At 45.1% G+C, this 62,239-nt stretch overlaps 4 protein-coding genes and 1 long non-coding RNA gene across 7 annotated transcripts; 4 read left to right on the forward strand and 1 right to left on the reverse strand.

The window, feature by feature from the left end:
• Positions 1–3,692: 3,692 nt before the first annotated feature.
• adi1 (acireductone dioxygenase 1) lies at positions 3,693–6,241 on the reverse strand. The gene is made up of 5 exons (XM_076977806.1): positions 6,032–6,241; positions 5,611–5,730; positions 5,317–5,496; positions 5,095–5,187; positions 3,693–3,910 (listed from the first exon to the last, which is right to left on the reverse strand). The coding sequence occupies exons 1-5, from the start codon at positions 6,155–6,157 to the stop codon at positions 3,728–3,730; spliced, it is 702 nt and encodes a 233-aa protein (XP_076833921.1). The 5' UTR covers positions 6,158–6,241; the 3' UTR covers positions 3,693–3,727.
• A 291-nt stretch (positions 6,242–6,532) lies between these two features.
• On the forward strand, positions 6,533–14,408 carry psen1 (presenilin 1). Of its 2 annotated transcripts, none has more exons than XM_076977804.1 (11): positions 6,533–6,669; positions 7,141–7,226; positions 8,150–8,418; positions 9,271–9,412; positions 9,542–9,609; positions 9,787–10,007; positions 11,254–11,352; positions 11,454–11,540; positions 11,669–11,839; positions 12,316–12,434; positions 12,684–14,408. In XM_076977804.1, exons 2-11 carry the CDS (start codon positions 7,191–7,193, stop codon positions 12,837–12,839), a joined length of 1,368 nt encoding a protein of 455 aa, XP_076833919.1. In that variant the 5' UTR covers positions 6,533–6,669; positions 7,141–7,190; the 3' UTR covers positions 12,840–14,408. The 2 variants fall into 2 exon arrangements, with proteins under 2 accessions (XP_076833919.1, XP_076833920.1); XM_076977805.1 differs by having other exon boundaries at positions 8,153–8,418.
• Positions 14,409–18,796: 4,388 nt separating this feature from the next.
• Positions 18,797–38,712, forward strand: paplna (papilin a, proteoglycan-like sulfated glycoprotein). 2 transcript variants are annotated; one of them, XM_076977950.1, is made up of 29 exons: positions 18,797–19,315; positions 20,772–20,803; positions 20,939–21,001; positions 22,427–22,530; positions 24,743–24,803; positions 25,082–25,184; positions 25,445–25,575; positions 26,045–26,168; positions 26,248–26,328; positions 26,445–26,617; positions 26,820–26,943; positions 27,080–27,206; positions 27,457–27,528; positions 28,501–28,705; positions 29,955–30,131; positions 30,335–30,485; positions 30,830–30,913; positions 31,687–31,828; positions 31,951–32,035; positions 32,148–32,253; positions 32,464–32,803; positions 35,900–36,058; positions 36,314–36,441; positions 36,580–36,664; positions 36,804–36,950; positions 37,150–37,277; positions 37,403–37,511; positions 37,646–37,809; positions 38,085–38,712. In XM_076977950.1, exons 3-29 carry the CDS (start codon positions 20,945–20,947, stop codon positions 38,279–38,281), a joined length of 3,564 nt encoding a protein of 1,187 aa, XP_076834065.1. In that variant the 5' UTR covers positions 18,797–19,315; positions 20,772–20,803; positions 20,939–20,944; the 3' UTR covers positions 38,282–38,712. The 2 variants fall into 2 exon arrangements, with proteins under 2 accessions (XP_076834065.1, XP_076834066.1); XM_076977951.1 differs by lacking the exon at positions 27,457–27,528.
• A 552-nt stretch (positions 38,713–39,264) lies between these two features.
• LOC143480677 (uncharacterized) lies at positions 39,265–39,754 on the forward strand. The gene is made up of 3 exons (XR_013121866.1): positions 39,265–39,312; positions 39,545–39,582; positions 39,666–39,754. It is a non-coding gene; the product is annotated as an uncharacterized LOC143480677 (long non-coding RNA).
• Positions 39,755–46,671: 6,917 nt separating this feature from the next.
• On the forward strand, positions 46,672–55,763 carry LOC143481234 (uncharacterized). The gene is made up of 5 exons (XM_076979182.1): positions 46,672–46,733; positions 54,043–54,151; positions 54,510–55,269; positions 55,414–55,492; positions 55,603–55,763. The coding sequence occupies exons 2-5, from the start codon at positions 54,057–54,059 to the stop codon at positions 55,719–55,721; spliced, it is 1,053 nt and encodes a 350-aa protein (XP_076835297.1). The 5' UTR covers positions 46,672–46,733; positions 54,043–54,056; the 3' UTR covers positions 55,722–55,763.
• The last annotated feature ends 6,476 nt before the right edge of the window (positions 55,764–62,239 follow it).

Below are 62,239 nucleotides of genomic sequence, written 5' to 3' on the forward strand. Positions count from 1 at the left end.
ACTCCCGGGCGGAACCGTCCAGCGCCGCCTCCTTCTGTCCCCCGCAGTCTGGACGCCCAATGTGGACAGAGTGATGATCCACGGTCCCTTTCACTGGCGCTTGCTGGGGGACCAGCTGAGCGCCGACGGCCCAACAGCCCTGACTGCTGCCCCCACTGGGGCCCACTGGGCTGGGGGGGGAAACAGGAGTTGCTGCCCCCTGCTGGGGTCCACGGGGCTGGGGGGGAAATCAAAACTACAACAACCCCACTGGGGAAACCAGAACTACTGCCCCCATCGGAGGCAACAGGGATGGGGCAAACCAGGGGCTGCTCAAAATCTAATGTTGGCCTTTTCCCTGCGGACCAACACCTGGTGAGATTCGGAGGTTAGACTAAAGTGCCTCACAAGCTCTTGAGAATAGATGTAGGTCAGTAGGGAAAAGCCCAGAGAAACTGCATTTAGCAAGAACATATAGGTATAAAGGTGCACGTGACACAGTGGTTTCAAAACTGCAACAAAAAAACCTGCAAACTCTTGAAGCTTGTGTAGTTTTTCCCCACATTATCTTTTTCCAATTAGCATTAAGCCTGCGGTCAAGTAAAATAGGATAGAGGCTGGGTTAGAGATCAGCAGTGATTAGCAGTATAGAGGAGAACTGTCAAAAAGAGTGTGACTAAACTTGGAACAAGACAGTCTGGTCTTACAGTGGCTGGTTAGCATATGGGCTAACAGTGGTGCTCCTACAGAGTAAACACACTGTTGCTGTCTTCATTCTGAGGTGAAGAAGACGGTGGTTTAATTCTGACTTCAGGAAACTGGCACAATCACAGCAATCTCTATTATTGGTCACAGTATTTAAATTCTGTTTTTAATTTATTGAAATGTTTGGAGGCGTCCTAAAAAAAACCTGTGCTGGTGTTGTTACCTGTGCTGGTGTTTTTACCTGTGCTGGTGTTTTTACCTGTGCCGGAGACATAGCTGTGTATACTCCATCACTAGCAGTAGTTAGCGGTGCGCTCGTTGCTTTATATCTCACCACTCACTTTTGTTTTCATCTTTTACCACAGCAAACAGCAGCTACAGAGCCTCCCACCTCCTCTACCCCCCCCTCCCCACCTCCTCTACCCCCCTCCCCACCTCCTCTACTCCCCCCCCCCCCCCCCACCTCCTCTACCCCCCTCCCCACCTCCTCTACTCCCCCCCCCCCCCCCCCCCCCCACCACCCCCCACCTCCCTCGGCTGCCACCCGCTCCCTTCGCCCCACCCAAACACGCCGCCCTCCACTGTTGCGTAGTCCCTCTTCATCTCCTAGCGGACACCATATGCACTGTAGCTGTGCTGTGGTGCGCAAGCACTCCCTCCCCTGTTCCTTGTTGATCAGCGCAAACAAAAAACGCATCACACACACACACACACACACACACACACACACACACACACACGTACAATGAGACCAGGCCAGCTCAGTCACAGGGTCTACAGTAAGCCAGAGGGAAAAATCATCATGGTGTCTTTTCTTACTTTCCCATAATTCCTTTTCACGTGCACATAATTGATGTCTTGAAAGGAGGGGGGGGGGGGGGGGCTACTGTAACTGGCTATTCCTGTTCGTTTCTCATCGCTCTCTCTCTCTCTCTCTCTCTCTCTCTCTCTCTCTCTCTCTCTCTCTCTCAGCCTCTATTCAGCTGTGGAGGTCACGTCTGAGTCGGGTGATGTACTCCATGGCTAACTGTCTGCTGATGATGAAGGTACGTGGGCGGGTACGTGGGCGGGGCCGAGGGCGCGCTGCAGGCGTTGCCGTAGTTTCACTCGTATGCGCGCCGCTGACTGGCACACTGGCATCACGGCACGCAGCGAGGGCCAGCAGAGACGGACGCAGAGCGCCACGCTCGTGATGGAGAACTGAATGCTTCCGCTTTCTGCTGAAACAGCTTCAAAGCTACAATTAATACCTGCACTATGTGAATTTTAATCATTTAAATACATTTAAATATCAGTAATTGGCATAATATTTGCAATTTTTGGTGGAGCCTTCATAGACTCCACCAAATGGTTAAGACTAAGATGGTTTATGTTTGACTGTTCCTTTAACAAGTTATTCGGAGCCTGCCTCCTTTCAGGGGTGACCATGTCACATTTCACCCTGTGCATGATGGGACACTATAAGCTCCATAGTTCTAGGTTTCTATTTCTTCTCCAGGTTCTCTGCTTGTGGAGAGGTGGGTGGGGCCAGGAGATCTGAGCTAAATCCGGGCGTGCGCTGCTGGGGCCCCTCCCCCCTCCCTCCCTCGTGCTTTAATAAAAGAGCAGAGCGCTCTGTTTGTTTGCCTGACCCGTCTGACCGCTAGCCATGGCCCAGCGTCTAGACATGAGCTTTCCATAGGATATTGGATCAGAAGCTGGGGCATTTGCTCAAGCCACGCGCCCGTCTGCCAATCCAGCCGAGCAGCGCCCGCTCGGACGGGCTGGGTGTTGGCTGGGCGCGCCGCAGAAAACGCAGGGGTTGGTTTTTTAGCCGGAGAAAGGTCAACAAATCGTTGCCCCACCTTTATTTGTTTGTAAGAGCTGGAGGTGCGAATTATACCTGGGTTGTGTTCTTTTGTCAGGAGAGGAGTGAGCAATGTCGAACGCGGTGGTACGGTGCCATCTGCTGGCTCGTATCTGCATTTAAAACACAGCGCCTTTAGCACATCGTAGACGCACCGTGAACCGAGCGTGCATCTGCTTCAAACTGAAATCAGACTGAATCAGATATTGCATCTTGCACCGTCCACACAACCGCGTTTCACTCCATCATGTCCCGCGTTTCCCTGCACGCCATAATCTGCCCACCCCGTCTCCTCTGTGACACACAGGACTATATACTGGCTGTTGAGACGTACCGCTCCATCATCCAGTACGAACCGCAGCAGAGGGTGCAGTTACTCAGTGGAATAGGACGCATTTTTCTCCAGGTACGACCGGATTGCGATCTTCCCACTGAAACATCTTACTGGTCATTTCTGCTGTTTTTTGTGTACAATAATACTGGGTTTTACTACACAGAAAAAAGAGGTCACCTATGTGCGCTGTAGGTGCAGTTTTGAAGGCATTCTCGTGTTCACCTTCTCTTCAGTTTGTCCCAGTCTGTAATGTCTGTATGAAGGTGCCTGTAAGAGCCTGTCTGCTGTTTAGCGGTGCAGTTTAGAGACACTTCACTGACGTGAGCACACACTATGTTTCTTGTTATAAGATTGGAGACATCAAAACTGCCGAGAAGTATTTCCAAGAAGTGGAAAAGGCCTCTCCAGAAAAGGGGCCAGCACAAGACACTGCTGTTTTAATGAACAGGTAAGACTGTACCAGGATTCTGCGTTACCCAATCGGTTCATAAGGCTTTTTGTAGTTTTAACAACGAAGTGTATTTTTGTTAACGGCCGACTCTTTTCTTTTTAAGGGCGTTCGTTTACCTCAGCCAGAATAATTACAGCGAGGCTCATGCGTGTTTTTCAAACATCCTGAAAATTGATCCCAAGAATCCTGTGGTAAACACATGGTCCATTTTCAGTCATCATCCCACACACTTTTATTCAGACGTTCAGACTGGTTTAAATCGTCTCTTTTTTAACGTTATAAATATACTATATTCACTACAACACATAATTGTTATCTCTGCTTTAAAGCACACCAGACCACACTCGAAACAAAAAAAAAAACCTCCATTCTTGATTCTCCAGGCAAACAACAACGCTGCCGTGTGCTTGCTTTACTTGGGCCGCCTGAAGGAGTCCCTGGGCCAGCTGGAGAGCCTGGTGCAGCAGGACCCGGTGCAGTACCTGCACGAGAGCGTGCTCTTCAACCTGACCACCATGTACGAGCTGGAGTCCTCACGGAGCACCCAGAAGAAGCAGGCCCTACTGGAGGCGGTGGCGTCCCGCGAGGGCGACAGCTTTAACACGCAGTGCCTCAAACTGCTCTGAGGGGCTGCAGTCCGCGCACTCCGCAGACGCACGAGGAGGGCGTTGCGTCCACGCCGCGGCCTGGCCGTGCGCCGAGACCCAGCTACAGGTGCGGTGCTGAGCGCTTTAATCAGGCCACGCTGCAAACGCCACCAGTCGGCTGCATTTACAGGAGAACTGCGGAATGTTATCGCGTGACCAAACCAAAGCTGACCCGAAATGACCTGTCTGCGCCAGATGTAAATATTTTAGCAATACCTACAGGCAAAGCAGATACAATGGCAATTTAAATGGCATATAGCATTACAGCAATCAGTCTGTTCCCCTGAGGAGTTTAGATCACCCCTAAACAGTCTGTGTGTTCAGAGTGAAATCCTACCTTCATGAGCGTCTTCATTGCTACAGCGCGTGTCGCACACCCCTTCCTGGCTCCCTGTCTTTTATTTTTGTAGTATTTCTACAGTAACCGGACTGCAACCACTGTACATTTACAACAGTTTTAATAGACACTTCCCTCCTACTGCACCTATATCATTCTTTAAGGTTGTTTTTTTTTTTTGTTGTTATGCGTTCACCAAGTGTTCTACATTTCTGGATACTAGAAAAGTAACTCCTGTTAATCTTAATAAACCTTGTCTGATTATGAGGGATTGCATTTATGCATCTGTACCATAGCTAATCAGTTAGTGAACAAAAACGGTGCATTTGTACATGTTGACATTACTGTATTGTAAACCATCCGAACCCTTGCACACTGAGCAGCACCTCTAAATGGCAGTGAAGCAAATCTTTCACACATTACCACTCAAACATTTGTGAATTTTTATTTGCATGTGTCAAGCCTGAAAAACAGATCAAAACACTAAAGCAATGTTGAAGCAGGTGTGAATATCTTATCTATACATCACTGTCAAAGTGTTGCGGTGTATAATGTCTGAGTCATTATGCTAAAGGTATTTTATCATGTTAGTTATGACTAATGCAAAGGTCATTATGAACCACAATTAAGACATGTAATGTTGTATAAAAAATCAAGGCAATATGGATGCTGTCCTGTTGATTGTTGAAGGAGTTGCCAAAAAAAATATCAGTTCTAATATGCGAAGAAATGATGGCACTGTGACATTAATACCATCAATGTAACTTTGGCTCAGGAGCATCTGAGCGAATTCACATACTTCTGGCGGATTTCAAAGTCATCAGCTGGACGGTTGTAGGCCTTCCACACCGGTTCTCCAACAAACAACCTCATAGCTTTAGTGTAATTCTAAAGCAGAAAAGCAAAAGGTTAAGATTTTCTCAGCATCTTGAAGGGCTCAACAGAATTTTCACATTGGTCACTCTTCTGAAACATTCTATCTTTAAATTCTGTAGCGTAAGCTCTGAGTGGACTTACGTTCTCATCTAGGGTGAATCTGTGGTAAATCCCAGCTGGAAGTGTGATCATGTCCCCCTTGGACATAGCAATTCGTATCCAGCGGTCATTTTTGTCCCTAACGTCAAAGTATGCGCTGCCCTCCAGAATGTAGCGGATCTCGTCATCAAGGTGCAGGTGTTCTTCATAGAACATCTTCAGCTGAAAGAGGAAGAAGATTCTCTCTCTGTTAAAACATGCACATCACCTAATAATGGGGCTGATTTCATATTTTTCATAGGGAAATGGGGGTCAGCTGGGCTGTTGTTGACTTACTTTATCCTCATAATTTGGAAGTTTATCTGGATGGATACTTATAATGTCCATATAAGTGTAACCTCTTTCTTCTCGTATCTTCTGTAATTCGGGGTCATTTTCATAGATATCAGCATTTAACTGAAACAACAAGAAAAAAAAACAGGTATATTTGATATTTAATGTATCTTCTATTGTTCCTTGCCGTTTGACAGTCTGCAAATTAGCTAGCCAGCTGAACTATGTAGCATATTCTTATTAGTTTGAAGTAACTTCATAATTTTGTCACACTTTAAGAAGCTGCACTGCAGTGTTTAGACACTAATCAGCCCAGTTCTGCTCTCACAATTATCCATAAATGGAAACGAGCCACAATATTTTGATCGTAGTTCAACATTATTGCACGTGCTTCTGCATGTTAGCTCACTCGCTATAAACGTACCTTTAGATAAAACACTCCGATTTGTTGTAGTTCCTCCAAACTCACGGGCTGATTTGGTTCTAGTCTGTGAGGAAGTCTTTGGTCGTGGGTGGACTCGTCCATTAACCATGCCTCAAACCGTGACATGACGGACGCTGTCGTCCTGATCACTACAACGCAGAAACTCTGTAATTTAATGTAACACTTTCGGATCCTTCCTAAAAGTAACGAGGGTTTTCAAAATAAGTGTCATTTGTTTTGTTGTTTGTTCAGGGTGTTATTTTTTATCATCATCAACAACGATAATAACCCATTATTTCTAAAAGCGAGTTTAAACGTTATATTGTCCTAGCTAGATAGTTTGACTTCTCTTAGCCTTTAAAATCTGTGCAGTTTATGTACAACAAAAAAGCCATAATTTACAAACATTTCACTGATCTTTTTTAGCTTTCATTCCTTAAAACAGTCAAAGTGGCTTATAACGTTTGTTTTAATACGTTAGTACAACTTGGTTGTTCAGACAAGTATTTCTTATGAGACTTTTATTCTGCCATCATCGGGAATCTGGACTATTACCGGAAGCACGACTAGCTAAGCTATCTAGTTAGCCACCGTGTCCATTTTCGCAGTGTTTTTGTTTGGTGTGGTGAAATATCGAGGTATGTATGCTATCAGTATGAACTCGCTGTTGAAAAGTATGAAATGTTATTCAACACGTTTATTTGGACGCTGTATTAACGTTATATGTTTCACCTCTACTAACGGCATAGCTAAATAGCTAGCTACACGACTGCTTTGACACAACTGACCGGTTAGCTTGCATGGCTAACGAGTTAACTGACTCACGTTTGTTTCGTTAGTGGTCACCAGCAGCCCTGTGGTCAACTAACGTGTAACTACACACGTCTGTGGAAAATCCTGCAGTTCCCCTCGTTGATTTGTTATTACTATAATTATTTTTTAGATTTCAAGCTAACAAGCTAGCTAGCTAACAACAATAACATAATAGCTAATAAACATTAGTATTACAAGACATACACATAGGCTGTTGTGCAGTGAGGCATTAGTTTTTATATGAATCTTTACATTATTGTATTTAGTGGTGTGTTAATCATGCTTTATTCTTTCAGGCACACCGAGGTTGGCTTTTCTATGAGGCTCGAGTCGTTTTAAAGCACCAATGGCTGACAATGTGGAAAATGTAGTTAATAATGTGGTAAGATTTCAACGGTATTTTGTCTATTTGTTGGCCCTGTTGAATTTAAATGTGCATACCAGTAACATACTGTAAGTTCAGTGCTTGGTGAAAGTGTCGGGTGTCAGTCAGATAAGTTTGGTGGCACTAAACATCAACAGGGAAGTTCCAACAGAATGGGACTAGACCTAGCAGGGTCATAGATCATCCCTCACTTTTATGATCATTGCAAACATACAGACAGGAGTGGCAAGTAAAGTGGTGATGAAGGTATGAAACAGCTGCGGTATTAGATACTGTTGGTTTCTGTGGCCAGTCCAGACTTGTCTGAACAAGACTACCTGTGTTCTGTGAAGTCTACAGATAATGTCTGAATGACGGACATGAAGGTAAAAAGTAGATTATCCCAGTTATTTACCTTGGATGTATCTTAATTTAAAATCTTTTTGACATGGCCTTGGGTGCTCTGCACGTGGCCCAGGATCCAGCTCTGGTACCTCCATTCAATCCCCACATGTCATAGACAGACATCTACAGCGTAGAAGTGTGGGAAAGATCCCTGTAACAGACTTGCATGCTCTTGGTAGAGCCATTGTTGTGTTTTCAACAGATTCAACAGATTCCTCGTTTTCTCGAATTTCCCTAAGAGAAAACCTTTGCAATCGCATTTTAGCGGGAGGGTTTTAAAGGGTTATATAATATAAACAGATATATAATAAGCATATAACCTTTTCATTAATGTCATTGCAGATCTACATATAACCACCCATTTTCAATACTAATGTGCACAGATGGTCGCATATTGCAGATATGAACCTGTGTATTCAAAAACATAAGATGTAAAACACATCTGCAACCTCAACGTTGCTACCTGCATTTTGAATGTGGTTGGTCCTGTGTGAATTAAATAGCATGTTACCTGTTTCCTGTGTGACGCCCACCAGCAGTCAAATGATGGAGCAGAGACCAATCGGCACCCCAATCCCGGGAGGCCCCCGGCCCGGGGGGAGGCTGAGCTCAACGGGCAGCCCCCGTCTGCAAGGCCACCCCAGGTGGTCACGGACAGTGAGGAAGATGAGGATGAGGAGTTGACTCTGAAGTATGGAGCCAAGCATGTCATCATGCTCTTCGTCCCCGTAACACTGTGCATGGTGGTGGTCGTGGCAACTATCAAGTCAGTCAGCTTTTACACGCAGAATGATGGCCAGCAACTGTGAGTGTTTGAAAGCACCTCCACAAATGAATCATCAATTTTATTTGCAATTTGGCAGAATACAGTTTTCTTATAGCAAGATCTACATTGTTAATGACGCATTATAAATGTTATCACGATTCTTATGATTTTGATGATTAGTATTCTTATTACTTTCTTATAATGTAATACGCACTTAATCTTCTCTTAAACGGCAGCTGCAAAATTAGTCCAAATATTTGCACATTAATGATTCAATCATGCCTGCAGTTAAGTCTTTGGTCAGTGCTATTTTTTTCTTATAAATGGAAAAGTATTCTGGGACACTGCTAGTAGTAGTTCTTTTGTAAATGCATAGAGCTTCAGAAGCCCGAGGTGATGTAGAGGTGATCTAGGACTACAGAGGAGTATGTGCCATGTATCAGTTAGCTTCAGCATGGGAGAGAACTTGCCATATAAACTGCTCTTCAGTCTCACCCATCCAAGCAACATAATATAAATAAACATTTAAATATAAAAGCACTCTGGCACCTGTAAAAGCACCTGCACATGTATAATCTGCTTTTGTCTACAGTTCCATATCTGTTGCATCGCGCTGAATATTGGCTTGTTATGGACTTACCTTTGATTCTTGAGGCCTGATGGGGTTTTGAGAATCTACCTTTGGGAAAAGGAGTAGTCCACTAACTGGAATTGGTTGCATCTAAATTGTGAATGTATCAACCTGAGAATTGCACTTGTCCCTTTTAAAGCAGTTTTACATTGATTGTTTTGTTTATCCTTACCTGGGTGACTAAAGAGCATCGCTTGTGAGCAGCATAAAAGGGAATTGCAAAAATGAACCAGGATGTGACCTTTTGGTGACCCCTGCAGGATCTACACGCCCTTCCGGGAGGACACGGACACTGTGGGGGAGCGTGCCATCAACTCCATCCTCAACGCCACCATCATGATCGGTGTGATAGTGGTGATGACGCTTGTCCTCGTTCTCCTCTACAAGTATCGCTGCTACAAGGTACAGGCTGCTGGTGACGGGTGTCGCTCCACACTTGGAGTTCTTATTTCTCAAATGAAGACGGTGGTTCAGACTTTTTGTGTGTGTCAGTTGTATTGTTCCATGGTGCGAGATTATTTCTTCTTTCAGGTGATTCACGCATGGTTATTCCTGTCCTCACTCCTCCTGCTCTTCTTCTTCTCCTTCATCTACCTCGGGTGAGATTCGTTTCTACCAGGCATCAGATGTGCATAGCCAACCGCACATCCCAGGAACCGTTTTTGCACGAGTTTTCGTAGCGCAGGTTGTTGTTCTTGCGTGATTTAACGAAGCTCGTTCCTGTTCCTGCCTTCCGGGCCTACGATTTTACCGCGGCCCCTTTCTCCACGCTGCAGGGAGGTGTTTAAAACGTACAACGTGGCCATGGACTACTTCACGCTGGCGGTGGTCATCTGGAACTTCGGTGTGGTGGGAATGATCTGCATCCACTGGAAGGGCCCGCTGCGTCTGCAGCAGGCCTACCTGATCATGATCAGCGCCCTCATGGCCCTGGTGTTCATCAAATACCTGCCCGAGTGGACCGCCTGGCTCATCCTCGCCGTCATCTCCGTCTACGGTCAGCAAGGCTCACTTTGTTGTGGTTGGGATTCTTGGGGTTTTGTCTGGCAGGGTTAAGCACGAGATAAGTCAAGATGCGTGGTAAGGAAGGATCCCAGGCACCAAACAGGAAGGTCATATTTTTCAGGAGCGGTGACCTGAACAGAAGTGGAATTTCTTCATCAGGCTTCCTTTAAAACCCTCCTTCCTGTGACATGAATTCCACTCTTGCATTTCCCGTTGTCCTGTGAGAACACGTAGGCCAGGATGGGTATTTTAGGATGTTTACTCTTTGGGATAAGGACAGAAAAACATAGGAGCACAGGTCACATTCTCCCTCTGTAAACACGAATACTTGTGATTCTCAGCGCAGGCAGGTTCTTCTCGGTGTAAAGCACGTACTGAGGCGACATGTTCTCCGTGCTCTTTTCAGCCTGTCTGAACATCCTTGTTCAAAATGGCCAGTTTCAGTGTCTGTTCCTTTACATGATAACCCCACCGTCTCTTTCGTGACCTGGGGTGAATGTGGTTTTGTGATCCCATGGCAGCTATTGAGCTTGATTCCTGGAAGAAACCCTCAGTGTGACAGAAATCGGTAGTGATGCATGTATGACGATCAAGGTGAAATCTGAGAATCGAGCATCCAGCAGGACGTTTCTGAAGTGTTCGTTTGTACGTCTGTACGTTGGCTAAGGTCATACGGTCTTGCTGACTGCTAGTGACTAGTGTAGCTATTGTGTGTTCATGTATTGGTTATCGTTAAGCTATGTCTTGTTACACTGCTCCAATTTGAGCTCAATTGTTGTAGGTAACGTCTAGGTTAGAAAAGAATGCAAACACTCTTAACATCTGCATAAGACAAGTCGGTCCAGCACTTGGGAGAAAACAAACACGAACCTTCACAAAGTTAGCCTTCATGTCGATTGGGACACTCCGATTAAGTAGTGAGGGGGGAGGGTGGATACATCTGGACGGTGTGCTGAATCCCACGATTCCTGACCTAAACAACCCGCAGCGTGTCTGATACCACACTCTTGCGTTGGTAGGCACTCCAGATATGTGAGTGTACAAGCCCTGTACAAGGATTGAGTTCTTCGTAACACCGCCACTTCAAGTAATAGTGTCATTATGTATCCTCACGGCTGTGTTTGCTGTTTCCAGCTTCCAGCTCCATTGCACGACGTGAAGAATGCTTCACTTTAAAACCCAGTTTGTCTTTGAGCAGTTTATGTCTGTAATCGACTTCTGTCCCTTGTCTCTTACAGACCTGCTGGCTGTGTTGTGCCCTAAAGGCCCGCTCCGCATTCTAGTGGAAACGGCCCAAGAGAGAAACGAACCCATGTTTCCTGGCCTTATCTACTCCTGTAAGGCACTAATCACACAATCCACTTCCCGCCAAGATTGTTTTTGACACTTGCTCGTTGTTGATGTTTTCGGTTTCGCTAACAGCCTTTTGCTTTGGCAGCGACCATGGTGTGGCTGGTCGGCATGGCGGACAACATGGAGCCCAGGACGAACTCTGCCCAGGCTGCCCCTCTCCAGGAGAGCCACGGTGAGTCTTCATGCTTTCTGCCTCTGGGTTCATGTTGTCAACTATTACGGTACGAGTGCCTTACATGTGTTGGCGAGACATACCAACAGCTTGTTAAGAAAACGCAGTATCCTCCCTGTATCCTGCAGTTGCCGTAGCGCCCACGGCCCAGCCGGAGGACGAGGCCGGTTTCACATCCGAGTGGGTGGACCAGCAGCATCGGCGTCTGGGGACGCTCCACTCCACCGACGAGAGCCGCCGTGAGATCCAGCAGATGGCGTCATCGCGCCCGCCGCCTCCCACCGACGACGACGAGGAGAGTGAGTGACCGTTAGAGCAGAGGTGTTTCCCCACATCTCCGTGATTCACGGCTGGCGCCTGTTATTGGCTCTAACCACCTCCTGACACACCTTGGCCTAGGAATCTGGGGGGGCAGAACTGCTAATTACCTGAGTCAGGGAGGGGCAGGTCCAGACTGGCTGCTGTCCCTCAGAGCTGCACCTCACGTCCCAGAAGAGATGAAGTTTGTGTATGCGATGAATCTCCCCATTCACTTGCTTTAAGCTTTGATGGGTGTTCCATGGGAACGTGTGTGTTTTAGCTTGGGTAGGTTTAAAGAAAAGAGACTGTTAGGGCAAGATTTAATCTCATGGGCCAGATCTCTTCCCAGTTATACTCTAGTAAAAACAAACAAAAAAAAAACGGAGAGATAGAGAAATGAGTTTGCTCACAAAAGCCTGACATGCACAGTTTGCAATAAGAGGGTTTTGAGTCCGTGTGTGTGTGTGTGTGACAGGGGGTGTTAAGCTGGGTCTTGGAGACTTTATCTTCTACAGCATGTTGGTGGGGAAGGCCTCTGCCACGGCCAGTGGCGACTGGAACACCACTCTGGCCTGCTTTGTGGCCATTCTCATTGTAAGTGACCAACAGCATCCATTAGTGACTTGTAATACACTTGCATATAACATGCTCACAGGAGAATAACAGATGGGATGGCCAGTGTGCTGGAGAACTGCACAGCGTCTTTCCTCGTCAAAAGATGGGGGACGTTACGTTTTTGTTTGTGGTACTTTGGTGTTGTGGTGCTGTCAGCTCTTGCTGTCTCGCTGTTATATTCTCCAAAACCCATTTTCTGTCCTCTGTGTGCTTGTTTCTGTTCTCCAGGGCTTATGTCTAACTCTCCTGCTCTTGGCCATCTTTAAGAAGGCCCTGCCCGCTCTCCCCATCTCCATTACCTTCGGCCTGGTCTTCTACTTTGCCACAGACAACCTGGTTCGCCCGTTCATGGACCAGCTAGCCCTGCATCAGTTCTACATATAGCAGGACGGCCGAGGCCTCTGGGCCCACACTCCACGCTCTGGCCGTACCGCTGAGTCCCTGAGTGTCAGGGGGAGAGGGGGGCGGCGGTGGCCGTGCCCTGCCTCCTCCGTGATGGATGCCTAGGTCTCCAGCTCTTCATTCCTAAGCTCCAAATGTGATTTTCGTTTCTCATCGACAGGCCAACACGGTCGGAGTGCCTCTCCGATGGCCCAGCAGACTGGTATTTTGATGGTGTAGTAATTTCTTGGGGTGAAAACGGTGAAAAGTGGAGAATCTGAAAACCTCAACACAGGATCAATCACCAAAAAGTCATATTTACTGTATTAAAGTCCTTTAACTCATGTGAATATAAAATGTTTTATAATAACTGGATGAGGAAAAGCTGCATTCTTTTCTTAGTATACTTCTTTTTATTCATACTATCCAGCATTAAGTTGAGCTGAATCTGGCTTTGTGTTTAGAGCCTGAAACAGAACATAAATATCAAGAATATACATAAATGTAAATGCATTAAAGGAAAATTCCAAAATAAAAAAAACATAACTTTTTTTATTTTGGAAATGTGCTTCTAAAGTGAGATATTGTGCAAAACACGTCCTCCTTTACTTTCAGAACATAGAATGAGACAACAAAGTAGCTTTTATATACTCTAATATACCGCTAATGTAGTATTTTACAACATTTGCACTATAATTTTCACCTGCTGATAATACCTGATAAGGAACAGAATACACAATCTTATAACTTGCTTGGAACTATATTACAGCTCTGTATTTTTTAAAATTGCTGTGGTTAGTTACAGTTATATCTTAAAAGAATTTTTCCCGTATTGTGTAGATCGATGCACCTACCCCTCCTCTCTCCCAGGTTCAGGGCACTGGGCACTGAACATCGTTCAGCCGGAATGCTTGATAACAAGCTACAATTTGCAAGCTATTAGTCTAGATCCATTAAAAATCATTCATAATTCACACAACCTGAACATGGATTGTATCTTAATTTTTGAAGCATAAGAAGTTTTCCTTTAATTCATGTGATTTGTATGGCTGTTCACTAAATGGTTGGTACTGAACGAGGCATTTCGTTGTTATTTTTCTTTGTTTGTTTTTCTCCATTTTCCAACTTTTTCTGCAGTGTGCCTAGAAAAATGGTTTGGAGCGTAATGTTGCACAGTGACATCGTCCAGCCATAGTTTATGTGGAAAGGCACCACCTACTGACTTATAGTTCCAGATTGCATTAAAATAAAAAGGAAAGTTGCATCCAGGCTGCTATTTTGTTTAGCCTGGGGTGTCATTTTAGGGTGTCTCATGTAGCCTGTACTATCCTCCAGAAATTAACATTCGCCAAAGTGTGTTGGGCAGATTTTTCTTGTATGTTATGTTTTTTGTTTTCTTGCAGTACACTTGGTCTTTTTGTTTTTGTAGGTAATACCTCCTGAGGTTTGTTCATTTCAACATCTTTTTTTTCTACGAAAAAGCAGAACCGAATCTTGATTGTTTTTGTAATTGGTTTGTAACCAACTTGAGAGATTCTCAAATAAAGGGGAAGCTCATTTGAGCAAAATTTTCTCTCTTGTGTGATCTGCATTAGATCTTCTTAATTACCTGAGAAAGGTAAATTCATATTGATCTTCATTGTCAATGTGGGGATCTAATTTAATCAGTTCTAATGCATGGTATGTTTTGATGTACCTCATATTCTTTATAAGCATCCCTGTATCAGCATTGAAATTAGATACATGTATGTAGAAATGTTGCAATTAGTATAATTTTAATTATTTAACATTTCATAGAGACCAGTGCAGCATTTTGAATTTTTGTCCAGAAACTTGTTTAATTGGATCATAAAGGGTTAAATTAGCAGGGCGAGTGTGCTAGGCTTCATCAGTAAGATGCCTAGCATGTCGTTCCGCTACCTCTGTAACACGCCAGAAATAGTAAGATGCTCTTGATAAGTCATCCTTCCACCTTATCACCACATTGCAGTCAATGGTTAAAACCAAACATTGTTTTCTGTGTAGGAATAATTCCATCTTCACACCTTGAATGCAACTTCCTTTATATTATATACGTTTGCAGATGTTATTATCCAACATGGAAAATTCGCCGGAAATTCGCTCGCTCCCTTTAGCGACACAGCCGCCGGGCCCGTCGTCAGGAATAGCTGCGCTCTCGACCGGCCGTGTCCGAGGATGGGCTGGTGGACCTTCTGGAGAGGATGGAGCCCTTGAAGGCATGCTGAGGGTGGTAGAGCAAGGAGCAGAGCTCCAGCAGGATGACTAGGAGCTGGACCAAGACGTACAACCAGCTGGTCCTTGAACTGAAGGAGGCCAAAGAGGTCACCGAGCAGCTGGCAGGATGCCAAGTGTACTGTGAAATCAGCAGATTGAGTCTGGAGGAGTTTAATATCGAATGTGTTACTACTTTAAAAAGGCGAGGGTGGTGAGATGTAGTACGGTCTGGGTTTAAAATACATCTTCCTTTGTGGCAGCCTTATTGGGTCTGCACTGTACACTCTGTGGCTATATATGTATATATATATATATTTTAAAGCTTCGGTTAGGCGTAATGATTGAGCCAGCATACTGGGGCATTTTCAAAACACAGATGTGGAAGTTGTGTATAACAGCTGCAAAGAAAGCCTGAATGTGGCTATGAATGAATCAATAGCGGGCCTCGTGTTTACAAGACTGAAATAGACACGTTTATTTCTACGTCTATGTCTATCTACTTGATCTACTGAAATATAGGAGAAATAGAGGAGAATATCGCAAGCACTGGGCCAAATACATGCACAAAGCTAATTGCATATTTTAGCTAATGGGCAAGACTTTTGTGTTGATTTACATCTGTTGAATGTTCATAAGAGGTGTCCATATGTACAGTGTTTGTGAATGTGCATAACAAATCATGTAATCAGGCAAAGGCTACCACTAACAGGCCCGTTGACAGTCTTGCTGGGGCCCAGGACAAGAAAGTTTCATGTGCCCCCCCCCTCCGCCCGCTTACGTCATTTGAATTTCCTCTGTAGCAGACAATCCTTGTGTTAGGTCATATATAGTATATAATATAGCCACACATCAAAGCTGTTTCTGACAGCTGACTGGTTTATACTTCACGCGACGCGAGGGTCCGCGCGGCGAAAATGACGTAATCGCAGTGGCACCGCCCGTGCGTGAGGGCCTCACGCGCTGTCGATTAACGAGGTCGTGCACCTCTCGAATTTTGTAACTTCGCGCGCGCCTCGCTTCAGCGCAATGAACAAAGTCATGTTTGCCGGTTCCATACACCTTTACAAGGTGGAATTAAATCACTTGTACGTCACTTTAAAGGTCAATTTCAATATTTCCCAGAACGTTAAACCTAATTAAGTAAAATATTTATAGATATACTCGAAATAATTCGCTTTTTAATTCACATTATTTAATGGCTGTTCATTTTCAAAACGCCCAAACGTCTTCACGTTCTCTCATGTTTCGTCCTGGAATTACAAGAGGCTCGTATAACGTAATACAGGAGATTTAGTTTTAAAATACAAGTACTTTAGCTTACTTTAGCACTTTTCAAACCTGGAACACAATGCAACATTAAAATTCGTCAGATAAATATTTTTCCTTTCTTTTCTGCGCTACAGATTTCTGTTTACTTTAACTATCCGCCACTGTATTTCCCGTTGTTGGGCGGGTACCAGCCGGCTACGATCGGTGCTGGATCAAACCATTTTTCAGTGGGAGGCGGGGGTGTATGCACTTAATGGAAAATATGCAGATAGGTAAAAAAAAACATATATTTTTAGCCATTGAGCTTATTTTAAGTACATAATTTTATATTAATGAAAAATTTCAAGACTATTTAAAATTATAGACTTGAAATAAAAAATAAATTGCTGGGCTCTTTGATGGGCCCCCCTGGCCCTGGGGCCCGGGACAACAGACCCGGTTGTCCCCCCCTGTCGACGGGGCTGACCACTAATGTTACTTAATGTTAAGAGTGTTTACATGTGAGGTTAATTTGGCCTTTGCATAAGAGATGTTAGGCTTATGATAGAAGAGACCTCATGGATGTCAACCAAACTTATTTTGGATCTCTTAGTTTTTTTTGCAGACCCCAAAATTGGTACTTATAGCACAATTTTGGAAACCCCTAAACCATGTAGCCTATCTGTTGACCTGGTGTGCTAAACATTAAACACATTCTCTGTCTTACATTCATTAAACAAATCTAAAACACACTTTTTGCAAAACATTAAACACAGTTACCTACATTAGATGCAACATTCAAAACTAAAAAAACGTGTTTCTTTTGGAAAACACTGCCATGCAACTGCTACACCCACATACTAAAAGAGGCCACAAATTGCAACTCTAAGTTTGCACAACAATAGAGGCCTATACTTCACAGAGAGGACGAGGACGAGGACGAGGATGAGGATAAGGAAGAGCATGAATAATCCTCATGGATGAGATCCGGGCCACTTTGGTTGACCATGTGGTCAACCATGGGTTGAGTTTTTGGGAGGCTGGGCCGGTTCACTGTAGCAGGCCTCATCCGGACCTTTTGACTTGAGAATGGGTAAGTAGACCTATCCACTATACCACACTACTGAACTCACAGACCTGAAATGTATATACTACTGTAGTCTAGTTTACTGTAACATACAGTAACATTTCACTTCATGCAGAAAAGTCATTTGCATTATGATTTTGCAGAACTGCTAGACTACCCCTTGCTGGGGGAAGACTGCTATTCAGTGTTGTAATCTTAACGTTGACTGTCATACAATACTGTAAAGTTTGGTTTCAGAGAGTATTGGAGCTAGATGTTGTTGCAGTGGAACACAAGTTCCTTTTATATTGATGAAGCTGGTTCAACCCTGTCGGGACAAAGCACAGGTGATGAAACATCATAGGACACCTTGCCATAGTCCGTGTCCCTGGCAACATGATGGAAACATCAATGTGTGCAGCCATTTGCCAGCATGGTGTTGTCCATCATGCATCACCTCTCCTACCTAACTCCCTAACTCACCTTTTCTCAATCATATTGAGTTTTTTTTTTTTTTTTGCAAGGAGGTGGAAAGTATGATTGCCAACCCCACCATCACATACCACTTCTCCAGGTGATGGAGAAAGCTTATGGTGAGGTTTGTGAGGGAGCATGCCAGGGCTGGATAGGTCACTCAAGAAGATATCTCCCCCCGCTGTCTTGCCAAAGAGGACATCGCCTGTGATAAAATCTTGGGTCCAGACCAAAATCCGAGAAGATTTTTTGTATGCTAGTTAGTTACAAGGCCTTTATTATTATTATTATTATTATTATTATTATTATTATTATTATTATTATTAATAATAATATTTTTTTTATACGTTCATGCAAAAAGAAAATAAACCATCTCCTTGTAACTGTCATCATGGTGTCTTTGAATGTGTATAAATAACCTGTAGGCTATATTTGTGAATATACATGCATGAGTATGATTCTTCTACAGCAGACTACACACTGAACACTCATACACATGTCATATGGGAAAAGCTGTTCAAATCTGGTTTTGGCAAAAGTTATGGTAGAAGTTTTTTATATAGCTATATCCCAAACGTGTGTATTTCCTGCTGTTAGTTTTGACTAAAGGAGACGTACTTTAAGAAATTGATTGCGTCTTTCCATCTGTTTAAAAAAATTAAAAATCCTGTGAGATAGCAACCATAATGCCTTTTTTACTGACCATTGTTGGTAATGATATAATAGCATCGATTATGCTTATCACCAAGATAAAACCCATTGTATAGGTAATTTACTGGAAACATTTTGAGGTTCCAAGAATATCTAATCCTTCATTTGACCAATAACATTTAGAGACACTGAAATTAATATCTTTTGGGGAAAATCTCCTTCCGGTCATTCATGGGACCTCCAAAGCTGTTTGTAGCACAGACGACCTGCAATTATAGCTAAAGTTGAAAAAGACCGGCTGCTTAGAATACAATTACCATTTAAATTTGTTTGGAGTTTCATTCGGTATTAAGTCACTTTTTGAAACGCAGAGGTTCTTAATTCTTGTGGTTTCAGTGGATTACCATGATAAACGCGTATGTGTTGTTTGTGTGTTTTGCTCTTTAATTTTTGTTTTTGAAACTAAATCTGTTTTGTGAAAAACAACGAATCTATCGTTCACACCAAACGAGCTCTCGCATCACACAAGACAGAGAACATATGCGTGTTATTAACAGATGTTTTACTGGAAAAATGACTATTTAAGTGAACCACAATTTCCCCGTCATTTCATGAAGTATAATTTCTCGGGACGCCGCGGTTCGGTGCGTGACGCAGTGGGCATTTGGAAGAAGAAGGAGAGGTCTGACATCTGAACATCTTCATGTGAAACCAAACCGGCTCCACAGTCCCACTCACCGCTTCTACATGGCTGCTTGTTAGTCGTCAGGTAAACGGTAAACCGAAGGGCTTTCCGTCGTAACTGGTGAGTTTTACTCTAGAATAATCGTAAACCGTTGAAGCGTATCTTTCATTGTACCCAGTCAGGAGAAACCTACTCCAAACTACCACTTAAATCTGAGAGGAACGAGTGGGCGAGTGAAGTTGTTGGGTTCTGCGTCTCACGTACGCGATTAGCTGTAAATGTGAGGAGTTCTGACTTTATTCCGTTTTATCTGCATTTACTGCATTCATAATTTCCTTTCACAAACCACGTTGGTTTTATGTAATCCATATAATGCAACGCGTTATAGGAGTATTGGTGGAAAAATACATTAAATTACGCGGTACTTGTAATTAAATTTCTCTGTCTGGAATCCAGTTTCACAAGAGTTAACATATGTTTTAAAGTGCAGGTACAAACGGTCCACCCCATCCATATCTGTGCAGTGGTGCTTGCTCTGTGTTGACAGATTTATTTAAAGAACTTCTCAAAGTATTGTTTTGTTGTTGTCTGCTGCTGTTATCTGTGGTGGTTTCCTTCTGGATGGCAGTGGGGTGACTTAGAAGACTGGAGAAAACAATGAGTTCAGCATGTTTCACAATACATATAGGCCCTACTACAGTAACATTCAGTATCAGTATATTTGAACATTTTTCATTACCATGCACCCTGGCACTAAATGAGTACTAGTGCATGCATATCTAGATAAGAACTGTATCAAATTACCTGAACAGGTGGCAACTTGTGAATGCTGGCAGGCAGTAATCTGGGCTTCTCAGATTATAGATTAAAAGAAATTTTAACAACCTTTCTTGGTTGCATATATCTATTAGTATATTTTATCTTAAGCGTCAATTCTTTAAATCACAAACTGCTGTCTAGTTCTATCATGTGTCCAGCAAACTAAGATTGCTGATTGTCCACACTGAAACTCCGGTAATAGTTTTCCCACATTAGACTACACAGGCTGGTACAAATGCTGATAACCAGTCCCAAATGTCTGCAAACAGGTATTTAGGTTAAATGTAACAATACTGAGCCTGCTACCTCCTGTATCCTTTGGCTCCAGTATGATTTTGACCTCTTTCCCAGTCACATGGGGTCCAGGTCTAAACTGATCCCGGACATGACGGTGTGCCCAGGGAGGTCACATGCTTTGGTGGCAGTGACGGCCTTCTCGTCCTGGCCATCAGACGCTCTCAACCATCTTGATCAAAGCCCATGAACAGCCAGAGCTCATTCTGCATTTGACTGGACAGCCATAGCAAATATCTGAAGTAGAGCCATTTTGATGTGATGGGGGGCCTGTGATTGGGTGATATGGCCCAATGAAACAGTTTGTTGTTTTTTCCCATGGAGGGTGGACAGTGTTAAGGGGGGGCTCACATTGTGCACTCCAGGGCACTGTTTCCTCTTGGAATGCAGATCTTATGTTTCATTCCTGCTCAGATCAGGAATCTGATAATTTTCACTTATGTAAATTATTCTTTTGTTGTAGGATATTAGGCGCATGACTAGTTAAACAACTTGGTAAGCCCTGCTCACTTTGAGTTCCGATTTTTGAGTTTCACCCAAATGTTCTGTTGATCTACATACATTTAACATGTCGTTTTCACTGCATTCCTGAGAGGTACATTTCACATTAGAACCGTCTGTGTTCCTTAGTGAACAATGAAGCTGCTTTTGGTCGTGGCCTCACTGCAGTTGGTCCTGGGCCCCGTGTTCACGGTGAGTGGAGGGGCAGTGCTGAATGAAATAGGTGTGACAATGACAATAATTCTGTAATAATAATAATTAATGTAATATTTCTGTGATTATTTATTAGTTTTTATATACATTAGTTATTGAATACATTTTAGACCACGAGTTGGAGCCTGTAGAGTGAGTACATGAGTTAAGGTGTAAAATGGCAGACTGGGTGGTCTGCAGTACCTTCTATGTAGGTAATCCTGTGGGTAATCCTGTGGGTAATCCTGGGTGGGTAATCCTGTGGGTAATCCTGTGTGGGTAATCCTGTGGGTAATCCTGTGTGGGTAATCCTGGGTGGGTAATCCTGTGGGTAATCCTGGGTGGGTAATCCTGGGTGGGTAATCCTGTGGGTAATCCTGTGTGGGTAATCTTGTGTGGGTAATCCTGGGTGGGTAATCTTGTGTGGGTAATCCTGGGTGGGTAATCCTGTGGGTAATCTTGTGTGGGTAATCCTGTGTGGGTAATCTTGTGTGGGTAATCCTGGGTGGGTAATCCTGTGTGGGTAATTCTGTGTGGGTAATCCTGTGTGGGTAATCTTGTGTGGGTAATCCTGTGTGGGTAATCCTGGGTGGGTAATCTTGTGTAAGTAATCCTCGGTGGGTAATCCTGTGTGGGTAATCTTGTGTGGGTAATCCTGGGTGGGTAATCCTGTGTGGGTAATCTTGTGTGGGTAATCCTGTGTGGGTAATCTTGTGTGGGTAATCTTGTGTGGGTAATCCTGGGTGGGTAATCCTGTGTGGGTAATCCTGTGTGGGTAATCTTGTGTGGGTAATACTGTGTGGGTAATCCTGTGTGGGTAATCTTGTGTGGGTAATCCTGTGTGGGTAATCCTGTGTGGGTAATCTTGTGTGGGTAATCCTGTGTGGGTAATCTTGTGTGGGTAATCCTGTGTGGGTAATCTTGTGTGGGTAATCTTGTGTGGGTAATCCTGGGTGGGTAATCCTGTGTGGGTAATCCTGTGTGGGTAATCTTGTGTGGGTAATCCTGTGTGGGTAATCCTGTGTGGGTAATCCTGTGTGGGTAATCTTGTGTGGGTAATCCTGGGTGGGTAATCCTGTGTGGAGGTGTGGTTCATGTGTGAGGAAAGCTCCCTCAGCATGTGCTGCACTGCAGCAGCCATCACAGCTTTCACTTTGCATGAAGTATTGTTATGTAAACATCAACACGTGGAGTCCGTCCACCGTAATCCTCTTATAATATAATAATAACTGATAATGCTATATTCGTCTCGATTACAGTGTGAATGCACATTACTTAGCAACATATAGCAAATTAATTATAGGCTTCGATGTTTTTTTCCACATCTCCCATGTAGTCATAAAGGAGTGGTCAGGGTGGGTCTGTGAAATATCGTGTTGCACAGAGATCTCCTAATAGAGTTACGTGTGAACGTTGTGTTCACAGCTGCCCAGCGGTGATCACTGGGAGGAGTGGGGGCCGTACGGGGAGTGCAGCCGCACGTGTGGCACCGGGGTAACGGTGAGGACAAGACGCTGTTTGACTCAGCGGTGAGCAGTCGTCCCTCCGACGCCCATCGCGTCTGCCGGTGTGTGTTTGTGCGTCTGAGTCTGGGTGTGTCCGTGGTGCCTCTGGCACTGATTTGTTTAGGAGTTCAAATTCTTTTCAAGCCACATGACAGTTTTGAAATTGTTGCTGCCAAGAATACCTGATGCACACAGAATCAGCTGGTCTGACTTCTCTGCAGTAAGTCTTCTCTTTTCCCCAAGGGTGATATCCTCATGGGTTTCTTTCAGTCAGGTGGCCAGACCAGATTCCCTTTTCAAGCATTATAGCTGGGGGGAAAACCCTGAAGTCATCAGATCCACTCTTGTTTACCCAGGAGGTCTGGATTAGCTTTACAAGCATGCAACTGCACATGGCTTCCTATACCAGTTCTCTCACTAGTAGTGCAGGTGCATTTTAAAATCACTAAAAGTCTACTGTCTACTGAACTTGGAAGCTGACTTTTAAAAGCAGGCGTTTCCCTGACAAGCCCTAATTTGAAAGCCTGAATGCCCTTTGCTGCTCCCAGTCATCCTTTCAGACAAAGACCTTTCCCTGTAGCACATCCTTAAAGCCTTTACAACATTTACCAATTTTCATAGACATTGTGTACACTTCTGAGACTTTCAAGCGTTATTCAACTGAGCATTTCCGCCGACAATAGTGTTTAGTGGAACATCAAACTCGGCTGGCCCCTCAGAAGTCCAGCCCTTGAAATCTGGTCCTGGACGGTGGTTTTGTCACTGGAACTGGATCTTTGTTGCTTTCTCTATTCACTGTAGATGAGTGGTGAATAAGAGTAAGGAGCGCATGGCGTGTCCTTACGCTGTGCAGAACCTGGTAGCTGGTGTAATGAGGCCGGCTCTGGAGAATCCTTACTGCTGTAGTGCTGAGTCCATAAATCTGCCCCAGTTGGAATCTGGTCTACATGTTCTCTCTTGCACCCGATCATGTGAGCTTCCAAACGGGACCCGTGGATTCTGAAAACCACGTGATCCCTCTCTGAGTGCAAGGTTGGCTTTCTGAAGCATTGAGAAATATATTGTTAAAAATGTAAAATACTTCAAATGGGTATCACGCATATCATGTATATCCTGTGTATTTCGAAAAGCTATAATTTGGGAATGCTAGAATTGCCCATTGAGAAAAAAACTATAGCTTCTATACATTAAGCCGCAATACCGTTGATTGAGGAAAGGTGAAGTTTCAATGTAAGAAACAATTGTTATAATGTTGATACAAACATATTCTGCACCACTCAGCATCTGGTCTGTTCATCTGCCTAAATTCTGTCTGTAAGGATTTAGCCCTTGGGTGCTAACTTTCACACACACTAGGTAGACTGTTCCCATATTACATGTCAGACAAGCTGAAGCACTGTATAGTGTGAATGTGTCAGAGATTACTGAAAGTAGACATGAGAAAGAAACTTAGTTCTCCAATATGTAATGCGGCCTAAGACCACTTAGTTGACATACATCCATGCTCTCTCTAACACACACACACACACACACACACACACACACACACACACACACACACAAACACACACACACTTAAATGGTACACAGGTTCTAAGAATGTTTGTGCTGACTTGCCAGTCCAAAAGTTGTAATTAATGTAATTACTTTATTTCAGCTTTTTATTGTCGGCCTAAGTGGATAAAGTTAGCTCACATTTCCTGACCTGACAAGTTCCTATGTTGGAATGTGTTAGGACTGCTTCACTTTGGCATATAGTCATCAAACCTGATATGCACAGCTGTAGGGAGAGGCACCAGCACACCCAGGAAGAGCACACATCCTTTTGCCAAATGGCAATCTGTGTGTGTGTGTGTGTGTGTGTGTGTGTGTGTGTGTGTGTGTGTGTGTGTGTGTGTGTGTGTGCGTGCGTGCGTGTGCGTGCGTGCGTGCGTGCGTGTGTGCGTGTGTGTGTGTGTGTGTGTGTGTGTGCGCGTGCGTGTATGTGCGTGCGTGTGTGTATGTGTGTGTATGTTGCCATGAGTCTGTGTGTATGCATGCACTGATGTAGCTGTACTAGCATACTATGCTGATTAATATACAGTAATCTGATTAATATACAGTTATTAATAACAATAGTCTAATTACAAAGGCAAACTTATCATTTTGACATGCAGCCGTACTACTGAAGGCTTCTGTTTGTCCCCCATTTAGTGCTGTAATAGTTTCTTCTATGCTTTAACTCTTTTGCTCATAGTTCTGATGGAGGCCACAACTGTGTGGGACCTGATAAGTCCTTTCGCTCCTGTAACATTCAGGTACACCCCCTCCCTCACCCCCCCGTACCCATAAAACTCATCTATCTTCATCCGTGCAAGAAATATGAAAAAATATGAAAATACATGTCTTTGCCTGTTGTAGGTGGCCTCTGATTCATTAGTTAGTGTTCAGCTGATCTCTCTCTCTCTCTCTCTCTCTCTCTCTCTCTCTCTCTCTCTCTCTCTGTAAATCCTCCCAGTACACGTTTCCAGCCTCACTTCAATGTGTGTGTAATATTCACATATATGTGTGATATATGTATACTATATTCTCATAGGACTGCCCCGAGGGTTCCCGGGACTTCAGAGAGGAACAGTGCTCCCATTTTGACGGCACTGACTTCCATGGAAAGCGCTACAAATGGCTCCCTTACCACGGAGGTGTGTATGCGCAGCGCATGACTCCCAGTGGGCAAAGCTTTCATCAGTACACATGTTCAGGGATGAGTTCCCTGTAGTTTTGCTTTCAACTTACCATGGATGCCAGAACTCTGTAACCAAGAGACACTTACTACTGCGAGACCTGTGTTTGCTTTGATCCGGCGTTATCTTGATGAATGTCGGCTGTTGGACCCGGTAGTGAGTTCCTTAATTTACTGCTGTACCCCAAATGTAAATAACGCGCACGTGCACTTTGGCAGCGGAGAACCCGTGCGAGTTGAACTGCATCCCCAGAGCGGAGAACTTCTACTACCGTCATCGTTCTTCTGTGGTGGACGGGACACGCTGCCACCCAGGCAGGAGGGACGTCTGTGTGGAGGGCGTATGCAGGGTGAGCTGTGAATGCCCCGCACCTCTGCAGGCGCTGGTCTGTGTATAGAACCGACCCCACACCCCAGCCCTGTCAGGGTGCTGGACCAGACTGTTGTACGCTGCGCCTGCCTTTCGTCTCGGATTAAAGGCCGTCTGTGTTGGGTGCTGAAAGAGCCCAGTACTCCTTCAGTTGTGTCAAGACCCATGTCATGATTTCACCACGTTGGTTCACTCTCTCAGATTAAAGACACTAGTTGGTCGCATTATGGTCTGCAAATTTTCATGTTTATTCTTTTTATGTTTTAATACTGCTACTTTATTCATGTGATACTAAATTATGAAAACAAAAGACTTTCCATTCCCATAAAGACACCACCACTTCCCCCGTCCTTCATCCTGGCTTTGAAGAGTTGTGGTTGTGTGGTCCCAAAAATGTGTCCCACTGTTTCCCCTCAAATGCCTCCGTCCTGCCCACATCCTGTCGCCAGCGTCTGGGCTGTGACAACATGCTGGAATCACAGCAGGAGGAGGACGCGTGTCTGCAGTGCGGTGGAGACGGCCGGTCCTGCCACCGCGTCTCCAACACCTTCTCTGTGCGCAACCTGCCCAAAGGTAATGCCCGGGCTAGCGGGTCGCACCTCAGCGTGTCCTGGCCAGCTCCACAAAACCCGCCTCGCGTTCTGTGTTTTAGGTTACAATCAAATGTTCATCATACCCGTTGGTGCTACCAGCATCCGTATCAGTGAGACCGTAGCGACTCGTAACTACTTGGGTGAGTCCGTGTGTGATTTAGTAGCTGTATGTGTGAATTGAGGCTATGAATCAACTATAACGTTATTGCTGGTAGTAGTGGCGTTAGTAATATGGTGTCAGTGTGAATTCTAACAGCTGTTAAGAACCTGCGTGGTGAGTACTATCTTAACGGGCACTGGGTGATCGAATTCTCCCGGGCTGCTCCCATCGCTGGCACCACGCTGTACTACCAAAGAGCAGCGGAGGGGGAGATGGCCCCTGAAAGCATCGTCGGCCGTGGCCCCACCACTGAGCCCCTTGTGATTGAGGTGAGCCCCAGGCCTCTAGATCCACGCTCCAGCACTAAAGGATTCCATGTTGCAATATTTAGCTGCTTTTCATCAGTTGCATGGCGTGTGCTAAAGCTAGCGGAACACTAAGCCTGTCTGTGTGACGGTGTGTGTGCCACTGTTTCCAGCCTGCCTTTGGGAGCTGTCTCCCAGCTGACCCTCTGCTGTGGTCTCCTTCCAGCTGATCATTCAGGAGCCCAACCAGGGAGTGGAGTGCGAGTACTACCTACCAAACGACCGCTCCCGCGAGGGTTACTACTGGAGCTACGGCTCGTGGTCCACCTGCAGCAGGGAGTGCGGCTCGGGTCAGTGTCCCGCCGTGTCCCCCCACCTCAGTCTTCACCCGCTGTCACTCCGTGGCACAGCATACTCTCGCCCTCCCGACCCTGAAATTTTGCGTCTGTACGTTTGTGAATGTCCTCGTGTTTATCGTTTGTGCAGGGTACCAGTCTCGCCTGGTCTTCTGCGCCATCGATAACGAAGCCTATCCCGACTATCTGTGTGCGTCCCTGCCTCGTCCTGTTAACAACCGCACGTGCAATGAACAGCAGTGTCCCCTAACCCACAGGTACAAGACATCGAATGTCTCAAAGCCTCGGCCACCCCACAGTTTACGGGACGAGGGGACAGTTGTCAGTCCTTCGCGTCCCTGTTCACGGCCTTCTTAGTCCCCCCTGCCCATGTGACTGGTGAAACCATTCCGCTGATGATGTGATCCTGTTTACTGTTGTTGTTGTGTTCCTATTGATCTGGGCTGTGTGATCGGTGGGGAACCACTGAGCCTGAAACCTCTTGGTGTATTGCTCCTGTTCCATAAGGATGGCATATGTGTACCAGCCGCAGGTCTGGAGACCCAGGGAGCCGGCGCAGGTCTATATACAGGTGTACAGGTAACGCAGCCCGAGGCAGCAGATTATGTCCTCAAACACTAACTGATGTCCACAGTCTGCAGCTTAGATGCTCAGAGAACATAACTGCTTTCATGGGCTCCTTTTAAGGTTACCAGGGATTCACAGATGGATTCTGAGAGTTAGAGATTAACCCCTGTCCTCTTCATACACATCCTCAAAGCTGTGCATTACGTCAGCTACTTAGACATATACGATTTCCTAGAACTTTCAGACTCGTTTGACATAAGACCTACACAACAGCTTCCCCCACGGCTTTAATTTCCACCAGTGTTGTGTTTGAGCTCGGTCTGCACTGATGCCTTCCATGTGTAGGGGCCTGTTCTTCCGCTCGTGGAGATGAACCGAGGCCAGAGGCAACTGTCCACCTCAGAGCGTTTCCCCTGCCAAAAGCCTTCCAGAACCAGGCAGCTCTGTGCTGCTGGTTCCACTCAGTGGGCACATGGCTAAATCCCCACAGTGCATGTGCACTCTGCGTGACCCATGAACTTGATCCCTGGAGCTCTGAGCTGGGCTGCTGTCCATGTGTTGTAGTAAAGCTGCCTGGGCTACTCTCAGGGTTGGTGGGACGGACTTACCTTCCAGATATATATAATAATATTATTATATGTATTATTATATATAATATTTTTCTTCCAAATTGATCATCCCAAGGCTAACAGGGAAAGGGTTAACCAATCCTGCTGAGTATGAACTGAGATGTTTTCGGTGTCCTTTTAGAGTGAGTTTGTATAATTGTTGTGCGAATTAACCACCTGCATTATGAATATGATTGACCTCTGCTGTGAGTGGTGCTGCTTTGGGTGTAGCTGTGCTGTCTGCTGGGTCTGCATCTGTTGCCAGAGCTTGGTATGGAGGTCCCGTCATACCCCTGCAGCTCAATATGTAACTGCTGCTCTTGGCTGTGCTGTTTTTGTGTGTGTGTATGTGTGTGTGTGTGTGTGTGTGAGGCAGCTGGAAGATCGGCGAGTGGAACCAGTGTTCGGCGACGTGTGGCGGGGGTTCCCAGGGCCGGCGGGTGGAGTGTGTGGCCCATGACTCGTCCGGCTCGCGGGTGGTGGACGACTCTCTGTGTGAGGCCTACACCTCGCGACCCCTCAGCCAGCAGAAGTGTAACATGCAGCGGTGTGCCGAGTACAGCGTGTCTGCCTGGTCCCAGGTGAACCTCCTGCCCTGCACGCACAGACGGCCTCGGCCTCCTCCACCGAGAGTCTGAGAGTCCTTTCCTCACTCTGTGTTCAGCAGCACGGTCCACGTCAGTTCAGCGAAACGGTGGTTTCAGTCAGCAGCTCACCCATTTCCTGTCTTGCTATCACTGCAGTGATACCGTCTCCATCTGGGGTTACTGCTGCTGGCAGTGGTGGGACTTCCCGGCCCGTTAATCAGCAGGGTCAGCTGGTGGTTTCCTTTCATTCTGGGTGTTCAAAAATAACAGCTCAGTCAACCTCTGAGTCAGACAGGCACTAGCAGAAACACCAGCCCTTGTATAAAATAGATCACATTTCAGTATTATCATTACATCATTTACATTTACGTTTAGGGCATTTAGCAGACACTCTTATCCAGAGAGACTTCACAGAATTCATCCTAGATAGTAGCACAGATAGGTCACAATTCAAGATCCCCCCGAGCCAGACTACTACTAAACTACAGGAATCAATGCCGTTAACTAGTATTCCAAATAAACATAGGCTCAAACTTAAACTACAGGAATTAAAGCTTATAGCTAGAAGCACAAACAATTTAAGAACAAGGGCAACAAGTGATATCTGCATTGTTAGAGCACATTTAAGTGAGTCTTTAGTCTACGTTTGAAGACGGCAAGAGACTCTGTAGTCCGAGCAGTGCAATATCATTATCCATCCATCCATCCATTATCTGAACCGCTTAATCCCGCCAGGCGGGGTCACGGGGGGGGGGTTGGGGGGTTGGAGCCAATCCCAACATCTTCGGGCGAAGGCAGGGTACACCATGGGCAGGTCGCCAGTCCACCGCATGGCCAACACACACGCACACACTCACACCTACGGGCAATTTAGCATGATCAATCAACCTATCACGCATGTCTTTGGACTGTGGGAAGAAACCGGAGTACCCGGAGGAAACCCACGCAGGCACAGGGAGAACATGCAAACTCCACACAGAGCAGCCCAGACCGAGAATCGAACCCAGACCGCCTTGCTGTGAGGCGACAGTGCTAACCACCACACCACTGTGCCGCCCGCAATATCATTAATGCAATAAAAAATGTAAAAAATATCTAAACGTACCGAAAGCGTACAGGTACAGCATTATAAACACATAAATGGTGTGCACTGTTTTATATATTTGTGCATATATATGCTTTGTGTGGACTGTGAGCACTCTTTGGTGTGTGTGTGTGTGTGTGTGTGTGTGTGTGTGTGTAGTGTTCGGTAACGTGTGGCTCCGGGCAGCAGACAAGGGACGTGGTGTGTGTGGGTTCGGGAGGTGCCCATCTCGAGGACTACATGTGTGGGACTGTCCGCACGCCTCGCAGGACCCAGCCCTGTGAGATGCCTGCCTGCAGAGGTGCGGTGGCCTGGCACGTTGGCGACTGGGGCCTGGTGAGATTAGAAACACACTCGTATACACACTCCACTACGCCCTGTTTTCACACCTGCGCTCTACACTTAACAGCTCGTAAACTTCACAAATCCCACAGCTCATAAATTTCATGAATCCCACTGTCTCTGCCTTTCTCTTTCTCTTTCTCTTTCTCTTTCTTTCTCTCTTGTTTCTCTCCCTCCCTCCCTCCCTCCCCCATCAGTGCTCTAAGAGCTGTAGCTCGGGGCTTCGTGAGCGGCAGGTGATCTGTTCAGACACACAGAGGAACCTTTATGGTGCAGAGCACTGTAACACCCACCCCAAACCCTCTACTGTGGAGAGCTGCAACACTCAACCCTGTTACAGCCCCCAAGGTATACCCCTGCCACACACGCACACACACACACACACACGCACGCACGCACGCACGCACGCACGCACACACACACACACACACACACACACACACACACACACACACACACACACACACACACACACACACACAACTCTCTCAAGTCATCTATAACATAATGGATTTATGAAAGTGTTTCCCTTTACACTGTGTTGTGAGCTGTTAAGGAATCTCATTGCCAGTGCAAACATGCTCTTGCTTTTATAGACGTGGGTCTATTCCATAGTCCAGGAGTCTGCATTAATGGTTATTTTCTGGAGCGAGTTTTCCTGGCTGACATTGGCTTTGATCCATGTTGAACAGAGGTTCCGAGTATGCAGGACCCCAGAGGATATGACAACACCCTGCACGGTTTCCACCGCTACCCCGCCGAGGACCACGGCCCAGGTGCCCCCCGTCCCACGCCTCCCCCGTCCCACACCTCCCCCGTCCCACGCCTCCCCCGTCCCACGCCTCCCCCGTCCCACTCCTCCCCCGTCCCACGCCTCCCCCGTCCCACGCCTCCCCCGTCCCACGCCTCCCCCGTCCCACTCCTCCCCCGTCCCACGCCTCCCTTTCCTGCATCCTGTCTGGTGGTCTCGCTGCATCACAAGCTCTTCATGGCCCCCCTGTCCCTTTCGCCTTGGCTCTGGCCACTCTCTTCTGCCCACCGGCCCCAGTGTCATGTCCTCCTCGTCTCCTGTCCTCTGTGCCTCCTGTCCTCCGCATCTCCTGTCCTTGTCTTGGCGTCGTGCCCCAATTTTCTTGACATGAATGGCTTGTTGTTGTGGACAATGTCTGTGGGGGGGCGGGGGGATTCGGGGAGTCCTGCTTGACTAAAAAATTTCAAGGCACTTTTAGGAACTAGTGCTGTCCTGAAGGATGTGAATGGTATAGTGATTGTGAATGATGTGAATACTGTGATAATTGAGAATGATGTGAATGATGGTGCTAGTGTGCTGTCTTCATTTCCATATTTGTAGTTGGCTCCTGCTTCTTCTTCTGTCATTTGTTTCTTTTTTTCTTGTTATTATCTTTCTTTGACTTCTTTGTACAGTGATTATTTGTTCCCTGTAGTAAGAAAGATATCCTTCAGAGTAAACTCACTAAAAAATCTTCTCTCTCTTTCTCTGTCTGTCTGTCTGTCTGTCTGTCTTTCTCACCCTTTCCACCTCCCTCAGAACACCAGCCTCCTATTGGCACCACACACCTAACTCCCCACTGCACTCAGACTACATATGGCTGCTGTCCGGATGGCAGGACACCAGCCGGTGGTTTCCGGGGCCAAGGCTGCCCGACGAGTCCATCCTGTATCCGCACCAGGTATCTGTCTGGCAGAACCGAGTCTAGCATGTCATCACACACAAGACACACTCACACACACACATACTGGGACCCACGGCTTACCAGGCCGCTCACACATCAGTCCCCATCACATCTCTCAGATATGGCTGCTGTCAAGACGGAGTGAGTCAAGCTCTCGGCCCCAATAAGGAAGGCTGTCCAGAATATATCCCTCCTACCCCTGCTGTGAGTATCGGTCCTTCACCATGACACACTCCTGGCCAGCCTTACTGGAGCAGCGCCATAGTCCAGTGTTTTCCGCCTGTGTCTCTGTCTGTTGTGATCTCTCTGCCCTCAGCCTGCAGATGGAGACTGCCACATGTCCACCTACGGGTGCTGCTACGACGGCCGGACTGCTGCTGTTGGAGCTGACGGAGAGGGCTGCCTCGGTTCCCCCACCAGCGGTGAGTTACGAGCACACCACGTAGGTCAAACAGCTCGTAGGTTAAACAGGTCAGCGAATTACAAGCCTTTAAATGAAGTTATAAAGTCGATGGGTGAGGTTAGATAAGATCCAGCTGGGAGTTGGAAACAGATGTGACGTGTTAGTGCTGCGGTCCAGTGACTCAAGACGCTGTGTTGGGTGTGTTGGGCGTGTTTTGGGGTTCCTGCAGTGCTGCGTGGACCCTGCGAGCTGCCGAACGCTCCAGGCCCGTGTGACCAGTGGGCCGCCCGCTACCACTACGACCCCGCCTCCTCCCGCTGCGTGCACTTCTGGTATGGTGGCTGCCACGGAAACAGCAACAACTTTGCCTCTGTTGACGAGTGCCAGCAGACATGCCGGAGCGCCCGCCCGGTCTCCGTAGAGTACGGTGGTGGCACCCAGGGCCACGCCCACCAGGGCCACGCCCACCTGGGTGCCATCGCCACCAGTCATGCCCACCACAGCCACAGGAAGCAGCATGCTCGTCGTCCCGCCGCCAGAGCTGCGCAGCTCAGCAGCACTGCCGCCAGGTAAGAGCTCCGCCCAGAACTCCGCCCTCCCAGTTCAGCCCCGCCCCCTGCCACCGCCTCTGTTCCTGTCTTAGGACCCGGAATAGACTTTGCCCCTGAGAACGGACTATTTTACAGCATTTTACACACACACACACACACACACACACACACACACACACACACACACACACACACACACACATACACATTCAGGTGCAGGTCCAGGACCATGTTCTCATATATATATAATGTATCTTAATTTATCTACTAATATGGTTAGCATATCTCATTAGCATGACATGGCTTAGGCTATGCACATCAATATGCATACACTGCTTACACATACGGATTACACAAACCCTTCCTACTTCTGTCAACAGGGCTGGGTTATACAAACACATATAATGCACATGTGCGCATGGTAAAGTCTGCATATGTTAATACTTGCCCTGTGTTCATGTTCGCTTAAGTTCATACTTGCCTTAATGTGTGCCCTGTTTAATTCCTTAACACACCCTATAAATTCTTTCCCTCTGGTTGTGTGCACACACACACACACACACACACACACACACACACTCAATCACACACTCTCACATGTGCACACTTTGCCCAGGAGGAGCTGACTCCCCTCTCCGCCACCGGGTTGGACATCGCTGCGCTTTTGGGACTAGTGCATTCCTGGCACTACTGGTGCTCTTGGGCTTGGGTTCAGTGTGTTAGCCTGCCAGTGTCTCCACCCTCCACCTGAATCTACCCCTACACCTGTAGTGTGTCCACCTTACACCTGAATCTACCCCTACACCTGTAGTGTGTCCACCCTCCACCTGAATCTACCCCTACACCTGTAGTGTGTCCACCCTCCACCTGAATCTACCCCTACACCTGTAGTGTGTCCACCTTACACCTGAATCTACCCTTACACCTGTAGTGTCTCCACCCTCCACCTGAATCTACCCCTACACCTGTAGTGTCTCCACCCTCCACCTGAATCTACCCCTACACCTGTAGTGTGTCCACCTTACACCTGAATCTACCCCTACACCTGTAGTGTCTCCACCTTACACCTGAATCTACCCCTACACCTGTAGTGTCTCCACCCTCCACCTGAATCTACCCCTACACCTGTAGTGTCTCCACCCTCCACCTGAATCTACCCCTACACCTGTAGTGTCTCCACCTTACACCTGAATCTACACCTACACCTGTAGTGTCTCCACCTTACACCTGAATCTACCCCTACAGTTGTAGTGTCTCCACCTTACACCTGAATCTACCCCTACAGTTGTAGTGTCTCCACCTTACACCTGAATCTACCTCTACACCTGTAGTGTCTCCACCTTACACCTGAATCTACCCCTACACCTGTAGTGTCTCCACCTTACACCTGAATCTATCCCTACACCTGTAGTGTCTCCACCTTACAGCTGAATCTACCCCTACACCTGTAGTGTCTCCACCTTACACCTGAATCTACCCCTACACCTGTAGTGTCTCCACCTTACACCTGAATCTACCCCTACAGTTGTAGTGTGTCCACCTTACACCTGAATCTACCCCTACACCTGTAGTGTCTCCACCTTACACCTGAATCTACCCCTACACCTGTAGTGTCTCCACCTTACACCTGAATTTATCCCTACACCTGTAGTGTCTCCACCTTACAGCTGAATCTACCCCTACACCTGTAGTGTCTCCACCTTACAGCTGAATCTACCCCTACACCTGTAGTGTCTCCACCCTCCACCTGAATCTACCCCTACAGTTGTAGTGTCTCCACCTTACACCTGAATCTACCCCTACAGTTGTAGTGTCTCCACCTTCCACCTGAATCTACCCCTACACCTGTAGTGTCTCCACCTTACAGCTGAATCTACCCCTACACCTGTAGTGTCTCCACCTTCCACCTGAATCTACCCCTACAGTTGTAGTGTCTCCACCTTACACCTGAATCTACCCCTACACCTGTAGTGTCTCCACCTTACACCTGAATCTACCCCTACACCTGTAGTGTGTCCACCTTACACCTGAATCTACCCCTACACATGTAGTGTCTCCACCTTACACCTGAATCTACCCCTACACCTGTAGTGTCTCCACCTTACACCTGAATCTACCCCTACACCTGTAGTGTCTCCACCTTACACCTGAATCTACCCCTACACCTGTAGTGTCTCCACCTTACACCTGAATCTACCCCTACAGCTGTAGTGTCTCCACCCTCCACCTGAATCTATGCTACACCTGTAGTGTCTCCACCCTCCACCTGAATCTATGCTACACCTGTAGTGTCTCCACCCTCCACCTGAATCTATGCTACACCTGTACACTACACCTGTCTCTCTCTCAGTACCATGTGAGCCCTTTGTCTGTGTGGCCCTTGTCATTTCGTGGCACTAATAAACACACTTGTCATTTCGTGGCACTAATAAACACACGTGTCTCAGTAGATCTGCTTGTTCCTTTTTGCATTGTTGGTCAGTGTGTCTGTGAATGTTGTTATATATCCTGTATTCTCATGTTTGCCCATATTTAATCATACTGGAATGTGTTGATTTAGAGCATAAAACCTGACAACATTGCTACCCCAGCTGTGAACTGTGCTGTAATAATGTGACTGGTATGTCTTCACGAATAAACACCACTCAGAGCAGGAAACAAACCTTCATTTTGCAGTACCATTTCTCTATCACAAGGCGATTGCCTGGACACCCACTCTCAGTTCTCCACTGTCCACTTGAACACGCTAAGACGTCTCCGCTAAGGACCGGGTTCTCTGTCTCCTCTGTGTGGTCTGGACGACGTCCTCCCTTTCCGCTGAAGCAGAAGCAGCAGACGGGCCGGTACTGGTGCTGTCTGCTGGTTCTGGGACTGCAGCCCGGTTCAGACGGGTCTTTATGCATTACTTTGACGGCTGCAGGACGTGCTGTGCTGTGGCCAAGAGGAAAGCATAAAGTGATTTTCTTTTCTCTTCCTCTCTGCTTTCTTTTTCTTTCTTTCTTTCTTTCTTTCTTTCTTTCTTTCTCTCTGCTTCTTTCCGCATGGCTTTCCTGTTCTCCTGTTCTTTTCCTCTTCCTCTCTTCCTCCTGTTCCACCTGACTGGACCTGCCTCAGCTGGACGTCTGTGGGCGTGAGTATAGACAAGTCGGACCCCTCTAGGGTGGAGGGGCTGGCTGGCCAGCTGGTGGTGTTGCCCTGCAGGGTTCACCCACCTCCATCCTCCACTGTGGCAGTAGAGTGGAGAAGAGACGGAGCCCCTCTGAACCCCTCCAGGTTGGTACGTCAGCTGTTCAGTCACTTCTAGCCTTTAGTCGCACTGACCGTTCGGCAGCTCCTGTTTCATCTAGCCCTCCCTCTCATATCAGACACTGCATTGTTTTAACCCATCAAACACAGCGATGATAAAGTTCTAAGTTACAAGTAATCTATCAAACCTTTAACAGCGTGAACTTTGTTTTTACTTCATATCTATTTTGAAGTGCCTAAATCCCTCACGGGTTCCCAGCAGTGCTTCTCTCCAACATTCAGGCACAGACAGCAGGCTGATGGCTCTCTGCTTGTGGGCCCGGTGACGGTGGAGGACTCCGGCTGGCTGCTGTGTGTGGCCACACGTGACCGTGAGAGAGACCATCGCTACATCTACCTGTCTGTCTCAGGTGACTCGTCCCTGCCCATACTTTCATCAATAATGCCATCATACAACAATTTGCTCCTCAAACTGATATGCAGCTGAGTTTGTGCTTGCTGCTGTCACGGTGGATCTGACAGTGGATTTGTTTGTTTTGTGGTTGTAGAGGTTGTTCAGGAGCCACTGATACCTCAGGATGGAGCAGATCCCGCAAACTCCCTGCCTGCTGTCCCTCACGTGCCCCATACCCAGTACTGCCTATTAACCACACCTCCAACAGTGCATGGACACACCCACCAGTGCATAGACACACCCACTGTCATATAATGTATGACCCCATATGAGCAGATCACCCAGTCATTGTGGCCATTGTGCTGTGGGTTCTGTCAGGTTCAGTATCGACAGGGCGGGCCCGGTGCTGGTTGAGGCACGTGCTGCTCAGACAGCCAGGCTGTACTGTACCGTTCTGCCCACCTCTGTGTCCGCCTCGGTCAGCATTCAGTGGACCAAGAACGGAGCCGTCCTGAACACTCCCAGGTACCTGTGTGTTTGTGTGCGGGAGCATGTTACATTAACCCCGCGTAAAGGAAAATAAAACACTACAGTGTGTTTTCAAGCTGGTGTGTATACACTGGTGTGATCTACCTGTTTTTTATGCTTATGCCTCCACCCTTCTCTTATGCCTCCACCCTTCTCCTGTGCCTCCACTCCTTTGTTTGGGGCTGCGATTGCGTAGGCATTCGCAGGAGTCTGACGGGACTTTGGTGATTAGCACCCTGACGTCGGACGATTCTGGAGTCTACACGTGCACCGCCTCTCGTGGTCAACAACTGGAGCAGCTGCAGATCCATCTCAGAGTTTTGGGTTCGATGCGTTCCACCTGCTAAATGCAATAACTCTGTCAGACGCACACCTGTCCTCCCACCGCCTGTTGTGTGAGTCTGTCCGAGTCTGAGTGCAATGGCTGTGTCTCTGTCCTGCGCCTCCAGGAGACCTGAGGATCATCACGGCTCCCAGCAACGTGCAGGTGTCACGGGGCGGCACAGCCCAGCTCCCCTGTGTAGTTTCTGGGGAAAACGTCAAGGTCGTCTGGTCCAGGTCTGTGCTAACACGAGTAGTCGAATTTAGCAAAAACCCAGCATTATGTTTGTAACCTGCAGCTGTGTAGCCTCATGAAGACAACGGGGCGTGTTGATGAGTCCTTGTGACATTACCAAACTGCTTCTGGGCAGGAACGGCCTCCCAGTGCGGCCAGACGGGCTTCACATTCAGGTGTCAGCAGATGGCGCTCTCACTCTGAATAACGTGCAGCCTGCAGATGAAGGCTCCTACACCTGCAACGCCTACACGGGTTCATCCTCCGTCAGTGCCAGCGCGGAGGTCCGGGTGAACAAAGGTAGGGTGTTTCACGTTTCATCACAAAGAAAGCCTCCAGTCCACAGTTATTACAGGTACTGTATGTATTTGACGTGGCTTGTCAAGTAATATACAACATTTAAAGCCACAATCAAAAGTTATAGGAAAATTCAGTTGCTTCTAAAATACCAAAATGCTTAGTGGCAGGCTTCACCCCTCAAAGCATGAAATATGTGCTAGGTTTTTAGGTGTAGGTGGTCAACATAACAGTAAGCTCACTGATTCTCAATCTGTATAATTTTATCCTCTCTCCAGATTACAGCGGGGGCCCGGGGCTGTCACCCGACTGCGTGGATGAACCAGAGTTGGCCAACTGTGAGCTGATCGTCAGTGCCCGTCTGTGTGGCCACCGCTATTTCTCTAGCTTCTGCTGTGCCAGTTGCTTTAACTATGCCATGAGCAAGGCCTGGGGGCCCGCTCGGGTAGGGGGAGTGGTCAAACCCATCGGGTAGGGGGGAGTGGTCAGACCTATTGGGTGGGGGGGAGTGGTCAGTGGTTCTCTCCCTGCATACAGATCCATGCTGCCCTGTTCGCCGCGTGGCCCAGACAGGTCTGAGATCAGCTTTGGCCAACCGTTTCTTTTCCCCGTTATGAGGAGATGTTCAAATCTGACCTCAGATGAGTAGCTGGCGTCCAATGAGTCCGCTCTGAAGTACAAAGTGTTGTCATGTACAGATTAAATGAATGTAAAAGCAATTCAATATGTCGGCTCCTCCTGTGGAAATCTTTTATTTTATTTGTTATTTTGATTTATTATATCTGTTATTGTTTTATTTATAATCATGTGCTGTGCATTTAGATGTTTGCATCAGTACTGTTAATGAAGAACTGTATAAACTGTGCTATTAATGTTGAGACACCATATAAACATTTTGAAACCATTCCACTCCTGTCGTCTCTCCATTGTTCTCACATGGCGGAGTATTTAATGCCAGGAAACCTTTGTGAAGTGACAGCTATAGCCATTGAGACTACAGCTGTTCCCATAGAAACGGGTTGGAGTCAGTGGAGTCCACTTACCACAGAAACATGGACTAAGTCATGGTCTAACTGACCAGCTGGCTGCATAGACACTTTGCTGTAGATGATAACTCATAAAATAATGACCTCTGCTCCATCTACATATCTAAATCTCTGTCTAGGTTTTTGCACTATAATTGTTCTATATTGCACACCATATGGGATTATTGCACTAAAATTGTAATATATATTGCACTACATAAGATTATTGCATTATAATTGTACTATATTTGATTTCTATATATAAATTGAGGTTGGAAAGAATTAAATGCACTGGGTATCTCATTGGCAATTTTAAGGATTGGGAATTTAATCCAGAAGCCATAATTTCACTGTAAAAGTTCCAAGACTAAATGTTCAGTTTATGGCCACTTGTCACCACTCGGGGGAGCTGTTCACACAGGAAATGAGCAAGAAACATGCTTGGGAAACAGCGCAATGATTAAATGAAGGACATAATAAAGTAAGAGTCTTATCTTCTTATTTTAATACAATGTTTAACAATATATACAATGCACGCACTCCACTAGCTGCCATAGTGCATAGATATTCAGTCAGAGTTAGTAGTGCTAAATGTCTGACTGACAGCCCACAATGCAACGCCCCACAATGGCATGCTAGGCTTAATGATATTTAAGCATGAAGCAACAGCTACTATGTGTAAAACCATTCAAAATGATCCATTTGAATTTCAGTTTCTGCATTTTGATACTGCAGTGTTCTACAACAGTATGTAAGTTAATATTGTTAATAACACATAGCTGCAAACTGTATTTGTAATTAACATGTACATGTAATTAATTTGAATTGTCCCAGTTATGCAGATTATAGAGGTCCATCAGAATACAGAAGATCTGGTTCTTTCCTCTGGGTCAACCCTGGAGATCTCCTGTTTCATCACTGGTACTGATTATTCAAACTTGTACTGATATCGCTGGACTCCAACAGCAGGCTTCACACTGGTGTTCACTTCTGTAAGTGTTGGGTCAGTAGATCCAGTCAGTGAGGGCCAGTTTAACTGTAAGAAACCTGAGAAGCTCAGAACCATCCTGGAGTCGTCTGCTGTGAATGCGACTGGGTCTGCCGTGTGGTACTGTGCAACCAGGCCCCACAGTACCCCAGAACACTCACACAGCTGTACAAAAACCACACCAAGACTTTAGACAGGCCTGAAGGGCAAGGCAAGCTGTTTATGATTGAATTAAATAAGCACAACTCTGGCTGTATGACTCCATGATCTACAGCATCATGTATTCACAGGCAGCAGAGTCATTTTTAGGTCGAGATTCAACAGGAAACCAGCAATACAGGAAACGTGCACACACAGTGAGAATGAAATTTGCTCTGAGAGGGTAGTGCAGGTTTGCTCAGCTTGCATTTCTCTCTAATGATTTTTTCCAAGTTGGTGTTTGTTTTTTTATTTTACATTCAGTATTTTGAACATTTCATATTGGGATATTGAATATTTTGCCATCAGAACCATGCTGAATAAAATGTATTATATTTGATACAATATTTTTTAATGCTAAGCACTAATGTAATCTTAACTGTGTTATTATGATTAAAGCTGCATTACAGAATATATGTGGCCTAAAAGCTGTGCTGCTTTATTTTAAGTTCATCCCTAAAATACATATATAAACCAAACAAAACCCAAAGCTGCTTACAGTAAATGACTGTAAACCATTGTATTTCTCATAATAAATATAGCAATAGGCAATATTGTAAAATGTGTGTTTTTGAATCTTTCACATATTTCCAGAAAAGTAGAGGAATCTAGCACATCATATTTATGAGAAAAAGACTTACTCCTAAATGCATTTTTCATTTTAGCACATTTTCCTTGTTTGGAAGTATTCCCTTGAGGTATACACTTAGAGGTCAACATAACAAGTTAATTTTTTAACACTATATATTAATAAAAAAAAATCATCATGTTGTGTATATTATATACACATATACTTTACTTAATATTTTTAATGCCATAAAAGCATGCCTTTGAAGTTATGTTTCAAGGCATTTTAAAAACAATCATATCCATTTTAGAGGGTTTTTTTGTGACAGGTGTCTTGCTAAAGAACCAGCATGAGTGACCTTAGGCCCCGCCCCCAGAGTAAGTTTTTTAAACACGAGTCCTCTGCTGCTGCATGTGTTTCTACTCAGAATGAAACATTTGAGTTTGATTATCTGCTTTTTGACACTACGATGGCCTTCCACTACATGTAAGTTAATCATGTCATGACCAACATCACATAGGTTGAAACAGTTTCAATGGTGATGGTTAACCTGATGTTTTTGTTAATCACAGGTATCGAGCCCATACAGGTCCATCAGGAACCAAAATATTTGGTTCTTTCGGCTGGATCATCTCTGAAGGTCTCCTGTTTCATCACCGGTACTGATTATCCTTATTTGTACTGGTATCGCTGGACTCCAACAGCAGGCTTCACACTGATGTTCAGTTCTCTAAGTGTGGGGTTAGTGGATCCAGTCAGTGAGGGCCAGTTTAACTGTAAGAGACCTGAGAAGCTCAGAACCACCCTGGAGTCGTCTGCTGTGAATGAGACCGGGTCTGCTGTGTGGTACTGTGCAGCCAGGCCCCACAGTACCCCAGAACACTCACACAGCTGTACAAAAACCACACCAAGACTTTAGACAGGCCTGAAGGGCAAGGCAAGCTGTTTATGATTGAATGAAATAAGCACAACTCTGGCTATATGACTCCACAATACTGAACAAAAACCATACCAAGCCCATAGCCTGGTCTGAAGGCCTAAAAAAATAAAGACATTTCTGCACATTTCCCCTCACTGTGTGAAAGCATACCGACTAAGAGAACCACCCCTCAGATCTGATGTCATGCATTTGCATTATCAGCACTGAAATATCTACCGAACGAGGCAGCAGTCTTTTTTAGGCTTAACGATTCAACAGGAAACAAGCAAAACAGGAAATGTGCACACACTAAAAAATCATTTTGTTCAGAGATGCTAGTGCAGTTGCAAAATGAATTTTGATCAGAGATGCTAGTGTAGGTTTGCTCATGGTTCATATTTGTCTCTATTTTGGTTTTCTTTTTTTTTTTTTTCAAAATTGGTGTGTTTTACCATTCAGCACATTCATACTTTCTATTTTGCTAACAAACATGTACAGCCCAGAAGCACTTAGGAAGTTTAGTTTAAAATACAATAACAACAAAAGGAATAAATATGGAATACAGAACATACTGAATACAAATGTAATGATATTGCATATGATTCTCTTTTTGCTGCTGTTTCTCATAAAAAGAAAGAAAAAAGAAAAAAACACATTAATACATTACCTATATGAATAAAGCAACAGTAGGAAAGACTGTTGCAGCACACGTCCTGCTCCTGGCCCCCCTGTACTGAATGCTGATGTTTCTCCTATGAGATGAGAGTAGACGAGCTCTGAGATCATCTCCATATTCCTCACTATGCCTGCTTGGTCGATCACCTGTTCAGCTGGGCCTGCATGTTTTCAGTGGTAATTCCTTAAGTGCAAGGCAAGGTTTTGTGCTGGTTATCAAGTAGATATTTTTGGACATATTTCCCACTGCTCTTTAAAAGCATAGGTTCTTGCCTAACAAACACTCTGACCTTTAATGTCAAGCATTTTCTCCACTGACAATAAAAACAAACTAAAAATAAACATAAAAGAAACCTGTGGTGGACAAGGTACACAAACCATGTACAAGCAGAAGACCTCCCTTTAGTCTTCTACTTGAGTAAAGGTATAAAAGTACTGGCCTTCAAATGTACTTAAGTACTGAAAGTAAAAGTAAAAGCTCTAATATTTATCACCTGATGGGTGAGGAGTGCAAATAAAAAAGGAAGCGATCGTGCCAGTCTCAGGGAAAAGGGAAGATTTAATAGATAAAATGCTCAAACTCAAAACCCATGAAGTAATCCAAATTAAGGATACAATAACCAGCAGTCAACCAGTAGTACAAAGACAAAACATATATACGCCAAAACGACCAGCCAAACGACCCTCAGATGTCAGGTATACTAATAGGCCCTGCCTACCTGAAGGACGAACACAACGCAACAGCTACAGGACACCATGAAATATTGCCACTGTTGACGGAGGCGGCTGGCAGGGGGCCTCCGTATTATAACAGCACCAGCATCTGTCAAAGTAGAATTTGTTTTCTAATGTAAAGTGCTATGTTCAAATGTTTATCATTTCACAATATACACTGCTCAAAAAAATAAAGGGAACACTCAAATAACACATCTTAGATCTGAATGAATACTTTGTTCTGTACAAAGTTGAATGTGCTGACAACAAAATTACACAAAAATCATCAATGGAAATCGAATTTATTAACCAATGGAGGCCTGGATTTGGAGCCACACACAAAATTAAAGTGGAAAAACACTACAGGCTGATCCAACTTTGATGTAATGTCCTTAAAACAAGTCAAAATGGGGCTCGGTATTGTGTGTGGCCTCCATGTGTCTGTATAACCTCCCTACAACGCCTAGGCATGCTCCTGATGAGGTGGCGGATGGTCTCCTGAGGGATCTCCTCCCAGACCTGGACTAAAGCATCCGCCAACTCTTGGACAGTCTGTGGTGCAACGTGACATTGGTGGATGGAGCGAGACATGATGTCCCAGATGTGCTCAATCGGATTCAGGTCTGGGGAACGGGCGGGCCAGTCCATAGCTTCAATGCCTTCATCTTGCAGGAACTGCTGATACACTCCAGCCACATGAGGTCTAGCATTGTCCTGCATTAGGAGGAACCCAGGGCCAACCGCACCAGCATATGGTCTCACAAGGGGTCTGAGGATCTCATCTCGGTACCTAATGGCAGTCAGGCTACCTCTGGTGAGCACATGGAGGGCTGTGCGGCCCTCCAAAGAAATGCCACCCCACACCATTACTGACCCACTGCCAAACCGGTCATGCTGAAGGATGTTGCAGGCAGCAGATCGCTCTCCACGGTGTCTCCAGACTCTGTCACGTCTGTCACGTGCTCAGTGTGAACCTGCTTTCATCTGTGAAGAGCACAAGGCGCCAGTGGCGAATTTGACCAATCCTGGTGTTCTCTGGCAAATGCCAAGCGTCCCGCACGGTGTTGGGCTGTGAGTACAACCCCCATCTGTGCACGTCGTGCCCCCTCGCACCTCCTGATTTTGCCAAGTCAAAAGTGTCCTGAGGGCAACAATTTTGATGAAGTCCCAGGGCCAACATACACACCAGCCAATCAAAAGCACTTAATGTCTATGACATCATCAAAATGAGCCCGTTTAATTTTCTGAGGAAATTCAAATGAACTAACTGACCTCTGCCAAAGCCTCAGGTATGCACAATTTTATTTATCTCTTGCGTTTACATTTACAATTTTTACATTACAAAAATGTATAAAAATATATTTAGAATATTAATTCGAACAATAAAGGAATATTATAATACATAAAATATTACGATTTACAGTGAATGGTGCATATTTACTCAGTGGATGAATACACACCAAATGAGAAGCAGCATCGCCCGACTGAGATGCTACTTGCCTATATGAGATTGTAAACACATGATTTATAAAGCCATAAAATAGTGTTCTGAAACGTAACATTCGCGATAAACGAGGGAACACTGTACATGTACACTGTACACTGTGCAATTTGGGCATTTGTTTGAGCCAATTATGCTCAAGATTTTCTTTAAGACTTGTTGCTCTAATACAGACAGTTCTAAGATAAGCATTTAAAAAGCTTTGATAAGCATCTTGTTGAGTCCATCATAATGTATGTTGTCCTAAGTCCGTCATAATGTGTGTTTTCCGGAGTCCATCATTATGTGTGTTGTCCGAGCTAGGGAGTCACTGTATACAACAAGACTGGTTGGCTTATGTCTCCATCTGTAGTGAACAGTAAGAGAAAAACAATCACACTGATGCAAATAAACTATACTCAATCTAACTAATTATTGTCACGTTAAGGACCCCGGCCCCTCCCTTTTGGGCGTGTGTTCACGTTGTCCACGTGTCATCATCTGCGTCTGTGGATCTTCGTGGTTGTGGTTATGTCTTGTGATAATCAGTCTCACCTGTGACTTGTCTCGTAATCACGTGCTCGCGCAGTGTCCTGTGCTCGTCGTTGTCTAAAGTCTACACGTTGTGTTACATGTTCTTTCATCTTTGTTGATGATTAAAGTGACGTGTCCTCAAAAGGATTCCGTGTCTCGTCCCTGGCTGCGCCCGAACGTCACAATTATAAACAATGTAAATATTGTTTTAATTCCAATATAATGCTTCAATAAAACTTACAATTTAAATATAAACTTACTTTTCAGCAGCCATTTGGTTGTTCCTGACCAGTAAATGTAGTTGCTGAAAAGGAAATACAATATAATAAGAAGTATAACCAACATCATGAGTAAAAGGTATCTTGTTTTATGTTATAACATTATTATTGTTGTTGGCAGAACAATAAACACAAGGTCAATACAAGTGATGATGGATTCAGGACGACACACATTATGATGGACTCAGGACAACACACTCAATGATGGACTCAGGACGACACACATTATGATGGACTCAGGACAACACACTCAATGATGGACTCAGGACGACACACATTATGATGGACTCAGGACGACACACATGATGGACTCAGGACAACACGCATTATGGACTCAGGACAACACGCATTATGATGGACTCAGGACGACACACATGATGGACTCAGGACGACACACATGAGGACAACACGCATTATGATGGACTCAGGATGACACATATGATGGACTCAGGACGACACATATGATGGACTCAGGACGACACACATGATGGACTCAGGACGACACACATGATGGACACAGGACAACACGCATTATGATGGACTCAGGACAACACGCATTATGATGGACTCAGGATGACACACATGATGGACTCAGGACGACACATATGATGGACTCAGGACGACACAAATGATGGACTCAGGACGACACATAATGATGGACTCAGGACAACACACATAATGATGGACTCAGGACAACACACATAATGATGGACTCAGGACAACACACATTATGATGGACTCAAGAAGATGCTTTTCAAAACCCATCTGCTTATCTTAGCACTGTCTGTATTAGAGCAACAAGTCATAAGGAAAATCTTGAGCATAATTGGCTCAAACAAATGCCCAAATTGCATTTCAAGTATACAGATATATGAAAACGAATGTATACATACCCCTATATTCCTATGCACTGTGGAGCAGGTCATTCTTGCTAGTTAGGACGTTAGTTACACGGACGTAGTTTTGGGGGGGGCCACTTTTTCAAAAGCCGGTTTTGGTCCCCCCCAGTTTTTACAGTTAAAACCAAATATTTAAGTAGCGACGAAGTCATGTCCCCCCCACTTTTTAACGGTTAAAAAACCAATATCCAAATAGCGACAAATCTAGCACTAGGATCATGCAGCATTTACTTCATTACTGTTGTCATTGAAAGTTGAATCTTAGTAGTGAGCAAGTCAGAGGCATAGGTAAGATATTAAAGTAAAATGTTTAATAAAGTAAAAAATATATATTTTATATTATTTTGTTTGAAATGTGCGGGTATGCTAAGGTTTGGTGTGTAAAAAAAGGGCTATAATTCAAACGAAATTGTGGCCCTGAACTAAATAAGCCTTGGATAGCACCTGCCCCTAAGTACTCAAATGCATGCAGTTTGCCAGTGCATTATGTATTTATATTATGACGTCACAGACGATGGTTACCATGGCTTCTGGTATATAAGAGCTTGTGGCTTTCGAATGTCACCCACAACAAGAGAAAGGTAATTGTTTAATTAACGCTAACACGATTTACTTGGAGAGGAAAGCGACAGTGTCTTCTAAACTAGAGGTATGGTCATTTTCCCTATTGTAAAATAATTTATAGAGGGGGAAATCGGATTTGGAGTTCCATGAATGGCAAAAGGAAGCGGTTTACCATAGGCATAGGGGCTGGGCGACGTTCCTGCTACTAGTTATTTTACGTAAATTGGGCTAAAGAGCAGGTTGTTGCTAACTAAGCTAGCTAGGTGACCTGCAAATTTACCGATCTTGATGTGTGGTATTTGTGATTGTGGAAACCTGCATTATTGGATCTTTTTAAAAATCACAGAGCTGAATATATAAATATGTTCATGTATAATAAATGTTATACGTTGTCTAGATTTTCAGGCAAAAGACCGATTTTTGCTGCATTTTAAAAGTACAGGGAAAGTTATATAAAATAAGCTAATCCAGTCCTCTTTAAAAGCTTTACTATTGTGATGAACGTAGAGAAAGAGGGTGGGTTGATTAGGGGGAGGGGTTTAGTGGGATTTAAAACGGAAGAGAGATTACGGGGGGTGGATGACGACGCTTTGTTTGGGACTGGACTGTTCTGTGAATCCGGATTGTGTGGGTGCACTCTGAGGGACTGTGTCGAGATTAAAGAGAACGCGGACACGACTTGGAGGCTTTGGAGGTGTTCGCGACGTACCAGAGGAATCTGAGAGACTGCTGAGTGTTACGCGATGTGTGTTGGTTAACGTGCTGAAGACATCCGACTCCACAGCTACACGGGGGGGTCTTGACGGCCACCCGAACGAGGGAAGTTTGTTATTTTAAAACTAAACTTATGTGTATATGTGCCCGTTGAGAACTGGGGATAGGGTGAGAGATAAACTGTTTGATGAATTAGTATAGGTCTCCCTGCATTAATGAATTAGGTGTGATTATTGGTGTGTGTGTGTGTGTGTGTGTGTGTGTGTGTGTGTGTGTGTGTGTGTGTGTGTGTGTGTGTGTGTGTGTGAAGTGGTAGTAGGTGGCGTGCCTTAATTAATGTGTGCTGGGGTGTGATTTTTGGGTTTTATACAGTAGCACGTGATTGTGTGATTAGAAATGCTGGTAGAGACTGCTATTCTAAACATTGTATGAGTTGGGGAGGTAGCTGTGGGAAGAGAATGCCTACTGGTGTATTCCGTGAGGATAGCCGACGATCCTGTCTTAAATAGCCCATGGGGGTGTGCGGTGATACACAGTGTCTTTTAAGAGTGTTTTGACGAAGGGTTTTTTTTCCCGTGATATTTTAAGGAGGTATTACTTAATAGCCGGTAGGAGTGTGTGTGTGCAGTGATGCCATGGGCCTATTAGAGGGGATGTCAGTCGTGCTGTGTGTAATTAAATGGTGATTATTAATAAATATTGTTATATGGCTGAAACCTGTGTTGATTGTGTAGTTCGGACAGGGGGGAAGGTTTATCAGGCTCGTCCGGACCATACCGGAGGAAAAAAGGTGGTGGCAGCTATTTAAATGATCCAGTGGCTTAGAGCCCTCTAGTGGCAGTAAGCGGGAATCTTACGTAACTAGCTACATAGAGAGAAGGATAAAGGGGGTTCGTTACACTGGTGGCAGCGGTGGGATGTCTTATATTTTCGTTGATAGTTGTCATTTTTTGTGTGTGTAAAGATGTCTGAGCCTGATCAAATCATCCAGCCCCTTAGTAGCACTAGCCCAGCTGTCCAGCCTCCATCGCCGCCAGTGAGACAAATGTCGCGTCCAGTATTTATGCCAGAGACCTTTACGGGTTCCGGACGTGAGTGGGTAGACTGGTCGGAACAATTTGAAATGGCCGCGGAGGTAAATGGCTGGGACGATGTGTTTAAATTAAAATTTATGTCTCTGCTTTTGACTGGTAGGGCTAGGGATATATATAGCGGACTTACAATGGATGAGAAGGGTAGTTATCAAAGTTTGAAAACAGCCTTAACAAAATGTTTCCAACCCTGTGATAGTGCTGAGTGGAATAGAGTGAATTTTTTAAGTAGGAAACGGTTGCCTCAGGAGACTGCAAGAGAGTATGGGAATGCTCTTAGACGTTTAGTTGTTAAAGCCTACCCTTCTGTTGGTACAGCAACACAGGATCTCCTTGCTCAGGACCAGTTTATTGCTAATGTTGGGCCAGCAGATATACGTATCCAGTTACGCACGGCCAAACGGCAGACATTAGAGGAGCTTATTAATATCGCCTCGGAATTAGAACTTATACGGGAGTTAGAGCAGTGCCCTACTAGACAGCCCACACAAGTGCTGGCTAATACAACAACTGTCGTAGACTCTCAAATGCACACACTTTTAGGGGTGGTGGAGGGCCTTAGACAGGAAGTGAGAGCACTGCAAGACACCGTTAAAAGTCTTCCATTGAGTAATAATGGGGGTTTTGGGGGCCCCCGAGGATCTGAGGGTCATGGTCAGGGGCTTACCATGGCAGATAAATCACCAGAACGAGGCGGTTGTTGGGAATGTGGGTGCAACCGACATATTAGAAGGGATTGCCCTTATGCGAAGGGAAACTAGAGGGGGCTGGTTTAGTAGGCCCAATGCCCGCCCCCTCTGACTTACCCAATCAGGGCCTGCTTTTGGTTACCCCCCCAGGAGATCAGGGTTTAGGGGTATATGTTTCAGCTACGGTTGGGGGTTATGAGAAACATCTTTTAGTAGATACTGGGGCGCAGGTGTCTATTATTTCCAAACGGATGTGGTTAGAGATTACGGGGGGTGAGTCTGATCTTCAAAATTATGAGGGTCGAGTAGCTGTAGCCAATGGGGGGGAGATGGAAATTTTGGGAAAATGGCAGGTAGTGTGTCAGTTTGGGGCCCTTGCTTTAGTGGTAGAATTTCTGGTTGCTGATGTACCTTTGGGAATTCTGTTGGGGATTGACTTCCTTCAAAAATATAGTGTTGTCATTGATCTGAGGGAGAAACAGTGTACAGTTATGGATAAGAAGTTGCCCTTATTGTTGAGACAAGGGGGAACCCATCTTTTCTCTGTTTCCGTCCATAACGATGTTGTGGTCCCTCCTCGAAGTGAGATAATAATTTCTGGGATCGCGGAGGGTTTGTTTGGGGACTATGGGGAGTGTATGTTTGAGCCATCACCTTCGGCACAGGGGGCCCTTATGGTTGCCAGGGTAGTTTGTCAAACTCGGCAGGGTTTTTTGCCAGTTAGGGTACTTAATGTGGCAGATAGTGCCCAGGTGCTGAAGCAGGGCATGACCCTGGGTACCCTGGATACTGCCATTAGAGTAGAAGGGGCCAAGAGGATACCGGGGGTAGACCCAGAGACCCGTAGTGATGGTTGGACGGTAGATAACTTGGTTAGACAGTTAAAGTTGGAGGAGAGGGGTTTTACTGGGAGTCAGATGCTTGCAATAAGGGAGCTGCTGGGGAATAATTTCTCTGTATTCAGTCGAAATGAGGTGGATTTGGGGAGAACTCATTTAACGCTGCATGAGATTGATACTGGGGTAGCTAAGCCCATTAAGTTAGCACCTCGAAGGGTGCCATTACATCTGCAGCAGGAGGTAGGAGATCATATTAAGGGAATGCAGAGAGAAGGTATTATCCAACCCTCTTGTAGTCCATGGGCAGCACCTGTGGTCCCGGTGCGAAAAAAGGATGGGGGTCTCCGCTTTTGCGTTGATTATCGAAAATTGAATGGGGTTACCCGGAAGGATGCGTACCCCCTACCCCGGATCAAGGATTGCTTTGGACATTCTTGGCCCCCTTCCAGAAACTATGCAGAAGAAACGTTATATTTTAGTTATTGGGGACTATTTTTCTAAATGGACGGAAGCGTTTCCCATACCCAATCAGGAGGCTAAAACAGTGGCCAAAGTGTTTACTGACGAATGGGTCTGCAGGTATGGGGCTGCGCGGAGTATACACACAGATCAGGGGAGGAATTTTGAGTCCCGTCTGTTTAGAGAACTGTGTCGGTTATTGAATATGCACAAGTCACGCACATCACCGTATCACCCACAGTCAGATGGGATGATTGAACGCTTTAATCGTACTCTTTTGTCAATGTTGTCCCTATTTGTAGAGGCGAATCAACAAAATTGGGATACACTTTTGCCGTTCGTAATGATGGCTTATAGGAGTAGTGTGCACGCCAGTACGGGGTTTAGTCCCTATAAAGTAATTTTTGGAAATGAAATTGTGTTGCCGGTTGATGTCCTCATGAATTCGGGGCTACAAGAAAAGTTTATGACGACGGAGGAGTATGTTGCTAGGATGGAAGGTATTTTATCTACTGTTTGTGAGGCCGTTAAGAAGCATCAAGCTAGGGCGTCGGAGGGGCAAAAGAAGAATTTTGACATGAAAGTTAATTTTCAGTATTATTCGGAAGGGGAGCTGGTTTGGGTGAGGAACGAGGCTAGGAAGAGGGGGGTTAGTCCGAAACTGCAAAGACGGTATCGGGGGCCTTATAGAGTTTTGGAGAGGGTTTCCGATGTGTTGTATCGGCTTCAGAGTGAGGAATTGGGTTCGGAAATGGTGGTCCATTTTAATCGCCTAAAACCCTATGTTGCACGGTCATGTCCAGCTACCGTAGACCACTGGGATGGTGGGGGAGAGAGATCCCCCATAGCGGTGCCTAACCTGCAACAACCATCTAGGAGGACCAGAGTGCACCCCACATGTAAATATGGGAATATATGGACATTTAGGAGGTCTGAGCAGTCATCTGCATCCAGCGCCCCGGCCGCCCGCCCGTCGTCCGGCTCTGCGTCCAGCGCCCCGTCCGCCAGCCCTGTGTCCGGCCCTGCGTCCAGCGCCCCGGCCGCCAGCCCTGCGTCCAGCGCCCCGGCCGGCAGCCCTGCGTCCGGCGCCCCGGCCGCCAGCCCTGCGTCCGGCGCCCCGGCCGCCAGCCCTGCGTCCGGCGCCCCGGCCGGCAGCCCTGCGTCCGGCGCCCCGGCCGCCAGTCCAGCGTCCGGCTCTGCGTGCAGCGTCCCGGCCGCTTGCCAGGCGTCCAGCTCTCCGGTTCCTGTTTCAGTGACCGGTATTTCAGGTCATTTGGATGTGCCAGCTCCAGGTCCGGCGATATCACCGGACCCTTTGATGTTGCCCCCTAGACATGAAACTAGCGACTTGGAGGATAGTACAATCTCTTTACGCCCAGGGGCTTTGGGGTGGGCTCAGGACCCTCGACCCAAGCGAATTTGTAGGCGCCCAAGATGGGCCAGTGATTTTGTGTTTCAGTGACTCGGGGACGAGTCTTTTGAGAGAGGGGGGAATAGTGTGATGAACGTAGAGAAAGAGGGTGGGTTGATTAGGGGGAGGGGTTTAGTGGGATTTAAAACGGAAGAGAGATTACGGGGGGTGGATGACGACGCTTTGTTTGGGACTGGACTGTTCTGTGAATCCGGATTGTGTGGGTGCACTCTGAGGGACTGTGTCGAGATTAAAGAGAACGCGGACACGACTTGGAGGCTTTGGAGGTGTTCGCGACGTACCAGAGGAATCTGAGAGACTGCTGAGTGTTACGCGATGTGTGTTGGTTAACGTGCTGAAGACATCCGACTCCACAGCTACACGGGGGGGTCTTGACGGCCACCCGAACGAGGGAAGTTTGTTATTTTAAAACTAAACTTATGTGTATATGTGCCCGTTGAGAACTGGGGATAGGGTGAGAGATAAACTGTTTGATGAATTAGTATAGGTCTCCCTGCATTAATGAATTAGGTGTGATTATTGGGTGTGTGTGTGTGTGTGTGTGTGTGTGTGTGTGTGTGTGTGTGTGTGTGTGTGTGTGTGTGTGTGTGAAGTGGTAGTAGGTGGCGTGCCTTAATTAATGTGTGCTGGGGTGTGATTTTTGGGTTTTATACAGTAGCACGTGATTGTGTGATTAGAAATGCTGGTAGAGACTGCTATTCTAAACATTGTATGAGTTGGGGAGGTAGCTGTGGGAAGAGAATGCCTACTGGTGTATTCCGTGAGGATAGCCGACGATCCTGTCTTAAATAGCCCATGGGGGTGTGCGGTGATACACAGTGTCTTTTAAGAGTGTTTTGACGAAGGGTTTTTTTTCCCGTGATATTTTAAGGAGGTATTACTTAATAGCCGGTAGGAGTGTGTGTGTGCAGTGATGCCATGGGCCTATTAGAGGGGATGTCAGTCGTGCTGTGTGTAATTAAATGGTGATTATTAATAAATATTGTTATATGGCTGAAACCCGTGTTGATTGTGTAGTTCGGACAGGGGGGAAGGTTTATCAGGCTCGTCCGGACCATACCGGAGGAAAAAAGGTGGTGGCAGCTATTTAAATGATCCAGTGGCTTAGAGCCCTCTAGTGGCAGTAAGCGGGAATCTTACGTAACTAGCTACATAGAGAGAAGGATAAAGGGGGTTCGTTACACTATTAAGCCTGAAAGCATATACTTAGCTGATATTACTGGGTAGTTTTAAATATTCACCTAGCGATTGTATGTAAAAAAAAGCATGTATATTTTTGTATATGCACTTGATGGTGTGAAGGTATTTTAGCGAACTCGAGCTAATGGTAAAGGTGCCGTGTTGAACGGTTCCAGTAACGAGAGCAGCGCAAGTAGCCCGTCCAACAGATGTGCTGTCGGAGAAGGATGTCGGCTTAAGATACTCGCATGAATCTTTGAATTATCGCATAAAATAGGTGGACGAAACGTCAGATCTAGAACAAACCTATGAACTGTAAGGTGGCGCTTTAACATCTGGGTTAACCGTAACGCTAACATAATTGAACGCCGTCAAAGATGATCAAGAATATAAAAATAAAGACTAATGTAACTAATTCATGTGAGATTTAATGCTTTTACAATAACGTCTGAATGATCTGTCTTGAAGAATAACTCGAGCTAACGGCAAAGGTCTGTTGGCGAAGGTTGTAGAGCAACTATTAGTCAGCACACCTCCTTAACTAACGACCCTAACTTGGCTGTTGTGGGATCGGAGAAGGATTCATATGTTCCTCAGTCAACGCATAAAATAGGTTGAGAAAACGAAATGTCAGGTGAAGGACAAACCTCGCTTCTGAACTGTAAATTGCCGTTTTAACTGCCAGCCGACGAAAATACTTTAACACCAGCATGAGATTCTATCAGGATAATTTACTATATATCCATTACTTGACAGTTAATTCTACGAGGAAATTGGGCCACGTGTACTCCTTTATTTTTATTTTTTAAATACATTTTTACTCGGAACGCAAGTGATGTGATGTACTTACTGAAACATTTTCCGTCGAGCAAGAACATTATTATGTAACTTGAAAAGGGCGTTGTGGTGACGAACGGGCAGGTGATTCAGCACTAACAGCACCTGATGGCTTTAATAGTTTAATTAGTTTATTTGTGAATTTGTGTCATAGACTTGAAAAAGAAAATGAAGGCACTGAAGTATTCTAAGCAGTCAGCTCCCAGACAGATGATCAAGGCCTTCAGTGACATCCTTGATGTTTTCTTCACCATAAGTGATGAGTATGCTCATTACTTTATATTCAGTTATATTTTATGCATTATTTTATGGAAATAAAAAACATAATATATAAGAAATACAAATTAAATATAGGCCTATATCTGAAAAATAAATCTGGGGGTTAAGAAGGTTAAAATAACAAAGATGATATATGATATATGCATTATATACCCTAAAAATAGTTTAGTACATTTAGCATAAAAAATGTTAGAAATGTAAGATCTTGTAAATGAGATGCCAAGTCTCAATGGGACTACCTGTATAAATAAAGGTCTAATCTAATCTAATCTTACCTATTTTGTTTCATATGAGAACAAATTTAATGACCATGCCTTGTCTCATAATTATGTCTCCATCAAGATCGTCAGTGGACCTGTCGGACTCCATATGCCAGATGACTGTGAATGAAGTGCAAAAGGCATTGCAAGAAACAGTCTTCACATCTGTTTGTACCAAAACATCATTATCACAGAATTGGAGGACAGCAAGGCCTTTTGTGACTGCAAAGGTGGCAAAGATGCTGTCAAACACAATTCAGGCTACTCACCCCTTGGAGACTGCAGTGACTGGAAAAAATATTCCAGTAATGAAACAGGCACAAGAGAAGTCTAACCAAGATACAGCCACCTTCACGGGTACGATCATTGTGGCACTTGATAGCATGGATGTCAGGCGTAATGCAAAACCTGATCTTAAACAAACTGGAGATCTGCTGATGACTGCTTCCGAAAGCAAGAAAGATGTGGCATCAACTAACTCCCAACAGTATTTCTGGAGTACAACACTCTTCTTTGGAGAAAATAACGGAAAGGCAAAGACCTTCAGAGCTGTAAGCGAGGTGCTTAAAGACTCTGGATTGTTCTCTGACAATCACCGCTGGTTCTGCACTATTCATGGGTTCTTTAATGTAGAAAATCATCCTGCAATGAAAGATTCAATGACTAATGCAAAAAGCAGCTCTAAGTCTGAAGCAAGCGTCTCAGTACTCAGGTCCCCCACTTCAGCAGAGGACATCCAGACTTTTACATCTGATGATTTTAAGCCTGTGGATGTGAAAAGGCGTTTTAGGTTCCCTTTTCTTACTCGGATGAAAGCTTCTACAATCTATCTTCACTGGAAGGTAGAGATGATGTTATACACTAATCATTTGATGTTGTGCCGTGTTCCGTAAATCAGTGAAACAGTTGATTATTCTATAGAGTTTGTCTTGCTACTTTTGTGAATCCTCATGTCAGTTTGCTTTGTTTCATGTTTATTCTTCAAGAAATCAAATAAAAGGAACCCTGCTGGTCTGGTACCTGATGACCAGAAGCCTTGCTCCTCCTCTGCACATCTTCAGGAATGTAAGTCCATGAGTCAGAATGCTCTGAGAGGAGGACACAGTTATACCAGTATTCTAAAAGCTTTTAATAGGCATGTTTACTGTAGTTCTAATTAATCTTATCTTTTACAGCTTCACACCTTGAATCTACGTCCTCAAAGAACAAATGTTGCAAACTTTTGTCTCGGATGTGCTCAGCCATTTCCAAAGCTCTGCCTTTGCCCTTCAAATGCATGCGTAGAGCATGCTAAGAACTGCTTCATTATTGACCAATAAAGGCATTCTGCAGCTCAGTACATTGTGTTCATGGACGGTTTGTTAATTAGGGCAATTGGGCAATGCACCACGAAAGGATGTGCATCTCACATTCTTTCACGACATTTAGCTAGCTATGCCTGTTCTGGACAGTTTCTCTTGCCACTGAATGCCATTGTCCAATCAGCGTTGAGGTGCATTCTCTGTAGTACCACCCCGATTGCTCTGGTAGACTCTCATATTAATGTTTTTTTTTTTTAAGTGTAGGCACTGCCATGCAATATCTATGGGTTCTGGGAGGGCTCACACTTAAGTGCTTGCGTCAGACGTAACCTAGGGAAAATTACGGCAGCTAGCGATCTGCTCAACATGGCCAGCGTTCCTTCAACTTAGAACAACTCAATAGTTTCATTAAGAGAAGTGCCATTCTGTCGTCGTAATAATTAAGATAAACTAGCAACTAAGGAATTAGGGCCACCACGACCAAATTTAAACATCAAACAATTGTCTACAAAGGGAGGATAAGCATTTAATCGGGAATTTTTGCGAAACTGGTATGAAGGGAAAACATGGCTAACAGGCTGTGAAGTAGCTAGCACCCTGTTCTGCTTTCCCTGCATTCTGTTCCATCCAAATGATGGTACTGGCACACACACCGCATGGACGACTACAGGAGTCACTGACATGCATAATCTCTCAAAGAAGGTGAAAAAGCATGAAACTTCGAAGCTGCATATGGACAGCTGCCTGAAATTTTCAACTAACCTGAAGGAACGATAGATTTTGTATAATGTAGTCAAGCAAACAGTAAATGTGACAGACAGGGAGTGCGAAATAAAATAGAAGTGATCACGCCAAGTCTCAGGGAAAAGGAAGATTTTAATGAATAAAGTGAGCAAACCAAAAACCTGTGACAAGATCCAAATTAAGGATACAATGCCCAGCAGTCAACTGGTACAAAGACAAGACATATTTAGACCAGTGGTTCCCAAACTTTTTCTGCCGTGCCCCCCTTTAGTAGATGAGAATATTTTTACCCCCCCCCCCCATCCCCCCATTGACTAGGGATGCACCGATTCACGTTTTTCACTTCTGATACCCATTCAGATATCTGAGGCTTAGTATCGGCCGATACTGATCCGATACCGTAAAACAGTGCTGAATCGACTTAAAACATTTTATTTAAACACAGACATACTGAATTACAAGTTTATTGAAAACTCTGCACCACTATAGCACACTTAAACACACATAAAAACATGTTGTTCAGTCAGTGCAATTATGAATATAACATCAGGGCTCTCAAGTTTTGGATTCATGCCAGAGTGTGAGAGTTGTTGACGGGGGGGGCGATCGATCGCCAAGTATAAATGCCTCCGCTTAGCAGAGCGTTGAGGAGCGATTTCGATTGGAGGATCATGCTCTCTGTCTGAGATTTTTTATTACTAATTTTTTTTTGCTGATGCTGGTCCAGCGTGTCGCGTGCCACTGATTATGCCTCCGCGTGCCAACGGTGGCACGCGTGCCATAGGTTGCCGATCCCTGCCGTAAAAGATTCAACTTGAAATGTAATGGAGTTAAAGTCAGTAAAGTCAGTTACACATGTCATGAACAGTTAATAACTGGACCTGCTTCATTTTGTTTTTCTTTATTTATACTTTTTTTTTTTTTACAAATTCCTCTAATTATATGCTTACACATTTTGTGGTAGTGCCGTTTTGTGTTTCTAAAGAGAAACAGAAAAAAACCCAAAAGGAATATTTTTTATCCTCTGATAAAGATGTCAGAATGAGAGTACAAAATGAGATCATATCATATCTCCATATTCCACTGTGTGTGTATGCTTGTGTGTGTGTACAATATGTAGATTGAGCTCTTGGAGTTTATCTCACTAAAGAACCTCCCAGTGTGTCAGACCTCAGCCCCCCCCCCCCAACACAGTAAAGCACATGCCCGCTAAGCATTAAACTTCCATTGTATGTTTTGCCACTCTGAATGATGTTTTTAAATTTCATTATCTGTATTGTAACACTACAATGGTCTTATACTACATGTAAGCGTATCATGATATCATCAATATGGTATAGTTCTCAGTTATTTCATTTAAGAATGTTTCAATAATAGTTTTCAACCAAATATATTTTTTATCTTAGGTATCGAGCTCATACAGGTCCATCAGAAACCAGATGATGTAGTTATTTATCTTGGAACAAAGCTGACCGTCTCCTGTTCCATCATCGGTACTTCTAACCCAGACCTGTTCTGGTACCGCTGGACTCCAGGAGCAGGCTTCACGCTGGTATTCATCTCTCGGAGTGTTGGGTCAGTGAACCCAAACAGTGAGGGCCAGTTTACGTGTCGGAGACCTGCAGATCTTCAGTTGCTCCTGGAGTCGTCGGCTGTGAATGAGACCGGGTCTGCTGTGTGGTACTGTGCAGCCAGGCCCCACAGTACCCCAGAACACTCACACAGCTGTACAAAAACCACACCAAAAACCACACCAAGACTCGTTTGACTTTAGGTTTATTCTCAGTTTGATATACTGTATATGATGTAGTTTTCTATTGTTTCTATTTTTCTATATTTCTATGTAAATTTCTATTTTTCATGAGGGCAGTCATGGCCTAGTGGTTAGGGAACTGGTCTTGTGACCGGAGGGTCGTGGGTTTGATTCCCAGACCTGAGGCCATGACTGAAGTGCCCCTGAGCAAGGCCCTTAACCCTCAATTGCTCACTTGTATAAAAATGAGATAAAAATGTAAGTCGCTCTGGATAAGGGCGTCTGCCAAACGCCATAAATGTATGTGTATTTTTCTATGATTTTGACTGAGAGCCATACCTTTAATCTCTCATGCAGTCTTTCCAAAGTCTTAGGTAAGAGGAATCAGCACTCTGACAAAACGAATAATCAAGTTTTCATTTTTGGCACAGGTGGTAACTTTTTTCTCACAGCTTGCCCCATCCCCAGAAATCATGTTTTATTATGTTTGATTTTGCAGTTCATAGTCAGATGTCTGGTACAATGCATGATTATTAATAAACCCATTACCTGTTTCCCAGTCAATCAAGCAGTCTATACCAGGGGTCCGCAACCTATGGCACGCGTGCCACTGTTGGTACGCCGAGGCATAATGACTGGCAGGCACTACGTTGGACCAGCATCAGCAAAAAAATTAATAGACAGTTTTTTCTGTTAAAAACAAATATTTAAATAGCGACGAATCAAGCGCTAGGACCATGCATGCTCCGAGTTCGCTGAAATAAATTGGGTTTATTAGTAGTTCGCTCTGCCCCCCCCCCCTCAAATTTTATTTCATGATAGTGGCACACTCATTGACTAGAAATGTTAAAGTTGGCACTCCATGTCTCAAAGGTTGCCGACCCCTGGTCTATACAGTACTTCACTGTGTACAGGTATTTTGTACAATTACCACACTACATACAGTACTAACAGTTAATATTGGTGATTTCCACATCTATTTCTTTAGATCAGGGGTAATCAACTATATTGTTCCGCGGGCCAAATTTGGCAGATAGCTCTGACCAGCGGTCCGGGGGACGGGAGGGGGGGGTGGCGAACGTAAGTTGTTGAGTGGGGGGGGGGCAGCAATATTCTTGTCGCTATGATACCAGAATACAGACATTTAAAACAAGTGTCTTTCAGGAGATACAGAGTATGACTGTGAGATGGTTACAGAGGAGCGATGCATAAATGCAGAGACCAGCGTCTTTATTGATGCCCAGAAACAAAAGGTAGAAAGCATCAGAACAGCACGGACACACAGAAACACTACAGATTTCTTCTTATTAGCACTGAGGTGATTTCCGATGTGCTGGAGAAGGCCTCCTGTGGGCTTTAGTAATGGAGAGATAAAAAAACATGAAAAAAGTGACAGGTGTGTTAGGTTAGGGCTAAAACACTGAAGACGGAGTGGGAGAGATGGTGTGTGTGTGTGTGTGTGTGTGTGTGTGTGTGTGTGTGTGTGTGTGTGTGTTTGTGCGTGTGCGTGTTGGGGGGGCAGCCCTTTGCGTTGATTGGATGGTGTTCAAGCTGTAACAATCACATGGAAACTATGAAGTGTGTTAGTCACAAACCAAGTACCATGCAGTGTGCACTACCTCAAGCCTTAAAGCATTAAGCCACAACTACTCCTAGTACTCAAAATGATGCATCTGTATTTGACTCTCTGTTGTATTGTTTTGAAACTACAATGGCCTGCCATTGTATGTAAGTCAATAACATTTACAATCAATTATTATAATTTTTTATCAATACTTTCTTTACAAAAATTACAGTAATGTTCATCATTTTAGGTATGATACAGGTCTACCAAGAACCAAAAGATGTAGTTTTTTACTCTGGAGCAAACCTAATGGTTTCTTGTTCTATCACCGGTACTACCAACCCTGTCTTATACTGGTACCGCTGGACTCCAGCCGCAGGCTTCACCCTGGTATTCATCTCTCGGATTGTTGGGTCAGTGAACCCAAACAGTGAGGGCCAGTTTACGTGTCGGAGACCTGCAGATCTTCAGTTGCTCCTGGAGTCGTCTGCTGTGAATGAGACCGGGTCTGCTGTGTGGTACTGTGCAGCCAGTACCCACAGTACCCCAGAACACTCAAACAGCTGTACAAAAACCACACCAAGTCAGGTTAGGCATCATCTTCTTTTTGATGCATTTGGTATCATCAAACAGTGACTGAGAAAATCCTGGCTGCAATCTTTCAGGTTGCAGGTTTAATTTATTGAGTGAAAACCACTTTAGGCTGCTGTCTGAGGCTCAGCAGTAAGCAAGAGAACATGGAAATTAAATGTCACCTCTTGAACACAGATGGTGGTGTTGTTTTGATCTTGGATTGCCTTTGTTTTATTTTCCCTTAGAGACCAGTGTTTGCATTCTGACTCATCTGTGTTTTCATCACTTGGCTTTTACTGGAGAAAAGCATGCCATATATTACTGACACTACAGTTTTACCACATAAAGATGACCACATAAAGTATCACATACAGTACCACCTACAGTACATCTATAGTACCACCTACGACACCACCCACAGTACATCTACAGTACCACCTGCAGTACCATCTATAGAACATCTATAGTATCACCTACAGTGCCAACCACAGTACATCTACAGTACCACCTGCAGTACCATCTACAGAACATCTATAGTATCACCTACAGTGCCAACCACAGTACATCTACAGGCCCACCTACAGTGCCACCTAGTGTAGGTGATGTAATACATTTACATCACAGGTTAGTTTTTCATGGGAAATGTAACTAAGCTTCCTAGATAACTATAAATTCACCACCCACTCTAATTAGAAATGCCACTTACTCCTTGACTCACTGTTCACTTCATATAGTCGTACAATTTCGGACTATAGACCATTGGTGCAATCTGTGAACCAGCCTCTACTCCATCCATCACTGACCAGTTACTGACCACAGCACCAACATTTTGTGTGTCTTCAACATAGCACTTAATGCTACATGGTCAAAAACAAGCCCCTTCAAATTGCAACCACATGGAGCATGGTTAACACAACTGTACTCGACCACAGATGGACTCTAATCTCTGTGTAACTTAGTCTGATTTCTTTATAAATGTGTCATCAGGCATTTATTTTTGGCAGCATTAGTTCTTCCTATAGAGCTTCAGTTTTGAATTCCGAGAGTTTTTAGAGACAAATATCTCACAGAAGAACCATGTGGTGTAACATACGTCAGGGCCCCACCCCATTACCAAGTCTTCATTAAGCAAGTCCCTTATGAATGTTAACTGCTGTACAGCTCAAAATGAGGCATATGCGTGTGATTCTCTGCATTTTTACACTACGATGGACTTCTACTGTGTGTAAGATAATAAATAGCATTATCAATGACACATTCTTGGGAACAAGCTTTTTATTTCATACAAATGATGCTCATTTTGCTTATTCCAGATATGCAGCTCATACAGGTTAATCAGGAACCAAGGGATCTGGTTCTTTTTTATGGATCTTCTCTGAATGTTGTCTGCTCCATTGCTGGTTCTAGTAACCCATACCTGTACTGGTACCGCTGGACTCCAGCAGCCGGCTTCAAGCTGGTATTCACTTCTGTAGCTACTGGGATAATGAACCCAGAGAGTGATGGCCAATTTAAATCTAAGAGACCCGAAAACCTTCAACTGGTCCTGGAGTCTGATGGTGTGAATGAGACCGGGTCTGCCGTGTGGTACTGTGCAGCCAGTATCCACAGTACCCCAGAACACTCACACAGCTGTACAAAAACCACAGTGTCACAACATCTTCTCCAGCTGTAATTCTTTAAGCATTTTTGGTAACTTAACCATAATTGTAGAAGTCGAGGGTTTGTTTTGTTTGGTCAAAAACATTTAACACTTTAGACGGGTGTCTCAGGCCTAGGTCAAAGAGAAACAAAACAACAATGGAAATATTTTTAAAATTTTTTCACCAGAGGGTGGTGGTAGTTTCCTCAGTTTGCTTCTGTTTTTCCTCTAGATC

This window comes from Brachyhypopomus gauderio, chromosome 17, assembly GCF_052324685.1.
Source record: "Brachyhypopomus gauderio isolate BG-103 chromosome 17, BGAUD_0.2, whole genome shotgun sequence".
In the NCBI taxonomy this organism is placed as follows: Eukaryota; Metazoa; Chordata; class Actinopteri; order Gymnotiformes; family Hypopomidae; genus Brachyhypopomus; species Brachyhypopomus gauderio.

Bases quoted from the DNA above. Each gene is read 5' to 3' on its own strand.
- adi1 (XM_076977806.1), bottom strand. From the start codon at position 6,157: ATGTCACGGTTTGAGGCATGGTTAATGGACGAGTCCACCCACGACCAA. The intron at 5,497-5,610 runs GTAAGTCAACAA...TTCCTCTTTCAG, and splicing joins TTCCAAATTATGAGGATAAA to CTGAAGATGTTCTATGAAGA. The intron at 5,188-5,316 runs GTAAGTCCACTC...TTTCTGCTTTAG, and splicing joins GATTCACCCTAGATGAGAAC to AATTACACTAAAGCTATGAG.
- psen1 (XM_076977804.1), top strand. From the start codon at position 7,191: ATGGCTGACAATGTGGAAAATGTAGTTAATAATGTG. The intron at 9,413-9,541 runs GTACAGGCTGCT...TTCTTCTTTCAG, and splicing joins ACAAGTATCGCTGCTACAAG to GTGATTCACGCATGGTTATT. The intron at 9,610-9,786 runs GTGAGATTCGTT...TCCACGCTGCAG, and splicing joins TTCTCCTTCATCTACCTCGG to GGAGGTGTTTAAAACGTACA.
- paplna (XM_076977950.1), top strand. From the start codon at position 20,945: ATGAAGCTGCTTTTGGTCGTGGCCTCACTGCAGTTGGTCCTGGGCCCC. The intron at 24,804-25,081 runs GTACACCCCCTC...ATATTCTCATAG, and splicing joins TTCGCTCCTGTAACATTCAG to GACTGCCCCGAGGGTTCCCG. The intron at 26,169-26,247 runs GTAATGCCCGGG...TCTGTGTTTTAG, and splicing joins TGTGCGCAACCTGCCCAAAG to GTTACAATCAAATGTTCATC.
- LOC143481234 (XM_076979182.1), top strand. From the start codon at position 54,057: ATGAAGGCACTGAAGTATTCTAAGCAGTCAGCTCCCAGACAGATGATC. The intron at 54,152-54,509 runs GTATGCTCATTA...GTCTCCATCAAG, and splicing joins TTCTTCACCATAAGTGATGA to ATCGTCAGTGGACCTGTCGG. The intron at 55,270-55,413 runs GTAGAGATGATG...TTATTCTTCAAG, and splicing joins CAATCTATCTTCACTGGAAG to AAATCAAATAAAAGGAACCC.